This window comes from Physcomitrium patens, chromosome 9, assembly GCF_059467195.1.
Source record: "Physcomitrium patens ecotype Gransden chromosome 9, ASM5946719v1, whole genome shotgun sequence".
In the NCBI taxonomy this organism is placed as follows: Eukaryota; Viridiplantae; Streptophyta; class Bryopsida; order Funariales; family Funariaceae; genus Physcomitrium; species Physcomitrium patens.
Window position 1 is genome coordinate 2,695,262 of NC_143418.1, and position 72,089 is coordinate 2,767,350.

Consider the following 72,089-nt stretch of genomic DNA (forward strand, 5'->3'; position numbering starts at 1 on the left):
AAATATAAGAAGAAATATAGAGAGAGTTTTTTCAATCATTTCTTCTTCAAAGATGCTTTGTCCACACAATCGTAATTATGAGACAATACTATATATTTCACTATTGAAAGCATTTAAATTTGGAAAATCCAAGACATGTAAATGTGTCCAATTATGATGTGCACGTGGAAAGGAAATGGTCTTTTGATGATCAAAACTCGATATAAGATTCTTCCAAAGTTCTGTAGGATCTTCCATTTCCAAATATTGATGTTGTAATGCAGGTACAAAATGACAACAAACAAAAAGAAGTGCTTTCCAACAGATAGCAAGAAAAATAGAAATACTTATTATAGGAGATTCTTCAAACATAATGACATCTGAGAGTTGTTATGTAAATAAATTTATTTTTACCGTTTTTGTCCATTATAGATAATTGTTTCCATTTATAATCAATGATAAAAATAAAAGAACTTGAAAATGTTGGGATGTACAGGTAATAGTTAGAACCATAGTAGAAGCAGTTGAAGATGTTGAAGCACTCATTATAAATAAATTTATAAAGAAAATACAAGATCAAATAGAAAAGTTGAGTAAAATGTACCTTAAAATATAAAGTCAAATAAAATGATAAACTTGAACTTGAAAATCAAAATTTTATTTATTTATTTATTTATTTATTTATTTTAACAAGGTTGTGAATTGTGGCAGTAGAGGAGTAGTAGGACGGCGGCAACGGTAGTGGCAGCAGTGGGATCAACGACACTTGGTGGTCAACGACAGCAACAGGATCGGTGGTTGTTCAGCAACAATCGACAATTAGCAATGGCAGCTATTTGACAATAGTCAATAGTCAATTTGACATCTATTTGGCAATAGGCACGAGGTACACTAAGGAAGGTGAGCTGAAGCAAGTATTTTAAGCAAGCAGGGTAGAGAGTGGAGCAAGTGCTCTAAACAAGCAATTAATGTATGAGGGGCCAACAAGAATTGCAATGAGATTATGAAACAAACATGGAGCAAGAATAGCAACAGGTTTGAAGAGTCAAGACTAGAGCAAAAAAATTGTGATAGTATATAGAAGAGAGTCGTGCTAATAACTTGTTGAAAATATTTAGAAAGACACAAGAGTAGTAGTAAGTAATACGCACACACATAAAAATCTATTCATTTGGTTATGTCTTGTATACAAAAAGGGAAGAGGATAAATAGTTCCTCTCCACTACATTCCAAATATTATAGCTACAGTATTTACTGTAGACTACAGTAAATCTCATGGAGAGCGCTGGCTACATTTAATGCTCTCAATAGCAGGAGCTGAGTCAATAATGAAGTCAAAATTAACTCAATCTAAATAATGTTAAACACACAAAGTGAAAAAGAATCCAACAACCTATCCTTCCATCCGGCATCCATCTCGCAGCGGTCTACAGTCTTTCCTGATCCGGAGGTGAGATGATGAGTGAACGTATTTATACTTTCGAGGGAGTACGTCAGATGCAAACCAGATGGGATTAAAGAGCTGCAGTAGTGAAGGAAGTGGAGCTGGATCCTAAAGGAATCGGGCTAAGGATTGGAAGTGGGCGCTGCGGCGAATGCGCCATGAATTCTCTCAATTGCACCTGAGCCATTGAGCCATGAGCAACAAGCCAGCACTTAATGCAGCTTCAGCAGCATGCCTCGGCTGAGAGCTGCAACAACAGCAGAGGAGCAGATATTTCCCAGGCTTCACGACGAAGCCTCGGCTGAGGGATCAGTGGTAGTGGTGGAGCCAGCCAGCTAGTGTTGTTTCTCACACACCTGGGTCGCATATCCATCCACCTGGCTTTGATCAGACTAGAAAGCTACGGCACAGGCCTCATTAATTATGATTCACCCAGATGGCTGAAGGCGATGGTGAGTACTGCTGCCTCCCCTGCTACTGATGAAACCCCGCCAGAGACCACAACGGTTGCAATGTGGGTTCGAGGTTTATGAGGAGGAGGAGTGAAGTCCAAGCTGCATGTGTAGCATGGGTAGCTTTCAAGCTGTCTACCCTTACGATGGAGCTCCACAAGCTGGCCGCATTGGTGCTATGGCTGACCTGTCTGATAGCTTGGGTACAAGGCTTCGAAGCAGCAGCTCCCGCAGTGAACGTCCCAGCGATCATCCTGTTTGGTGATTCGACAGTGGACGTGGGGAATAACAATTTCCTGAACACCATTGCGAAGAGTAATTTTTTGCCTTACGGGCGAGATTTTGATACTAAGACGCCTACGGGGAGGTTCACCGATGGTCGGATGGTTAGTGACTTCATGGGTGAGCTTCTCTTTGTTTTCTTTGACCCTCTTCTGCGACTGCCACTCTCACTTGGTCTGCGATGATGCCCTGTAGTTTTTGGATGGGTCAGATTGGGTGATTTCCTACAAGGATGCGTACTCTCTTAGTTGGTGGAGTTGGAAACTGTGTTTGGGGTTTTTCATTAACGCCAGGATTACTTCAATAGGTTGAAGCTGGTTCTCCCACTTGCAACTCCTCAATGTTGGTGAAAGAGAATGGAACTAGATTATGACGAGTTGCCAATGACTTGTGTATGAATCTGTAGCTTCAAAGTTGGGTCTGCCGATGTCGCTGCCTTATTTACATCCAAATGCAACGGGGCAGAATCTTATTTACGGCACAAATTTCGCATCTGCAGCGTCAGGCTACCTAGATACGACTTCGGTATTTCTGGTAATTCCTCAGACGTTCAATAGCCTTCACTACTTAGCAATCAGTGTTGCTCACCGGCAGTGTTTCATGACGTCTCCTTCATACTCTAGTTCCAAACTTCACTGTTGGTGTCTATTGGTTATATCCAGAACGTGATACCTGCTTCCCGGCAGCTCGAGATGTTCGACGAGTACAAAATCAAGTTGTCCAAAGTCGTTGGACCCGAGAAGTCATCGTCAATCATCTCTCAAGCGCTGTATTTCGTAAGCTCCGGGAGTAACGACTTCATTCTCAACTATTTCGTCAATCCCGCCCTGCAAAGCTCATACTCCCCCACAGAGTTCAACGCGGCGTTGATGTCTACACAGACAGAGTTCGTGCAGGTGCACATCTTTATATTCTCCCTTTACTTCACTCACTGGCAAGCTTCGAAGTTCTCCGTAGTTGGCTTAGTTATTAATGTTTCACCAGTGTGGGTTTCCAATAAACCTCGCCCAATAATATTGTTTTCCATAATTATTTTCGCACTCCGACCACTGCAGAAACTTTACCAAGCAGGAGCGCGAAAGATTGGGATTTTTGGTTTCCCCCCGATTGGATGCATCCCTGCTCAAATAACTCTCTTTGGAATAGATGTCAACCAAAAGACTTGCGTGGAGGAGCAGAATGCAATTGCATCAGCTTACAACTCAGACCTCGCGGCTGCTATTCCAAAATGGCAGAGCAACCTCTCTGGTTCACTGCTCCTGTATCTGGATGCATACTCCATGCTTTACGACATCTTCAACAACCCTACCAAATACGGTAAAGAACTACACATTACAGTGTCAATGGCTTTGGCATTGACATTGGTTCTCACTGTACTCAGGTTCTCGACATCCATTTCAGAGCTCTTAGCCAATGTCAAACTTTCGTAGTCTGTGTAAATGAGCTGACAATAGGTCACATTTGTTCGACATGATATGCTTAATTTATATGCAGGTTACACTGAGGCAAGGCGCGCATGTTGTGGAGAGGGATTGCTTTCCACAGCTGGCTTCTGCAATAAAGATAGTGTAGGGACATGTACAGATGCGTCCAAGTATGTCTTCTTCGATTCATTGCATCCCACGTCTTCAGTATACCGACTAGTAGCTGAGGCATATCATGAAAAAGTAATTTCCTACTTACTTTAAGGTACACTTTGATAGACCTAATCAAATGAACAGAGGCTTGTACACAAAGGAGAACCTTTAATTGGTTTCCAGGTTTTACTGGTAGCTTGCAAGATTCCCTGGCTTTAGGAAGTGACAGCAATTTATCTGGAAAAGCTGCAAATTCCCATGGTTTCGGTTTTCGGCTGACCCCAGTGATGCTAGAGCAAGTATGAATCTAGTGACTAATTGCAAAGCTGAATATATGCCCTACTATTTTGATGTAATGTGGTTGTGCTCTTGGGGCTGTCGAAGACTCTCCTTCCATAGATGAATATTGCATTCTTTGCGCCGCTATTTGCATACTTCTGTTGGCGACGTAGCCTTGAATTCACATAAAATCTTAACCACTCCTTCATGCTTTGATGAAACATATCCATCGCAGACACATCTCAAGGTATACGCATCAATACACATCATGTAAGCATTCATAACCCTTCGTGCCAACGTATTCGATTCAGCCCCAGTTTCTGTGGTGTTTAAGGACTGGTACAGAATGAGCAGAACCTCAGACGTAGCCATTAAGTCACAAGTCCTTTCACTACAGTCCAAATGACTAACTTCAAGCTCTTCTGTAACTTCGTAAGTGTAGGCAAGGGAGAAAAGTGGCACAGAAATCTGTAGAAACAAGTTAGAAAAGTAACTCATACACTCAGTACCGTTTTAAAAACTATGGAAGTTAATGGTGGGAAAGAAATGGCTTCTTTCCGTTGCCTACATGACAGGTCCTTTGCCATGCTGGAAAAGTGACCTGTAGAAGTCAGTATTTGAAGCTGTAAGGAAAAAGAATAGAAAAGATAAGAAGATGAGTGAGGCCCAGAAATATGCATTAATGCAGTTCCATTTCATACGCTTCACTGGGAGTTGCAATGAATTTTTGCTTCTCTTGGAGAATTAAAAACATGGCAAAGGAATTGTCCTTAGCCACCGATGCAACCACATCTTACAGCAGAATAGGCGAGTCTATAGCTTTAGAATGTGGTCACATTTACTTCAATTCTGTGTTGAAGATGAAACGTTGCACTTGGGTAGATGGAGCCTCTTCAAGATATATAGATATATAGATATCTTAAAGTCTTATTTATATGATGACTTACAAGTTTTGTACATCTTACCAAAAAAATCCTATAAATATTGTAATATGTTTCAGTATAATTGCTCATTTCATAAATTTTAAAATTATTTTAGCATTTTTTTATGTATTAAAACATCAAGTTGACCTTTGACAATAACAAACAATTAGAGTTACTAAGCTTTGTTATTCTCTGCTGCATTTTAATAGATTTGTTAGTACAATTTATTTATTCTTAAAGTAGAACTTTAAGTCTAATATGCTTTCTAGATAAGCCATAATTTGTTTTTACCACTATTTAACATATTTTTCATGTGTTTTTTTGTCTACCAAGTCAAATTAATAACTAAAATCAATAATATTAAGTATACCTTCGTAACTGCCTAGTATGGGATTATATTTAATTTTTTAATAATATTATTGTATTTTAAAATTCTGCAACTTTAATCAATTTGATGTACAAATTAATAAACATATTTATAGCTTTGCAATTCTCTACAATGAAGCACTTGAGTTCCATTTTTAATGAGTTTAATTTGGTGTATAATAATGGTCTACTTTAATTCAAATTATAAAGTTTTTTCTTAAATAATAGTTCAACTTTTCGAATTTGCTAACATCAAATTCATTTTCTAGTCTTGCTTTTAATAAATCTATCATATTTGTATTACATTCCAATATGATTAAAACATCTATATGAAAGTAAAAGTATATATATTTGTTGAATTACTTTCTGGACTAGATGTTGTTGATGTGGTTTCATGTGAAATCCTCTATACCAAACACGTTCATACTAGCTCTTGGTAATAGCTTCGATCTGTGCAGTAATTTGATCAAGTTGCAAGAGAAGTATTCTCTTGGAAGTGAGGTCAATTCCCATGTACTGTTCAGCATTGGTCATGTTCTTATTGCATAGTCTTCGCATTTTCTTACATTTAAACTTTCTCACATTTGAGCACCTTAACGCCTCTTGGCGCTGAGTATATCTAAGAAAAAAATTACTTATACTACAATGATACCAATTCAAGCAATTTACAAATTATCTCTTAAGGCATTGCGCTAGCACTTGTGATGATTGCAATGAGCAAAGATGATTGATAACTGCGAGTTGCACTTCCATAATCCTACACAAGCTCTTGTTGGCTCACGTCCAAATGAGTGCCAGAAGTTGAACTAAACCCCACCGCAATCCTACATGATGGCTGTTAGTCACACCACTTCCACACATATGAGTGCGTCACAAATGAAATTGGTGAGGCAAAAACGAGGTTTGCCACCCATTTGCTGCTGAGCCTTCTAAATTCTGGCTGCAAAACTATGTGACTGCATTTGCGCAATTCAATAAATGATTAAAGGGAGGGGATCACTTGAAACCTATGGGGATTTGTCAGACCAGGGGCTATACTCTAGAAAAATGGTTTCCCGATCACTAACCTTCGTTTCAGAGAGAGTAACCGGAATTCTTCATTCTGACTTCACCTCAAGGCAAAGACCTACGACCCCAGCCAGAAGCCATTAACAGGTAAGATCTCGCAATATACATGTTAAGTCTCATTGGGTTAGACCGGAAAAAATAGACGCAATTGGGTCGTCATCATCCACCAGAATGAACAATGCTACTGTTTTTGGTACGTAGCATAAAAAATAAGATTAATAGACTTTAGGTCGGGATTGAGAATTTCGTAGTATGTAGGAGTCGTAGTCAAAAGCTGCGGTCATCCAAAGTCGTCGGACCTGTGAAACGTTATGAATTAAAATTGACTCAGAACAGCCCATTTAGAGAAGAATACTAAAACAGAAAATCCTACAGGATCATAGTCATAGTATGCAACGGTAAATTTGCGAAGTAAACAAACTGATAAGTTACAGATTTGCAAAACCAATCCTGACGTAAGGTTAACACTACTGAAACTACACAACATGCATTACTTTTGATCGGGATAGTTACCTCATTCAAACGGAGATCACTCAGATACAACAATTGACTTCTCCTCAAATACAAATCTTCCTGCGCAGGCTTTTAAGACATACCACCATCAGCACGCATTAATGAATGAGCACATCTCACACCAAACAAAAACTGCAAACTAGATCATAACTAAACATGACACTAATGCTTCAAAGAGGAAGAAAGACTCTAACCTCTCCGTGGACATCTAGGTATAAAGAGAGCCCCATGCAAGTCCTATTATTCCGGAGCAGCAGGAGTTGAGTAGATCGGAGTAACAAGAATATCCCTACACCAGCCGATTCTGAAACAAGAACAAGCAACGTCAGATGATTGTCCTATTCCTTAATCAAAATTGGGCAGTAGAATACACCTGAATCCTCCACATCATTTAATTCCTAATGTCGAACTTGACACTAAATTTGCCTGCTACTCTTGTACTTCAGTGAGAATCATTTCTAAGTACGTGAAATCATACCAGCTGCTGCATGTCGAGAACATTCTCCGATCCCATTCTTTCTGCAGCAATCAGACCCACAGCATAGAAGCATTCCACAAATGAGGCAGATTGCAGGATCCCTGCACAAAAGACCGTAGATTCATCAGTATTGGTTGATAGGCTGCCGAGTAACAGGTGTGTCTGGTTAAAAACTAATCTATCCGCTTACGGAGTATTGCAGTCGAATGGACAAACGGCCAAATCGCTAAAACCATTAGACCTCATGACCAACAGCAAGAAGTACAAAGAGAACAGAAGAAGTAGGAATGAACTCACGTAGGCATTTCCCCGCAAGCAGCACATTTCTTCTTGTTGTGAATGTTCTCCAACAACAATTCCTGGAATACACGAGGCAGTTTGTGAAGCAGCGTCTTGCGAGGAACTTTGCGTAGCTCAAACGTGGATCTATTCCGACGATATAGGCTTAAGAGTTGAGTTGTCAAGGCTTCTGTTGCTCCTGGATTTTTGCGCCAAAACAGCATAAAAATGAACGAATGAATACGACCGTTTTCAAATTCAAACAACACTCTTCAAGGTGCCTTACACTACAATTTCTATACATCCAAGAACTGAATACGACAAGAGCATGAGTGAATTTCAACAGATGTAAAAATAAAAGAAAAGAAAAGAAAAGAAAAGAAAAAAGCAGTACCAAAGAAATCAGGATAAAAGAGACTGTTGGTTACCATAAGGTTGAAGAATAAGATCGCAATCTGGAAGTTGCAATTCCAGCTGTAAACTGAGAAAGTCCATCGCCTTCGTCCCTGGAAATAAGGAGCATTTCCACAATTAGAACGTTGCCATCGATTAAATCCAAATATTGATATTGGGGGATGCACTTCAAGTCTACCGTTAACATAAAATAAACTGCAGTATACCCACTTCATGTCGTACCTGATAATCCATGTTGTCCCCTAAAGTACTCTCGAGTAGCAAGTTGCACCTGAGAACACACATAAATAGCAGACTTTAAATAAGGCTAAACATCTCATTTTGTGAACTGTGGTCAGGATCAACATTCTGAAGACGTTACAGGAAGATCACATTGACAAAAAGAATAAACAGCACCTTCTGAATTAATGACATTAATAACAATTCGATCACAATCACAACCAGTCAACCTTGCCGAGTTCTGAAAAAGGGAATCATAATACCAAAAAGATGAGACAAAATACCAGAATAGCAGCTCTGCGTAGAAATGGGAGACATGCTCTTTGAACAAGGCTCTTCACATCAGACCCTTCACAATCCAGCCTAGTGACTGCTATTTGTGTCTGCAAAACCGCCAGAGTATACGCGAACTTCACCATAAAAAGCAAAGTGCGTCTACTGGGTTGTCCCTTGGAGATCTGCACAGCATAATATTGAAAATGAGTAAAAAATACTGGATGCAGAATGCAATACTAAATCTCTGTGAAAATTTTGCCTGAGATGTCCAGAAAAAAGCAGTTAACAATGCTGTGCTCGACTGAGAGCACTTACGATTAAGAGGACGATAAGCAGCCTGAATGGATCAGTTGTAAAGATGCCATTTTTCAAGATATCTTGCATCCAGGTATCTTGAGGTTCCGGTAAGATACTTTCCTCTCGCTCTGGAAGTGAGCGACAACTCGAATAATTACCTATCGTGTTTCCTTCTCTCATTTCATATTCGAATTTTGCATCCTCAAACGAGATCACATGCTTTTGTTGAGGATCAGGGGCAATAGGATCTGGAGCGGCTGGTCTACTGCTATATGTATAGCCGTGATTAAGTTCGACAAAGGAACTATATTTGTTATCCTCATAGAGCTCACTTTGAGTTGTATTTGTATGGATCAGCACTTCTTCACTTTCCTCCTGCATGTCTAGGTGGCATGATAAAGGGGAAGATCCTGAGTCCTCTTGAATTCCTGCAGTCTCATTCTGGCAGTGAAAAGAATCGATGGAAATATCTACCGATTCCGGCAGCTCCGAAGTTTCCACAAAATCAAGTGGGTTTTGAGGGAATATTTCCCGAATGGTCCTCTCAAGCTCATCCATCCCATCCAAAACAGGTGAGGGCTCTGTAGCTGTATCTGCGACTGACAGTTTATCTCTCCTGCCTACCAATCCAAGGCTACGCCGCAGCATATTGAACCATTGGCCTTTGTCTTGCACTGTTAAAATAAACCATAGTCAGTGTCGATCATGAATAGTGCTTGCCGAGAACTTGAACCATAAATGCGAAACTACGCAGAGCGATAAGCAGTGCGACATTTAGAGCGGACAACAGAAAAGCCCAGCTAACTTCAAGCAACAAACTGTCGAGATTCAAAGTGAAAAGATATATACTGCATATGCAACTACTTGAACACGAATTCAAATGCTTTAGGAAAGATACACATTTGGCCACAATTCTTAAATTTAAGAAACTAATCAACGAAGCAACCATGTCAAACGAACACATAAAAAATTCAATAAAATCCAAAAAAATCCAAAGAACAATAAAAACATATTCCACATTATACTGAAGTAGACGAAAAACCTTTCAGTAGTCATTTAGGAAGTTCTCACCTGCATCTGGCAAGGTGTTGGAAAGTATGGCTAGCTTTCCGAGATCTCGCAAGGCTACCCAGTGAGCGGAATCCCCCCCCCAAATACATTCCTCTGATCTCTTACTTGGTGCCGATGATGAAGACGACGATTCCGCCATCGTAAAGCCATCTCTAGTTTCCACTTCGCAGTGAACAACATTCAGAGCAAGTTCTTCCCAGAGAGCCTTCATGCACGACAGAAACGTCCAGATTTCAGCTTCGAATATAATCAGTTGAATCCGACAAGTCGAATACAGTTTTGAATCTACTATTGACTGCATCCAGTTCTAATTCATAATTCGTAATAATAAATAATAAATAAATAATAAATAAATAATAAATAAATAATAATAAATAAAAAATCCACAATCAGGCGGCGAGTCGTTGTTTGAAAGGATGTACTGACATAGTCAAACTTCATCATGGAATAAGTATTACAAGAACTTCAACATGGAAGACGTCCATGAGACTTACCTGTGAAATTGTAAATTCACTTGATATGTTTAAGTGAAGATTTGGAGATTGCTTGCGAACCTTCAACATCTGAATCAACAAAACCAGCAACATCAGTCCAAAAGGCTGTCTAGCATGATAATATTACTGCAAAATATCATAAATAGAATAGATTACTACATAATAGATACACTTTCAGCACATCCACATACATTTCTGAGCACAAGAACTGCAAAAAAAATTCATGTCGAACGTTAATACCTCTGTCTGAAGCAACAAATGACAAGATCGTACCTGATGACAAAAGCATTCCATAGCGCTCTTGAGATTATTGTTTGCTTGCCAAAACCCGCTCCACTCTTGTCTTGTTTCAGCCACCCCTTTAACATCGTCGTGCAAGTCGATCCTTTTAGATGAGATGGATGCATCCACATCTGGCAGAAGAATGTTCGCTAAGCGCCGGCAAGTTGGGCACGAGAACTCAGAAATCGAAGGATCCGCGACACCATTTCCTAATAATACGAGTCGACATGCAATCACTAAATACATATCCCATGCAGCTAAAAAATGACTAGTCCCTAATAAACCAGAGAATTCATTGAGAAGTACGCTAAATATATGCTAAGATTGAAAGAATCAGTCAACACCCAAAGAAGAGACAAATCCAAGGGTCATTCATGAAAGATTTGAAACAAAAATGAACACAAAATGCAGATGACAACACTAACAACTATCATGCACAAAATTATGTCTCCACTAGCTTTGAAGCTCGACTCATCAGAACCTCAACAAGTAAAAATATAATTTACCAACTCATAAACTAAAAATAGACTAACATGAACACATGGTATACAAGTTATAGATGCACAATAGGTAGAGTGCGTCAGAAAACTCACCCGGATGATAGCTCATCTGCAAAGTCTTCATATGACCTTTGAAGCAATCATAGTGCATCTGATTTGTAAATGAAAATGTTAATCCTCAATAAAGCTGTTATCAAATGCACCGATTGTTCGAGTAGGAAATAGTTCAAAAGAACCCAGGAAAGATCAAATGAAATTTCAAACCAAACGGGATGTCTTAAGTACACAAAATATTTTAAGTAGAATCAAGCAAAACCAGCCAAAGACATTTATGACGAGCACATCATGAAGCCATCACCATTACTGGATGGCTACAACCCACAAGTCGTTGACTGCAAATTAAACCATACCAACCGAATACTGGCTACAACCAAACCTGCCTTGCCCATGCTTTTCTAACACTGAACAACTCCTTAAGCGTTCTATTTCAAAGTGGATATGTGAACCCAATTGTCCATCAAACCAATCCAACATCGCAAAAACATTGGACCGTGGTTTCCGTAAATAGACTAATCCCAAAGTGAAAACAAAAGAGATGCAGACAAGTCCTGAGAGTCGAACACAATCAGTACCTGATGACCGCAACATTGAACATGGTCTACAGTTGATAAATCAATCGAAGTTGCATTTCCTGATTCAATGCTGTATCCCACGGTAATCAACTGATCGAGGCCACCATTCAAACCCAGTCCATGAGAAGATCCGTCATTAACAAGGGTATTTTCGCCAGTGTTAGTTACTTTTTCTGCTCTCTTCAGAACTTGGCACGGAAAATTATACCGTTGCACTAACGCAATCCAGCACGGTGAAGAGTTTTTATCATCCTTCTGCAATACCATCCAACAATGCCTGTCAAAGTCATAGAATGCAAACAAAGAATATTAAGAGCATACAAAGACCTGAAAGCCATTGACTTCACACACAAGCAATTCTTTTCAAATGAATACTAATGCAAACCAAGGAATATGATGGCCTCTGAATAAAAGGCTAATAGAACAGAACGAACATCCCATACCTTCCTTTTGCAAAGAACACATTCTTTAGCTTCAGATGACGTCTCCATAGACAAAAATTCAGTCTCAGCAATAGGAACCACAGATTTTGCAAGAGCTCCGGAAGAAGAAACAGTCCCAGTCTTACAAGACGAAGCTTCGTCGACAGTATTGGAGACGTCCATCTCGGAACCATCTTCAAATTCTTCGTCATCATCACAGTCATCCTGAAGTTCCATAAAAGCCTTTCGTCTGCATTAAAAGCATCCCTCGATCAGCCTCACATAGATCAAGAAGAAAACCTGGTTCAGAAGCGGCCGTAAATAGACACCACCGCAAACTTCTGTTATGGCTTTTAGGAATAACATTGACTGATCAAAAATTATTTAAAACACAATAAGATATTTGTCTTGTAAATAAGTTACAATCGAGGTAGCAATGTTGAACATGTTCAGCAAAACTACAGTACTTTGTAGCTTGAATTTATCACTCTTCGTCTGGATTTGTAGGTGTGTGAATATGGGAGAGAGAGAGAGAGAGAGAGAGAGAGAGAGAGAGAGAGAGAGAGAGAGAGAGAGGGATGACCGATTCAATCTCTTCACATGTGAAGCTAAAAAAGACATGAACCTCGAAACAAACATCAGTTAACTCCCACTATCATTTTTATAAGATACTAAATGCAGACATTAAGAACTGATAACCCACTTGGCAGCAAACTCATCAAGGATTGCCTTCTGACGCTGTTCTTTCCGTAGCCTGCGCTGCATATCTTCAGCACCTTTAGAATCAACCTGCAAAAAGAAAAATCCACACAAGCATTAACCTTAAATGGCAAAACCCACCAATTCTTCAGCCCCAAAAAGAACCACGATAATATAATCGACGTAGATTATAATGTACGCAGATGTAGTATGGGACAATTCAACTCGAGGAAATAGAGCAAAAACACTCAAAATAATCATCGCTGACTAAGGCTATTACCTCAGCAGCATGAGTCTTCTCATTGGTCGAAGAACACAAGAGTTCAAGAACATGGCGAACAGAATCCACCAAGCCTGTCAAATGCCACACAGTGAACAGGTTAGAAGAAACAATGTGAGTTCCAGCAGAGACCAACTTCACCTTCACTTAAAAAGAAGTTTATACTCTCAACCACAAACAATATAGATCAAAGAACACAGTGCTTGTCAAGTTGACTTGTGAAAAAGCAAAGCCGGCGATGATTTAAGCTTCCTGTCTATATGCCACTTACGCGTGCACTGATTAGCTTGGACTATCTCCTGCAGCATCTGAAAGATGCTAAGATGAGGTCCACCTTGTATTCGAATCCGCACATAGATGTTAATGAAAATGTCATCGGTAGAATATTCATCAAAAGGCTCCTGAAACTGGACCTTAGCATCAGCATCCCTGCAGAAACGGAACCACGCATTGCTTGAGGCAAGATCTTGACAGCACGTTGGCTTTGATGATAATAACCAAACAATATACTCACACAAGAACTAAATATGGTAATCTAAGACCCAGGAACCTGACCGAGCAATATCCACACTCGGCCGTCTTGTCCCACAAAATTCGAATAAGAAACATGTCAACATCCATTTCGTCCAACTTCAATTCGAATGAAAATTACAAAACTAACCTGAACTTGTTACACGAATCAGAAACCAGAACTGCCATCATTTGCAAAGCAGTTACACCCAAAGCTTCACCAGCTGTTGCTGTGTCATCCTTTCCAACTAGTTTTCTCACCTCATCCAGCACATTCAGCAGAAACAGATGACATGCCTAATTTGAAAACATCACACAATAATTCATCAACAATACAAAGGGTACTTCACGAATATATTGAAACAAAGCGTTGACTATCAAACGTGCATCAACTAGGCACCTGCAGTGTACAAGCGACATCAAGTGTTGCATGTAAAAAATAATGTTGAAAACCGCTGAATGTGCTGTTAGACGAAAAATTCATTGCGAAGTTTACGTACCTTTGTATGCAGAAGACCAGAAAGCCGATCGTACGGTGCACCAGCAGCTGATGGTGCTTTAATGCGCCAGTAATGGTCCAACTTCCCAACTTTCACAGCCCTATCCTGAATAGACAAGAACTCACTACATGTAGGTTACCTTGTTCGCAATTGTAGTTGGCATGCGGCCTCGAAAATTTGGTGCACGGGAAGTCATTATGTCAGTCGTGCTCCAACAAGATAAATCTTGCATTAGGACCTGCCATGCACAACTCTAGACTGCACATACAGCTCTCAAATTCCACAACCTGTGGTCTTCAATGATCATAATGCCTAGATGTCGATATAAATGCCTTTCGATTCTTACACGTTACTGGCCTGTACTATCAACACATAACAGAGTTTTAAATAAAGCGTAGCCTACCTCGGCTTCCTCCAACTCATTGAGATAGTAGTGAGGAAACAAAGGATCGAACTCTTCCCAGTACTCAGGCTTCAGTTGATAATACCCGCGATCAGCAACCTGCCAGCTCAATGTGAATGCTTGGTCGACTGTACATAGGTTACTGTAATATATTAATGTGTAAAACCTCAAACACTCAGTTGGACAATCGAATAAAAATGTTGGATGGCAGAACCATAAGTCCTATTATGACTACAAATGCTGTAAAATCCCAAGTATGTCGAATAAAAAAACTACCACTATATATTCATGGTTTGTGTAGCCAATGTTCACATTCAGCAACAGAACAATACAACACATTAGAACATCGTGCCTTGAGAGACAGACCTTAGGCTCGTGGTAAACAGCTACTTTTTCCAACATCGCATTCAATTTCTGGTGATTCATGGGGATGGCACTCAATGCTCGACATAGCTGAAATCAGATATTAGAACGCCGACAGTTATTGACGAGAAGACGAATAATAAGGATTGTATGCTAAAGAGATAAGCCAGAGTAGAATCAGGAAACTCGATTAATCATATCAAATCTCGTCTGAAAATATTAGCGAAAACTCATGTAAGACATACCTGCGAGTAAGTCTGATCACGAACACACAACCATTGTATGACATCATACTGAAGACATTTATCTTGTGCTTCATCTTCTTCTGTCCGACCCAAATTGCGCCGCTCACGCACAATCTACAAATTCAAACAAGGTCACTTGAACGTATAAACAACGTCACTTGAACGTATAAAAAACGTCACTTCAACTTAACGTTGGCATTGGTAACAGAACTGCTGAACCTACCAGCAAAATTAATCGCATAAAATCTTGCAGAAGCGTAATATAGCGGATTGGCAGCTTAGGAATCGTGCGAGATGTTGTCATGTCCTTGAACTGTTGCAGCAAATCCAACATACAATTAGCAGCAATACAATTAGCTCGCAAAAATGTTTCATGTACTTTCAAGGTACACAAAGAATATCATCATAAGTCGCCGCACCCTTGCTACACCTCAATCTACTAAACCAAAATGCTATTTCCTGATTTAAATGATACTGACCAAAAGTCAAGACAAATCCCTGATTGTACCGTCCAGAAAATTAAAATACAAATAAAACAGATAAATAAACATGCAGACAGTGATGCTAGTTGCGCAACATAAATAGCAATCAGCATGCGCTGCACAGTTCCTTTTATACCCCCTAGGCCTAGAGAGAACATGATTAGAACAAATTAAACTAAAAGAGGCGTTCCAAAGGGTACATTGAATCGCTCCGCTATCCTTATAAAGATAGTTCCTTGCAAGTTTTCACAAGCAACGGTGCAGAACTGTAGAAGTAATATATCCATATCCATTGACCTGCAAGTCCATTAACATTGAAAATGCTTAACTATTATAATTTAAATAGTCATTTACGAACAATAATCTCTTGTTGTGCATCGCTATCATTCAAATAAAATACAAAGCATTCACGATGTAGTCATGACAAAGTGCTATTTAAGTTGCACTAAATCATTTTCTACAGATAGCAAAAGACTGTAAGAAGAGCTCTTTGTTGTCAGAAAAGGTTCCATGAATAAATCCAAGCCATTGTACTTCTCACGAATAACACCAAAAGGTAAAAAGTGTAGACAGTTCTCTTACTGGTCATGCCAGAAACTCCCTCTGTAAATGAGCTCAAGACGACTAAACTCCTCCGATGCTCTTCGCCACATTTGCGCGCGAATCTACAACCACGAAACAAACCTGAAACAGTGAGTACTGTACTTCATTTTCAAAGAGCAATAATCGGCAAATCTCAAAAGCCTAACTTCCACATGAACCAGAGATTAACAGCAAAGTGCAAGGCACAAGTTAGTCATCAAACCTGAGCCATCCAAACGGATATGGCCAAAGGATGATCCATGAGAGCCAGCACCTGTAACATAATCATTTAAATAAAATTGATTAAATTTTTAAGCTCTGCATTAACCAAACCATCCTGGTTGTGGCTAGTTTACGAAATCCTGCAGCTACATATGCATTCCATGTGGCTCCTCATTTACATAGAAACAACAGCTGGTGAAACGTGATGAAACAACATGCATCTCCTACTGTATTGAGCGTATGGTGTGTCTAAGCTGCATGAGAAGAGCTGTCACTTGTATGCAGCCAAGTGATTGCAGTAGCTCAACGAACAGAAGCAAGGAGATAGCACAGCAAGGCAGTACCTCATCTTCGCTAAAATTGAAGGCACCCTTTTCTTTCAGAGCAGTGAGAAAACCCCTCTCGTAATTCCCCCATGGTAAGAGCACAAGCTTTTGTAAAATTGCACTTAATGCCCTGTGAAGCGGTATGTGCAGCGAAACTGATTTGGATGTGTTCATAGCCTACAGACATCTTCCACACGCTTCCTTATTTCCGATTCGAACATTCAAGCGCAGCGTAACGACAGGTCAAGCCTACTATGACACTCATACTGCAATCCATTTGCACAGCCGTAACCCGACATGAACATGCTCTTCAGGTAAATGAATTCGTTTTAGAACCACATTTAGCCAGTAATTAACACAATACATTAGAAAATACCAAATCTTAAACCATAGTATCAAATATATAAAAATGAAATAAAACCAAGTACCAGTATTGGAAAGACACCATACATAGTGCAAGCAACTAATACCAGGCATGAACTTACCTGTGCCAAATACTGCTTTAAGGCCTTGAATGTGTATGTAGCTGCCGTAATGAGAGCTTCCTCCCTAACTAGAGGAGATTGATAACAACGTGAGATCAACTGGAATATTATTGCCATGCTATTCATCTGCATAACATAAAACAAACCAATTCAGCCACACAATAATATTTAGAAACAAATTTGAAGACCGAATATGAAATCAAGTGTAATGCAAGATCTACAATAGACACATCAGCCTATCACGCTTTCATAACAGAGGGTTGACAAAGTAACAAACCAGCTACATACTCTCCACAGTGGACTGACCTCCATCAACTGAGTCAGAAAGACTATCTAATACCAAGAGCTGAGCTAGCAAAAGATACTATGAAGACTGCAAACCTCCAATTGGATCGCAAGTGTCCACGAGTTGTCAAAGTCGTAATCATATGACAGATCATATGAATTCATCCACTGCACAGACAGATTTGCAAATGTTCTAAAGTTGGCCTACCTCCACAATTCAAGTAAATAACAAAAGAAACACCTGAATGTAAATCATCTATGCTAAAAAAGCTAGTTCAATCTCTCGTCATCAAATTAGCGTGACCTCAAATATCAAGGTTCAAACTCATTTATCAAAAATTAAAGATCAGCGTGCCTCCTAGTTCTGAACACAAGCTGGGGCCACAAGGATCTTTATGAAAAGCATCATGAAGACACTTGAATTCCAAGAACTTTCAATTTAATGGGACCAGAAAGAAAACAGATATACTACTTCCCGAACATGATAATAGTGTATAATTCAATATCCAGCAATCTACACTAGTTTCCACATTAGAAACAAAATTACTAAACCAACCTGCAACTTGACGAGTAAACCGAGAAAATGTGGGAAAAGCTCTGGTTCGTTTGTGAGAATGTGAACCGCAATATCATCGTGTGACACTATCAACCGCAAATCACCTTGAGGCCGGAGGTAAACCTGGTTCTCACAAGGCCATCAATAATTAAAATTTATCCCGAACTTGTCTCAATTGAAGAACAAGATATACATCAAACTAAACACGAATTCCTCCACAAGGAATCGCTAATTAATGGCCAAAAGAAAAGCAGCTAGCACTACATTCACAACGATGCTGTCACATATGGACCCAAATAAATATTTCCAACAACTACTACCGCTTACACAAACGATTCATTATAAGCAGGAGCCACATCATGAGACATCAAAAACAATCCCCTTGAATCGGCAGCAGTGCGCACCTTGCATTTGATAGCATCGTGATCAACAATATTGTCTATCGGGCTGAGCAAGATTTGAACAGCAAGAAAACATTAGTGAAGTAATGGGCAATCGAAAACTCATAAATAGGCAAAAGATCCAAATGTATTAACTATTCTAGTTTGATGAAAAAAGCATCTTTCGTTCCATGTAACTTATCCTGATCAAATATAGAGCAATTTCTCCCAATATCCAGATTGATTCCTTTTTAGGTAGAGAATCCAGGTTTTACACTAGCTATCAAATACCATGCAAGTAATTATTCGTTTCCCTAAACCAGATTAGCAAAAATTAAAATACCAACAGTAGAGAAGTGATGAAAAAAGCAATTACTTTTCGGCAGCACAATCCACTACTCGGCGAAAGACTCCAATAAATAACTCGAGTAAACTGTATTTGTGAATGAGCTCAGTTGTAAAGACTGGATCATTAAATAACTGCACCATTACTGAAAACATACAGGTTATATGAGCCAATACTTCCTTAAAGTAAAGATGAGATTGTAGGTGCATCAACAGCAAGGCTCACCAATACCAACTCATTAAATCTATCAAGAGAACTAAAAACTATCGGTGGATTGAAAGGATAAATTGACTGTAACAATGTGAATGCAACCCATAATCAGTACTCGAATAAAATTCTATACTCACCGGGAGAATCTTTCGAATATATATCACTGCTCTCAACGGAAAAGAAAGAAAGAAAGAGAGAAGAAATAATGATAACAATAATAGTAACTTCCAAAACTGAAGGATCCAGGGGAAGACTCAACAGGAGGGTTTCTATTGCACACCAAACCTCGAACTTGTTAACGTAATAGTACAAGATACAAACACGTACCTCTGTCTAAGTTAGTGTCAAGGTGCGTGTAATTCTTCATATATTGTGAATTACCCATAGCAAGGAAAATCATGTTCTCATACTTCACTCTTAGGATACTTAAGAATTGATCCTTAAATTCATTTTTGTACAATAATTGTAAGTACAAAGTTGTCTCCTGCACATAGACATACACTATGATCTCAGTCAAACAAAGAACAGTTCCTGATTTCAAGACCACCCAGAATTTTTCCCCGGATTGCAGACTTTACCCAGTACGAGGAAAAAACTCATCAACATGTCGCTGGACAGACATACTAACCTGATGAAGGTGTACGCAAATGTTCTGCTAAATTACTTAAACATTCTTCGAATCAACCACCTAGAACAGAAAATGCATGCACAGAAAGCTCTCCAAACCTATACTGTGCTCTCATGACCATCTCATTCCAATACTACGCTTAAAAGTGCATGTTACAATACCGCTTCAATAAGCTTCTCTGGCATCCAGCCCAAGCAATCCAACAAAAACTCTAGTGGCGACGTTGAAGCGTCAGTCTGCAAAGATAGTAAACATACAGATCAAAACTCATGGCCGTGTCGTCGAACACAACAAGATCAATCGGCATGATTCCGCAATTCCATAATTTACAACGTCTCACCAACTTTTCAATATGCTAATTATTCAGGATATATACAAATAAGAACCTTAAATGATTAAAAAAATCTTTCGATTACCACTGTGACAAGCATTCAACCGGTTACAGAGTCCAAAGGAACACAGACAGTGGACTGTCAATGATGTTATTAACCAGTGTCTCCAGAAGGTGCAAAATATACAATTTCAAAAAGCAGCGACTCAGAAATAGCCCTAGAACATGAGCATAGCATCTTAAGTGCGTACCTGATGTAGAATTTTATAATGTACTATGTCATAACAAACAATACTGCGCAGCGCGTCCACAGCGCAAATCTGCCGTGCAACAGTATGACAACTTAAGTCGAAAGTCATATCGAAGCAGAAAAGTTTCGAAAAGCCACGATTATTAGTGTTTGTCAGTTATCAATCGCAACAGACCACTGTCGAGAGACTGAGCGGTACTGGTGCAACACATCATCCTCAAAGAAAAAGCAAAGTTTCGGCTTCATAGAATTGAAGGAAATACAGAATAGAGCTATCTCAGAAAACCATTCAAAACTCGAATGTGATTTTAAACATACAGATTTTATGAAAAGAAATTGATAGACCGAGAAGAACTAAGTAACTAAGTAATTTATCACGTGGAGAAATGATGCCACAAACAATATGAATCAGAGCGAAAGAAAGCAAGATGGCCCAACCTTCTGCGACCACTCCAAATACAACATGACCATTGAGACCTCCAAGTCGGTCTTCTCTGCGTTGAGATCATCCAAAAGCTTATCCAAAAGCTTCTTTACCCAAGCAAGTAGCTCTCGTAGCACATGTTGCACTGCAAAGCACCAACAAGCTTACACAAATTATTGCACAATATCAAAGAATTACTACGAATCCATGAACTGAACCTGACTTTAGACACTGTCTCCCCAACCCTAGTCCTGAGTCTTATCGCTTACCAATGTCCATCGTGAGGATCAAAGAATTCAAATGAACAACATACTTTGTAATATGCCAGTGTGATATTGTCAATGACAAGCTGACGCTTTACACAATAACCAATATAGAATAAGTAAATACATGAAAATAAAAAAAATAAAGCCAAATTCTCACCGGCAAAATGTGTAGGCTCTAAAAGTTCATCTTTCACCTTAGATTCTAACACTTGAACACGTTGATGGGCACTACAAAACCTGCAAATGATAGATAAGCAATAAGAAAGTACTCAAGATTCACAGAATAACAGCAATTAGAAGAATTATGTAATGCAATTATTAACGTTAATAAAGAAGCCACGAAGGAATTACAGAAGGGCTAATAAAACGTACCCAGATTCTTTCCAAGCAGCCCGGTCTCCACAGTCACAACATCCACCAGATTCACTATGATACATAACTGGATTCATCCAAACGTCAGAGAATGTCTAAAATAAGTTCGAGCTCTAGCACGATGATGATGACCATAATAACTATGCTTGGCTATTAACACAGTGAGCATCACATGTAAACTAGAAAAGGCTCACAATTTTGTAAGCGACTCAACACAAAGAGTTGGAATATTTGGTGTACATTTGAGCCCCAAGTAAACGTAGAGTGCTCCTCATTGAAAAGTCATCGATGTGTTAAAACACACTCAGCAAAAAAGGCCGAATAATTTCTCGCAAAACTGAAACATGGAGGAAAGCTGAAGAAAGAAATAGATTACCGTAATCGTGATCCCAATGGTTTCCCTTCTTGAAACACACGACACATATTGCACTACACACCAACCAAAGAATTAAAGTGGACACAAGGAGTTACTTTGTGCAAAATCATTACGTATCATAAAAATTAAAATAAAATACAACATAATGTTTAGTCAACATAGCTTGTATTTCAATATTCAAACCCCCCCCAAGATGTGAAATGTCCCAATGATGACAAAAATGAAATAAGAACCGTAAGCGATCTTTTTTTGATAACCGCCTCCCTTCCATGAATATGACGTTCTAGTAGAATCACGAAGTGTGAGTCTCTAGACATTCCTATCAGATTGTTAGCATCCCACCTTGACAAATGATTACGGTTCATAGTGACGTTTCCTGATTATTAGATACAAACGCTACAGGTTCATGATTTAGCACGAAGATCTACATGTAAATTTTGAACCTACCGCCTTCTCCATCTTGAGGAGAAGCATGATCAGATAACCAGAACACGTTAACACGCCAGTAATTTTAAGCTAGATATCATGGTCTGAAGAGATCAAGTTGATGGTGTGAATGTTACTGCCATGTGGATTGAAGGCGTCCAGTTTCAACCCATCAGGCATGTTGCAAATGACCGTGTGGCACAAGCAGGCCAGAGACCAGTCTTGCAAAACGCTCTTCCGTAATATCCGAAACGAAACCCCATATTCTCTACATCCGACTCATTGAGAGTAGACAAATAGGTATAACGAACCACTCGGACAAGAGAAGTCCAAAAATCAAAATGGTCTTGACATACTCAGTTATATTCGATTTAGTAAAAAAAAACAGAACAACATAGGCAGGAAGAGGAAAAGGCTTAATGAATACACACCTAGAATCGTTTGTTTGACAGGTGCGGCACCGGTAGGCGATTATTCCTTTGGACCATACGTTTGTACATTGCGACTGTCCTTGAGCCTTGAAGTAGTCCAGGTATGAATCCAAAGGGTCTCCTCCGCTCATGCGTAGAGTAACTGCGTGGAGGAGCTCTTCCGCATCTTTCATATCACACGAAGTAGGTTCAAGCAGAGACATCTCGGAATGCACCCACTTCCACGCAGGCCAGTCGGACAGCAGCACGTGAGTTCCCCACCGCAGTTACGAAATTAGAGATAGACGAAGAGAGGAAAACTTTCCCCAAAAACAGCGAATAGCGTTCTGACGTCGCATTCTCAGTAATAGTTTGTGAGTGCCGTCGATTTCACACCAACGATGCCTCTTATCATCAAATTCCATGGAGCCTCCAAACTTCTCCTAATCCTAGTCTTCCAGTCTTTCGACAACCAACTCGCCACTTTCCTCCTCAAGCCCACTCATCCAGCAATCACATTCATCTTCCCTCTCCTCGACCAAACCCTAACACGCAGATTTCCAAATCTCTCACCAAACTCCCGCCGTGAAATCACCTTCCCTACTTATGTCGCACAAACTTCTCACCAACTTTCTCAGCCACGTGTAAACAGACAACGGATCTTAACACCGTTCGACCCCTGGATGCAGTCCCCATAGCGAGAGTGCATTAGGGTAAAACCTACAGAACAAACAACACTGCGCCAGTGGCCATTAATTTTTTTCGTAAAATGCCGTGCCTCTGCCCCCCCTTGGCCCCTACCTCCTTTCTGACGACGTCCCTGTTAGCCACCTTGACCTTCATAACAAACTCATGGTTGTTTCCGAAGCTGCACTGTCGTATGGGCCGTCGTTTTTAGGCTCCAACAAGCTTTTTCCAGCTGAGTTTGCCGACAGTGTTGACTCACATAAGGACCAAGCCATTTTTTTAATGGTAGAGGACGAGGAACTATTACCGACAACGGGGGCTTGTTGGCGAACATGCTTTCCGTCCGTCCGGCCGTCCGTCGGCCTGCGTCGACGGTTGTATCGTATCACTGTTTCATCCGCCGTGACGATCTGCCGTTACGGAACCAGTTATATAGAGGGGAATGCGGACCAAATTAAGGTGTCAGTTTTAATTTCCTTGCTCCTTCAAGACATCCTTCCTGGAACATGCTCGTCATATCCGCCATCGCATTTCTTAGATAAACCTCTGCACTCCAACATGAGGAGGCTCCAGACAAAACTGGTCCAGAGGTGTACTTTAGAGTAGAGCGAAGAATCCTTTCCACTTCATGAATAATATATGTTTGGGTCTGAAGAGTCTAAGTTTATTATATGTATGCGATTGAGATTATTATTTATTATTATTATTATTACTACTGTTTCTACCAGTTACAGATTTCAGTCCGCAAATGTAAGCCCAAATCCTATTCATACACCCTATTTCGTGCCGCATGGCGATGTACTACTACCGACGATAACTCCTCCACTGTGTTCATTGCCATTGACAGTGATGCTCATGCCTGAATGACAGACTAACAATAGGAAACAACTCTCATCATTAAATTCACTCAGAAAAATAATGAATGAGATGTCAGTGCTTACAAGCACAAGGAAATTATTTTCTTCAATAAATAAACATATTGAAAAATCGTCTCTACATATTCATTGCCTTACAGACATTGATTCATTTTGGATTTTTTAAATGTTTCCACCCCTACCACACATTTTTTGCTTTCTCCCTCTTTCTCGCTGCAAATCAATCATAAAGTAAAGACAAAAAATAATGATATTTTCAAACATTTAAAACTGATAAGCTTTTAGCATCTTTTAAGCAACTTGATCACATGTCTTCTTAATCTATAATTTGATATACTTAGGGGAAGTAGAAATGAATATTTCTAAGTATGAATATTTTATGGTAGTATATGATTACTATTATTATATTATATTTTGTGTAAACAAAGGTATAAGCATGTGTATATATACATCAACACACAAAACAAAAACAAAACAAATAAATAAATAAAAAATAGTAGTAAGAAAAAAAAAATAATAATAACAATAATGTAAAAGAAAAAACAAAGAACACGATGAAATCCTTTGATTGGTTATAGTTTTGCAGTTGTCTTTAGAATATGTTTTGTGCTGTTATAATAATTCTCATTCTTTTTGCATTCCAAGACTTTTGAAGTGCTACATGATGCTAAGTTTTCCTTCTTCTTTTATCAAGCACATGTTTTTGTTTCTTACTCTCTCTCTTCTTTGTCATAACATGAATCCCACTCTTGTCTTTTCTCTCTTCTTTGTCACGGTGTAGGTTCCAATTTTCTTTCTATATTCTTTATTGTCTTAATGTAGATTCCAATTTCTTCCTTCTTCTTTTCCTAATCCTAATCCAGATCCTAGTTTCATCTTCACTTTCTTCTTCATTTTGGTACAAGTTTCAATATCATTTTTTCCTTCTTCTTTATTTCAATGTGGCTCTTTTATCCCTTCTTCTTCATCTTCCTTTCCTTCTTCATTGTCCCAATGCAAGTTCTTGTCTCTTTCTCTTCTTCATTTTCTTAGTAAAGGTCCTAATCTCTTCCTCTCCATCTTTATTGTTATGGTGTGGCTTTCAATTTCTTCTTCTCTCTTGTTTTAATACAAATCCATTTTCCCTCTTTCATTTCTTCTTTGATTTGGCACATCTTCCAATTTCCACATATCTTTCTTCTTTGTCTCATAATAAGTCCTAGTATCATCTTTCTATTCTTCTTTATCTTGATATGGGTCCCAATTCTCTCTTCTTTGTCTTGGTAGGGGTCTTGATACCCTCCTCACATTCTTCTTTATCTTGATGCAGGTCTTAATTTCCTCCTCACCTTCTTCTTTGTTCGGAAAGAGGTCCTAATGCCTTCATTTCCTTCTTCTTTGTCCTTACAAAGTCTCAATTTCATCTTCTCCTTTTTTATCTACATATAGGTTCCAATTTTATCTTTTTTATCTTTCTTCTTTTGGTTCAAATCCCATTTTCTTTCTTTTATTTCTTCATTTATGTGGTGTGGATCCTTCTTTTGTCTTCTCCTTCTTTATTGTCTTATTATGAGTTCTAATTTCTTCTTTCTTATCTTTGTTGTTCCTTCAAGGGTCATAGTCCTTGCATCCCCTTCTTCTATGTCTTGTTGCAAGTTCCAACAATGGTACATGGCTTGGGACTTAAAAAGACTGAAAATCATGCCCAAACAAAAACAAAGAAAAGATGCAATTGAGATAAGGAAGAGTAGAGGGAGATCTGAGACTTGCATCAAGACAAAGTAGAAGAGGAAGATGAGATTGGAACATATATTGGGACAAAGAAGAAGGGATTTGGATTAACCAATTAGAGGCCTTGGATGTATGGATAGTAATTTAGGATGTGCTTGTAGCTTAAGCTGCAGACATATTATATTCATGTGACAACTAATGAATAAAATTAGGCTGATTGAATATTCATTGTAATTTTGAACTATTATTTTGGAATTGTAACATTTTTCTTGTTTAGATAAGTTATTTCTATTCAAAAACAATTGTAATTAACACCAAAGGATGTATCAATATAAAATTATAATATGGAAGATCAATATGAAATTGATTTGCAAATAAAAGTTGTAAATTGGTAGATTAAACAATCATGTGCATACAATTGGACATGCCATTCTTAATATCTTCTATCTATATAAGTTTATGTATCTCACTAAAATTTGGAGAAATTCAAAGGGTTGGATTTCATTTCATAGAAACACATTTTCAATGATAACTTACAATTGAAATATTAAGATTTTTTTAATAAAATGAAAAAAAAAAAAAAAAAAAAAAAAGTTCAAGAAAGCATATCCAATACCATTACAGGTAAATGTCAATCTGAAGCATTTATATCAACCACATATATGATGAGTTGAGATTTCTAAAATGATTGAATCAAAACACAAAAATAAATACATAGATGACCCAGGAAGGCAATTTCTAGAATTCCCACATCAAGCAAGCGCAGTTCCAAACAGTTTATAAAAGTAAAGCAAATCAAAAGTAAAATAATATTCAGAGTATATTGTACCCATTTACCATTATCCACGTCATTTCTAGCCAACAGTCAAATTTATTGTTCCATAGACTTGTGAGCTCTGCACTTCCCCACAAAACCACATTATCAATGCGCGTGCTCATTTACGAGTTCACTCACAAAATTATTTCGAAGCATGTGCCAAAAATGGCATTTATGATGCGCCATGGAAGATAATCACTGAGTCACGGAGTCGGTAAGAGAGCGCGGGAATGAGGGGAGACCACCAACACGGCTCCCCTACCACCACGTCGTCCCTACCACCACGGGAATCCGGTTGAAGTCCCGTGGGGGGGGGACCCGTTGCAATATTTCCGCCTCTTCACCCGTTCCTTAGGGAATGACGGGCCGGGTGGTGGTTACAGACAGATCCCCCCCCCCCAAACCCGTCATCTCCTCCACAACCACAAATTACGCTCATACCAAAAGTAGTTTCCCTCAACTGGTTCTCTCCTACACGCTTGAATAAATAGGCAATATAAGTTTATTCGTGTGAACATATATATATATATATATATATAATAGAGTGGTCTTTGGTACAGAATCCCCAACATTTCACGAGTTGTAGATTTCCATTTCCATGATTTGTGGTGTCTTTATGATTAAAAGCAAAAGCGGGAGGCTATAACTTTCAGAGCTTGTGATTGGTTGAGACGATGAAGTCTTTCCCAATTGGCTGTGTGTTAAGAGCAAAAAACATATGGTAGAATATATATTTTCAAAAACATCATTCAGTATTTCAAAAATTGTTGGTTTTTTTTTTTTTTTTTTTCCTCTTAGTAGGGTTTTAAAAGCAAAGATTATGTTGAAATTGCTAAAAATACCCATAATTTGCTGTAAAAATTGTATATATCCGGCAATATTATATCCTCCTTATTTAGAAGTAGAATACTAAATTAATTAGTGTATTTTATCGCCTCTTCTCACTATATGCAATCTCCAAATACCAAATTTTCTAAGGAAGCAACTTATCCTAATGAAACAAGTTGCTCCATGAACCCACTTGAAATGCCATCGTCATGTAGAGTAGAATTTTGGGTATAATATGTGTTCTCTTCGGGTGAGCATGAAAATATATATATATTCTTATGAAACTCTTCTTACGTATGGTTAAAGAAGATAAGTTTTCATTTTATGTGCAACTGTGTTTATAGGTTCCAAACCAAAAAAAAGGAAAAAAATGAATGAAGAAATTTACAAATGAGAATTTGAATAACAACAGAAGTGATTAATCCTTTCATTGTTTGCATTGTACAAAGGAGAAAGTTTGCTTCTTTGTACCATCATGTGCAACTGCATAATAACAAACTTACCTTCGATAAAGAATTCAAAGGGTGACAATTGTCATCATAGTGTCAATAAGTAAAAGAGTAAAAGTAAAAATAAATCTGGAGCAAAATCAAAATTCTTGGTTATGTTCAAATTATTATCATTAATCACTTAATTATTTAGATATAATTTTTCACAACAAGCAGAACTTGCTAGTATCTCATAAGCTAAATTGTAAGTGAATCAAAAGAGAATAAAATATAGAAAATTGCTAATGCTACACCCCCATATTACTAAAGCCACATCCCACATGGATACACTCCCACTCTCATAGTGCTCTCTCTTGTTGCTCTCCACTTGTGTCTACTCCAGCGCTACCCTTCGACTCTTTACTTATGTCTAGTCCTGCTCTCTCATATCGCTTTCCACTTGTGCAACCACAACATCTTTGGGTGGGGTGAGGGTTTAACAATACAGAGGTGTGGGTTTTGCAATTCCCTCAAATCTATGAATGTTTGGTGAGGTAATCAAACTTGAATCGTGTATGGATGGCAGATTGGCAAGTGACAGTTATTGGCTTGTCCAACTGTGATGATCAGTGATGGAAGACTAACTTTCAGGGAATTGGTTCTTGTTTATCTTGTTGCAACTGCACCAACCAACTAAATGACAATAACATGAAAAAATCACAAACGCCTGGACTCCTTTCGTGTGTCATTCCCTCATATCATCTCAGACTAGTGTACAAACACAGACAGGTGGGTGCTGGATGGTGCGGTGGAGGGCAACCAAATTCACCAACTGTCCATGCTGCAGAGGCATGCAGAGAGTGAGAGAGAGTGAGAGAGAGTGAGACTGCATTCACAAGTAACACCTTGCTCACCTGAAAGTAAAAAGAGAAAAGAAAGAGAAAAAGAAAAAGAGGCCAAGCTTATTGCTTCCAAGCACAAAAAAAAATTCAAAAGAAAACAGAAACTGGAGTAGATTAGCCTCACTGCAAAGAAAAAGAGGCCTCCTCTGACCTAGTCAAGGCTTGTACCCATCTTTTTGCATTCTTCCATGAACCCACTACTCACCAACCCACCTACCATGTGACCCCTGCCACACAGAGAGCTAGTGAGCAACTTAAGCATGCATCACTTGTTTATTCTTAATGCCTACTCCACAGTACAAGATGTGTGGTCCTCCCACAGCCAGACACACTGACACACTTTTTATCATCCATCTTACAGCTTATAAGTCTATCTATCTATCCATCCATCCATCTATCCCTGGGACATGTAGAATGGACCCTGACTTGTGTTGTGTGCCCATGCTTAAATCTTGCCACCCCCTCCCTAGCTTCCCCTTCTTTCAATAGGAGATGTGCTATGGCTTTACAATGGCTTTATAGGGGGGGGGGGTTGAATGTTACACGAAGTGATTTTTGCAAAAGAAAATTAAAAAAAAAATAAAAAATACATCCATATGTTTGAGAATACATATACTTGTTGACCTGGTCCAACAAGTGGTTAGGTATCTTCTTCAAAATCAATCATTCAATTAATAAGTCAATGCTTATGCAAGTTGCATGCATTTTTTTCTGGATTTTTTTCATTTTTATTATTTATTGGAATTTTCTTGACAATATATATTTATTTCAATCCTGAGCTGAGCTAGTATACAAGATCATTGGTGTTTTTCATACTATCACAATGAAGCAAGTTAATTGTTGTAACTTCAGAGGTTTTGGAGATTTACAAATTTACAAGTTCATTTGATTGAATAATACCATTGCAATAAAGCATGTTAGCTATTTTGATAGTTTTTTTTTTTTTTTTTTTTTTTTTTTTTCTTCAGGCACATCAATATTATTGCAACATACCACTTACAAAATTCTTAAGTTGAAGTTGTTTCATAAAAAAATAAATTGGAGGTTTTGCAATTGCTCTTCTATTCATCTTCCTTGACACATATTTATCCACAACTTTTATAGTTATTCATTATTTGTCACACACCACACTGCTTTAACCTGTAATAAGTATCAAAACCCATTTCCCTTCAAAGAGATTTTTATGTCACAATTAACATTTCAACTTGCTATATTATTATTGCAACATCCATAAGAATATGAGCTTGGTGTTAAATTGATGTAGGTGCCAAGTGTAGCCAAGCTTTGACAAGACAATACATGAGAGTGAAGCCATACTTGTCCCTAAAAGGTCATATTATACAAGCAGCATCTGCTAAACTGACATTGCTCAACTTTTGAAATTGCATATAAGATAGAGTAATGTGATCACCTTCTTGTACACTTGAACTTGAGATCCACAAGACCCTGGGGTCCTACAAAATAATTTAATCCTGCAACTGTAACTGGATTGTTGTTAAGCTATCTGAATATGTTTGTGTGACATGAGTGTCATGTGCACAAAAACACACCACTCTCTTTAGTACAGAAAATTTGGTGGTGATGTTGGTTCTATGAAATGCAGAATGTGAAATACAAAAGGATATTATACTCCGGACAGAAGTGAATAATGTATGAATTGCCGAGGCAAGCAAGTTCTGTTAGGGCGTGGACTTCAAAGCTGTCGGTATGCTTTGCACCCATTAAAGAATTCGATTCATTGCTCGAAGGGTCCACCGCTGTCGGATAATCTTACCGCACCCACACAAATCTAAACAGAAACAAAAAGGAAAGATTGAATGGGATTCGTTTTATTTATTTAATTAATGACTTGGTAAAAGTGATTCAACTTGATCGGCACCGCTTGGGACTTTGATCCATCTTCATCGAAATCAGCAACCGGTGTCACCCCATTGGGCGGGTGTGGGGGTCCCGTTAAAATAAAACATATATATATATATATATATATTTTGCTCCCCTCGGTATTTCTTATAACTAATTTTTTTACCTCCAGGGCATCGTTCGAGAGCGCGTGAGATAATTCGGAATCTGCCAAAGCAAGCGGTGTGTTTTCTGCGCAATCGATGTCCTCTGAAAGGTCCGTGACTTGGCGCCCAGGAAACGTGACGAATCCAGAGTCTTGTGCAGTGTGCAATTCCAATGCATCCAGCAAATTCCCCGTGGGACTTCCATAATTCCTGATGGTGTGACCAACGAACACCGAGTTGGATGGAAGTTTCGCAGTTTTTGGCATTAGCAAGACGAAATCGCAAACCAAGCGTAGAGATTATGGAAACCCAGAGCCACATGATGGGGACCAAAGGCAGAAGTATGCAGAATTGAGAATCGCTGCCATCAAAAAGAGCTAGATTTTTCACCGGCACCGATGCATGGTGTGTGTCAGTGATGGCGACAGAATGATCTCAGGATGCAGTGATCAACGTGTATGTCATAATTTCATACGATAACAGAGCTGTAGAATAACAAGCAATGTGCTGTCTGCGTATCGAACGCCGACTTTAAGGTCGTGGCACCAACAGTGAAGTTGCCCGCGGACATTGCAACGGAGTCATGCCTTACAGACAGTGAACATGGCCACAGTGTTTCCAGGTTCTACCCATAAGTCTAGCCGTGGATTTTCTGAGGCAGTTCCTTGGATGCTTTCGATATATATATCTTTGTAATACTCGCTGGATGAATTTTACCGATTTCTTGCATGGGGGTGATGCTTCTACCACCAGTTTTTTGAATCTCCAAGCCTATAGGCTGAAGGCGCGCAGAAATTTGCTGCTGTCTAATCCGAGGACAAGAACGTCCACAAAATTTTAGCACTAGCCGCAGGGTAAAAAGATTCGATTCTAAGTTAACAGTTTTTTAGTATATCTATTTATATATTGATGATCTGTAACAGTAGACTCTCCGGCGCTCGTCAGATATTCCGGTGATTAGAAAGCAAGGCAAAGATTCCGTGTATCAATTCTGCATGCGACTGTTGGTTTGTTGGGCTTCTATTTATACTAACAGACAAATTTTTTTCGGTAGGACCTAATTATAGATTGTGACAGGTGATGTGTTCTATCGTCTTCAACTGACTTGGTGCGTTGGATAACTTTAGAATAATGGTGAGACCTTCGTGCTTTTGTGGATGCTGTTTCAAAATTTCACCGTCGGTATCGTGGTTCATGTTTTGCGGCTTTTTGTCGATGGAATGCATCGAAGCACGTTGTTTGACAGGCGCGCGGCTGGATGAGGGCACAGTAGCTGAGTGTGCTTCCGATGTCCGCTCATTAAGTTGACCTATTTGTGGCTAGACATCGCGATTCATCCTCGCAAATTGAGTTTAGTGTGGGAGTTGATGGTAGGGTTTCCTGGAGTTCTGGGTTTAATTCTTCCGATTCCCATGCATTTAGTATGTTTCCACAGTTGTTGTTGAGGTAGTTTCTAAGCGTTATTCTCTCCCAATTTGTCACGATTTTTATTGGGTGATGATTTGTGAATGTTTTATATCCGATTAGGTCTGGTAAACTGTTTTGTCTGTTTATTTGCCCAATTGGGATTGCTTGGGTTATCTTGGGATGACGCGAATTAGGTTGTGACTGATAACACGAATTAGGTCGTGATAGACAAAGTGAATTAGGTGTTTGCTGCTACATGCTGGGTGCGACATGTGCTCCGCGAGTATTCTTGGTTGCCCTAGAGTTGGTGAAGTAGATGAGGCTCGCTCATGCATTCGCGTGATGGAATTCCCAGGCTATATGCGGCTAGGTTTACCCAAGATTGTGACATATTTGAACGATTGAAATCATGTACAATTTGGAGATTAATGCTCTGTGTTAACTGAGGAGACGTGTTCAATGAGTTCACAACCGAACTTTGTCAGAATGTATGTATGCACTTTCACGTGAATAATCCTGTGTAGGGTTATTCATGCTTGTGAATTCATCCTGTCGGCAATGGATTAGGTCTTAATGATTTCCTCTTCTCATGATTAGGCTGGATCAGTTGGGGTAGATGTTTCAGTACTCTCCACGGCCTGAGACAATGTGGCTCTTTGTAATTACGGATGGCATGGGTTCTGATGAGCTCTTTGGAAATATGGTCATACAGTTTATCGACGCTCATCACTCTCATTCGCTTTAGGTGTGTTATTTCCGCTTTAGGGTTTTGAAATTGCTGAATGGCATTGCCTTTCTGGACGCAGCATGTTGGGACTGGAAATATTGGTGACGATTTCAAAGGATTAAGCTCTTACTGCTGCAAGTTCCAGCAATGAAGCTGGTAAACATCTTCCTCCGGCCTTGTACTGTTTAGGGTTTTGGAACCGTGCTTGAAGTAGATATCCGAATCAGTTGATATTTGATTGAGCAGCTACACACGGAGCATATCAGCTTGTCATGAATTTACTTAAATTTTTATTTTTCCTTCACAAACCTTTTTTTCGGGGAATTGTATTTTTGTTACAGAAGTATTTGGCAATGTATATTGTACCAGGGAGGAAGGCAATACGGTTTTAGATTTGTGTTGTTGCATTTTGTTAGCGCTTGAATTAAGACTTGCTTAGTTGTTTTGTGATCACCGTTGCACCGGAGGGAAGATTTACCCCTGCATGAATATTTGCCAGTTTTTGATGGATAAGGAAGATCATAACTGTTATATAAACTAGATATTGTCGCCAGGGAATTTGACAAGCTCTTGCATTGTATTGTGAATGCAGACGTCCTTGGGATGTGGGAAGGACCCCAGCAAGGAATCGGAACTTGCGTGCCATCTTTTGAATGTTAATCAATCCTGTATTCTACTGGAGTGCCCCTTGGACCTTTCAGCGTTAGCTCTGTTCCTGCCCACTTTCTTGTCCTCACATGCTGTTCCCCAGGTAGCAGTGAATAAAAAGCGGTGCTCGAAGTTATCAAGGTATGATTCAAATGCGCTCGAGCGATGCAACGTTGAAATCGCTGCAAATTTAGCTGGACGCAAGAGAGTGAAGCATGTTGACGTACACCAGGAGGTGTTGTTGAGACCATCTACATCAACAAAAAAGGTTCATCTCAATTATGAGGATAATGAAGCTGATGATGATGAAAATGTTCAAGAAAGGGGTAGAGTATACAAAGACTTGAGTTCGCTATTCAAAAAATTAAATGGACATGTTTTAGCGGACGGAGAGCCATGGTACAAAGCTGCAGGACTGGAACTTGTGGATGTGGGACTCCTGGATGCAGTCATCATTTCAAACCCTTCTAGTATGCTTGGTCTCCCCTTCCTAACGAAGCACCCTGATTTCTGTGGGAAGGCAAGAATCAATTATCCATTTGTGCTTAATTATATGTCTTTATTGGAGCTTAGTAAGAATTCTACACGTGCTGAAGATTCTGTCTTAATGTGGAGGATTTTGTGGGACGATCTGTAGAAATTTCTCTGTATTATTTTTCTTTGTGTCTAAATGCAATCATTTGTACAGGTGTTCGCCACTAAAGCAACCGCTGAAATTGGTAGAATGATGATGGAGGAGTTGGTAAGTATGCACGCCGATTTTATTCAAGGGCATGGAACCGTGAAAAATGGGCAGAAACCGCCTTGGTTGCACCCCTCCGTCCTTAGCTCATTGCCGGAGAATATGAGGGGTACTTCACTCGACAGATGTTTCTCGAATAGGGCAAATTGGCAGCCGCTGTACAGGTTTGACTGTATTTTTACGCTCTTTCCTTTTGTAGCTTGAAAATTGCACTTCCATGTTGCCACATTGTTTTTTTTTTTTAGCTTTCACGTTAGCATCAGGTTTCAGTCTTATAATCGGCTTACTGATCTTTGATCTTGATCCCTCGTACACTTGTGTCTCTGTTACCTGTGCGCAGTAAAGATGACATCAAAAACTGCTTTGATCATGTTCAAAAAATGAGTTTCGGCGAAGAAATCAATTTTAATGGCGTTTTTAAAATATCGCCCTCGAGCTCTGGGATGGGAATCGGGGCGTCTAACTGGATCATTTCAGGAGCCATACATAGAGTGGGCTACGTTGCTGCGTCACTGGCAATGAAGAACCACGCGATGCCATTGGATATTGCTCCACTGGAAGGATGCCATGCTCTCATTATTTCTGATGTTGAGTGTCCGTCGGATGCTGTCGTGGTCGAGAAAGTCATTTCAAGTGAAGACGACCTTGATGTCAAGGCCCAAGAAACTCAAGATTGTGGAGTTTCAGGAAATGAACACTTAAGGCCAGTGAGACAGTCATCTACTGGTTCGGGAAGCTCACAGAGACCAACTCCAAGGGCTTCTGGGAGTTTCTCATCGGTTGCATCCCGGGGTGGCCTGCCAAGTGGTGGCTCAGGAATTGTGAAATCAGGTGCCGTTGGACTGCTTCCTGGAGGTGGTTCCGAGAAAGCGGGAAAGGGAGTGAATGGAGATGGATTTGGCTCTTTGCACAACGATGTGGTAGTTTTAGATTTGAGACCAGATGTAGCTGCGGCATGCAAATGGACAATTGAGGCCATAAAAAGAGGAGGTTCTGTGCTTTTCCCTATAGGCCCAAGTGGGTTGTTTCTGGAGCTACTTGAGGAGCTGGGAACTCAGCTGGGAGCTGCTAATTTGAAGTGAGTGCCACTGTTAAATTTTCAGACTGGATAATGTTCTCAAGCAATGTTTTTACTCGTATATATTTTAGCCGCACAAAGTAAATACTTTTGCAAACCTTTATTGAACGGTGGTGTTCTGTTGCAGGCATATCCCCATTCACTACATTTCTCCAGCAGCCGAGGAAATGCTGGCCTACTGTAATACTGTTCCTGAGTGGCTGTGCAGTGCCCGACAAGAAAAGGTGTGGTCTAGAACTGGGTTTCTCAAAATGGAATTCCAGTCAAATTTTTCTATGAACACGTATAAGTTTAGTCAATGTTATAAATGTAGGATATCCACTTTTATTCTGTGCTTGCTTTATTGATAGTCTCAATAATTTGTTCAAATGACGTCTTTCGTTTCTGATATTCTAGGCATTATCTGTGTTCTATCATTAGCTCTTAAAATGCAATTTATTCATTGGACTGAACTCTTTTCCATATGATATTGATCCTGCAGCACAGTTGTATGCAGGGGAGTCCTTGTTTGGTTACGTAGAACTCGTGCAGGAGGAACGCTTGCGTCATTCGAAAGCATTCCCTTCTCCAGAATTGCAGTGAGTTTGTCCAATCATCAGCAATTTTTTTAAAAAAGTAGTTTTTATTTTATTTTATTTTATTTTTTTCCCCTTCTTCTCTAAACGTAGAAATCAATCAAGGATGATAAAGCTTGAGCAATAGTGATGCTGATTTATGTATGTTGCGTATATCTGTCTCGGCCGTTTCATCAGCATGGATTATGTTTTTCTTATGTAATTTTTTGACTTGCTTTTTCACCGGCAGAAGAGTATGGCAGGAGCCCTGTGTCGTGTTTGCCACCCACTTTAGTTTGCGAATGGGTCCCGCTGCGCATCTCCTCCATCGTTGGCGTCAGAATCCTCTCTGCCTTCTGATTTTGACTAAGGTTGCCATCTGTTTTTCCAGTCATATTGAAATTTATCGAATTATGTATTGTCACGATCTCTGTCCGGTGAGAACAGAAATACCAACGTCAGCTGGCAACGCCTTTGAACTCGTGATTTTATTATTTCAGTGACGCTGTAATTTGCGGAATCACGCCTTCTCATGAGGCCTTACTGTGGTCCTTTGTCTTTATTTCTCCAATATTTACTTCTCCCATTTTCTTTGTGGTTCTTTTATTTGATAATCCTTATTGCTTTACCTTCCTCTCCTGTTATATGCGAAGTCGAACTCCTTATATAGCTTGATCAATACTTTTGTAATGTGAATCATCTGAATTAGGTATTATGAATTGCAGAAGGAGTCTGATATGGACCTTTTATTGGCCCCATATATGCCCCTTGCAATGCAAGTCCTGGAATTGCCTACTTCTTCACGACTAAGGTACTGCCGGGAATCTTATCCTTAGTCCTTGTTTTCTGTATGAGTTAATGCTAACTTTTGTCTTCCGCATTTACGATGTATTTCAGATCCAAGGAGGTTGCATCGGTGCTGCAGAGCGTTCAGCCACAAGTTGCTCTGGTAAGTTGTAAAGTTCACATGCATATCGTGGCTATTTTACCTCTAAACAACAGTCAGTCTGCTATTGATGGAGCAAAATAAGTTCTTTTACGAGTCGCGATTTAAGATTGGCAATGTCAATGCTGGTTGTGCTTTCGATCTCTATTAACATACTTGAGTTTCCCTCCTACGCCTGTCCCCACACCCTGACATCATCGTGTTACCCTGTTGGTTTGAAGATCACAAGTTTTATTTACTACAGTTTGCAAAATCCTCTCTTCAGGAGCTGGAAATGATCTATAGTAGTATGCTTTTATGACTACAGGTGCCTGAGTTTATACAAAAGTCATTAGAAGGAGCAAGGAGCTCGAATACAAAGGTTATATTGGGCTACAAGAACGGTCGATCAATTCCTGTACCGAACTTTGAGATTGAACTAGAAGTGGACATGTCAGCTGAATTAGCTCTTCTGGTGCAACCGAAACCAGTGAAATCCAAGAACGTTGCTGCTGCTCCTTTTCAAGCAGGGTTCTGTTCTCGGGATGGAATACATTCTCTTCAAATTCCTACTTCATCTAGTAATTTGGTGATGAGTTCGCACGAGTATCATTACCGATGGGGACAAGTGAACGTTGGGGCACTTTCGAGAGCTCTACAGGAAAGAGGCATGTCAGAAGTTTCTTTCCATGAGCTTGACGAATCTCTCACTGGCAGAGAAGGGCCTGTGGGTGAGCATAAACCACTTATGGTGGAAATCCGTTCTCCTTCCAGAGCCTGGATAGAATTGGGTCCAAACAGTAGTCACATCAAAGCAAATGAGCCCTCTTTACGACACCTCATTGCTGATGCTGTCAACAGCGTACTTCACGTGATGTAAATACGTGTAAATTGAACTCATGATCATCGTGAAATGGGAGGTGCTGATCTGTTGGTTTTGTGCTGCGTATTGTGGAGCAGTCACTTGTTTGCCATTGAACATGCTCGTAGTTCTTTTGGTTTAATTGATCAAATGAATGAAAGTGTACTTAGTGCATGTTGCTGTGAATCAATGAAGGAAAAAGTTCTGATCATACCCTTTACAAGCGCCCATTATTAAAGGGATAAAGTGATAGGCCTGGGTTTTCAATTTTTTTGATTGGTTGAAATCAAGAAATCTTCTTCAATTGACTTTATACTTAGAAATTATGTCCAAAAACCTTAAGAGAAAAAAATAAGGTAGAATACACTTTACCTAGCACATGACCTTAATAAGACTTTTGAACCATGGCCTTTTAAAGTAGGCTTTTAGATATAATGTTCTCCTAATTATATACTAAATTACAAGACAACAAAACCAATATATTTTTTTATTACTATTTAATTTATTTAACTTTAGATTTTTAATTAATTTATTAAAGCTCTTATAATAACAAACAAACAAAAATAAAAATATACCAATGACTTGGTATTCAAAGAGTTTAGAATAAATGAAAAATGAATAGAAAATATTTTTGACATAATTACACTTTAATTGTGAATGTTCTATAATAAAAGATAAAAATCATAACTAGCACATTAGGACATTATAGATATTATTTTTAACACTTGATTGATGAAATTATAATAATTTATTAAAATTATAAGATATATATATATACATATATATATATATATATATATATATATATTTGATATTATATTCCGACTTTATTTTTTCTTCAAAATTAAAATAAAGAGTATTTTTACAAGCATAAAGAATGAAATATAGATGCATATATATATATATATATATATATATATATATATATTATCTATTGTGATTTCATCATCTTATATATATTGAATATGAATTTTTAATTAGAATAAATAGTATACAATATAATTTAAAGCATACTTAATCTTTTCTAAGGTATTAACATATGTGTCACAGATATACACAAATATATTAATAAATACTTATATGATTAAATAGAAGTAAATAAAAGTAAGTTAATTTCATAATACCTTTCAAAAAAACTTCATAGAAGCTTCATGGATGCTGCTTTGACTTTATATGTGTTTATAGTTGATTGATAGATTAGAAACTTGGTCAAAAAATTAACCACATGTAAATAGCTTGTGAAACAAATTAACTATGTGGCGCACATATAAAAAACTTGCCTTGTAAGTTAAGATATGTGTCTTGCAAAGTCAACATGTTATGGAGGTCCTAAAAGACATTACCATGTAGCTCCTAGTTAAGAATATATATGGAGGCAAGAGTGAAGCTTTCTTCACTCTTGTCAAAACCTTTCTAGTCCTTAGTCTTGTTTCAAGACTTTCTAGTCTTCTTGTTTTTTGGTAATAGCTATTTTAGTTCAATATTGTATCATCTTTGAGTAATTTTCAAGTTCCTTTCAATAACATAAGAGTATATTGAGGATTTTCTTTCTTCAAGATTCAAGTTCTTGATAGTTTGATAAGAGTACTAACTTACTGTTTTTTTCTTGTTTTAAAAGTGAGTGGATTACTCTACTTCTATTATTGTATTTTGAAGATTGTGGACTATCCATCTTTAAAAGAAAAATATATGTTGTTATATTTATATTTATTTTTATATTTTTTAATACTGATATTTTTCTTAAAGAGAGTGGATTACCTCTTTTTGTGGAAATTTTCATTTAGTATTAGAGGTTGCAGATTACCCTCCTTTAATTTGACTTTTTGAATTGGTTTGAGTTGCTATGGAAGGAAAGATTATGGATGCTACTCTCAGTGGAAGTGAGAATAGATTTGTAACTATTGCAAATCTTCAAGAGCTTGTCAATACTCTAAGAAAAAAAAACCTCTCGTATTTCCAACGTAAATCATAGAAATACTATACCTACGGTTATGGAAGAAGTTCAGAATTTGTAAAAAGAAGTTTTGTAGTTGAAGGAAGCAAGTAGATTGATCTTGTAACCAAATCCAAAGAGTTTTGCTTCTACAACTATGATGGGGATAAGGATTAGTATGCTTGAGAAGTTTGATGGAACAAGATCAAAATTTTGAGAATTTTTGTAATAAGTCAAGCTCTATCTAATGTTGCATCTCTTCCAATATCCTGATGGATTTACTCAAGTTGGATTCATAGGTGCACTTTTATTAAGAAATGCCATCTTTTGGTTTAAACCCTTAATGGAAAAGGATTTGTGACTCCTTAATGATTTGAATTCATTCCTATAAGTGTTTATGACCACATTTGGAGAAAGTGATCAAAAAAGAGTAGCAAAGACTAAGTTCTTAAATTTATAGCAAGAATCATAGTTAGCCACCATATATGTTGCTGAATTTTAAAATCTAGCTTGTGAAATGGACTAAAATGGCAAAGCCCTTATCAATTAATTTCAATATGAGTTAAAGGATAATATTGAAGATTTGTTACTGAAAATGTTTAAGGCAAAATATTTGGAATATTTTATTACTCAAGCCATTGCATATGACAATCGATTATTTGAAAGACGTCAAAAATAAAGATTTGACTAAAGAGGAACGACTTAAATAATGATGGCAACTCCTAAGTTTTCAAAAACTTATTCATTAAGGCCAAAACCAATGCAAATTGATACGATTTGTTTTAAATCCCTCACATAGTAGAAATAGACTTAACAATGTCAAGAAGGCTTATACTTATGTTATAGCTAAATACACTGCTCAACATTGTCCAAAGAAACAATGCAATCACAAAAAGAGAAGCATGGTTGCCAAAGAAGATAAGGTGTCTAGAAACAAGTTTTTCCAACTATAATAGGGACAGTGTAGCTAGAATCTTGTATAACTCCTAGTAAAGGTTCTATTTTCTTTCAATAGATTCTTAACCTTGTTTTATAATAGAAGTTTATTTAAGACCAAAAAATCACAAAGTCAGCTTTGTTAGATTCATGAGTCTCAGCCTATTTTATAGATAAATTTTTTATCAAAAACCAAGAAATATTGTTAGTAAAAGAAACTAAACCTACACATATAGAAATTATAGATGGTTGTTTGCTATCTTTTGGATATGTTACAGATAAAACTATTCCTTTAGATTTAGCAAATTAAAGATCATAATAGCATAATAATATTTAATATAATAAGATCTCCGTCTAATCTAGTTATGTTAGAATTATCTTGGTTAGAAAAGTATAATCCTCAGATAGATTGGATTGCTTATAATCTTATTTTTTTTTAATAGTTTAATCCAAAATCTCGTTAGTCAAGTAGAAATATATAAGTCTAATACATCCAAATCCTTATTGGAAGGTACGAGAGCTTTTATGCATGTCGCAAAAGAAGGATCTTTTGTTTTATATGCCATGCCCGTTTTTGATAGTGAGAAGACATCAAGTGGTATTTCTAGCTAATATCAAGATTTCTAAGACATTTTTGAAAAAAACATGTATATTCTTCCAAAGCATTGATCTTATGATTGTTCTATTAATCTTCAGGAAGGAACTCAACTACCATTTGGACCAATCTATAGCCTATCACAAAACAATTTGATGCACTTAAGGAGTACATTGATGAAAATTTGGCTAAAAATTTCATATGTTATTCTAAATCTCCAATATGAGCTCCTATCTTATTTATGAAGAAAAAAGACAGATCTCTACAGATGTATATGGACTATCGAGGATTCAACAAGATCACCATCAAAAACATGTATCCTCTACCTTTGATTTTAAGACTTCTTGATCAACTAAATCAAATAAAGATCTATACAAAAATAGGTCTACAAGGAGGATATAATTTGGTACATATTAAAAAAAGAGATAAATAAAAAACTACATTTTGAACCAAGTATGGATATTTTGAGTATAATGTCATGCCTTTTAGACTTACAAATGTACCAGCTACTTTTTAACATCTAATGAATGATATCTTTTGTGAGTTTCTTGATGATTTTGTCATTTGTTATTTGAACAACATCTTAATCTATTCTAAGAATATAAATGAGCATAAAGTTTATATTTATCACGAGTTAAAAAAAATTAAAGATGTAAGATTATATGCAAAGTTAAAAAAGTGTGTATTCCTCATTATTCAAGTTGACTTTCTAAGATACATCATTTCCAATGAAGGGCTAATAATAGATACAAAGAAGGTCCAGATTATCATAGATTGGAAGATTCCAAGAACAATAAGAAATGTGCAATACTTTTTGGACTTTGCCAATTACTATTAGATCTTCATCAAATCTTTTTGTCAAGTTGTAGTTCCACTTATACATTTGACTTGTAAAGAAAAACTTGAGTGAATTAAAGAAGTCGAAGCATTATTTGATGTTTTAAAAAAAAATTACTTATGCACCAATTTTATATTTTGTCGACTTTTTCAAGGCATTGTTCATAGAAACAAATGCATTAGACTTTGCCTTGAATGTAATATTATCACAAATGGGAGCAGATAATAAACTCCATTTAGTAGCTTTTTATTCTAGAATTTTTTTTAGCAATTGAGATTAATTATGAAATCTATAATGAAGAGCTCTTTGCAATTGTGGATTTATTTCAAGAATAGTGTCTTTATGTAGAAGGCGCCTCTAATCTAGTCACCATGTATATAAATCACAAGAATCTTGAGTATTTCATGTCGGCATGTGTTTTAAATCATTACCAAGCTCATTGAAGCTTGTCTTTATTAAGATCACTTATCGATCCAAAAAAACAACAAGATTTGCCAGACACCCTTTCTAAATATTTTTATCTTCCATCAAAAGAAAGAGATATATCTTTTGATTAATAAAAAATAATTCTCTTAAAGTCAAAATATTTTCACCTTCGAGTAAAAAAATCAACATTGACTATTGATTCAATGTTTATGAAGCAAATTCAATCAAGTATGTCTTTTAATCCTTTTATCCTTGATATCAAAAATAATTCTTCTAAGTCTCATGATACTTCCAAGTTCAAGTTCAAGAAAAAATATTCAAGAAATAAATATACATTCCAATAGATGACAAATGATTACATGTTCTTCAAACAAGTCATGACTTTCTAGCAATTGAACATTTTGGATACAATAAGATTTTAGAGCTAATATCAAGAGATTTTTAGTGGCCTCAAATGTAGAAGGCAGTTAAAGACTTTGTACAATCATATGATATTTTTTCAAGATCCAAAACTCCTTATTGTAGGCCTTATGGACTACTTCAGCCATTACCTATTCCAAAACAACTATGATCTTTCGTTTCTATGGATTTTATTTTAGATCTTTTAGTCTCAAGTTTGTATGATTTTATATTAATGGTATTAGATGGTTTTACTAAGATAGTATATTTTGTACTATATACAAAATCTATCACAAATAAAGAAATGGCTAAATTTTTTTTTAACAACATCTATTACTATCTCGGATTGCCTAAAGATATTATATTGGATAAGGGGACTCAATTCATATTAAGATTTTGGAAAATCCTTTCTAAGATTTTAATGGTGGATATAAAGCTTTCTTTGATATTTTATCCTTAAATTCATGAAAAAATAAAATAATTAAATCAAGTGTTAGAGTAGTACTTGAAGTATACTATCAACTATCATCAAAATGATTGAACAATTCTTTTACCATTGGCAAAGTTTGCATATAATAATTCGGTATATTTTTCCACTCAACAAATACCTTTCTTTCCCAATTATGGTTATTATCCACAACTGGATACTTTTGATTTTTCAAAAGTTAATAATCTTACAATGAAAGATTTGGAAAATCATTTACCAAAGTTACATGCAATAGTGAAGGCACACTTAGAGGGAATTCAAGAATATATATATTTTTTTTAATATAGATGCCTATTGTAAAGAACAACTATAATTCAACATATGTGATAAGGTATGGTTACTTTATCGTAATATCAAGACTACTTGTTCTTATGACAAGTTAGACTATCGTAGGCTTATGCCTTTTCCTATTAGTGAACAAGTCAATCTTGTTGCTTATCAATTATATCTACCGGAGTCTATGAAAATCTACCTTGTATTTCACGTATCACTTCTTGAGCCATACAAGATAGTGAATATCTTGGAAAGAAGACAAATGCCACCTCTTCTTATAGAAATAGATAATAATCAAGACTTTGAAGAAGAAGAAGTTTTAGATTCAAGGCGGCACCAAAATAGGTTAGAATATCTTATTCATTGGCATGAATATGATATTAGTGAACACACATGGGAGTCAACAAAGAATCTTGGAAATACAGTAAAGAGAGTTGAAGCTTTTCATTGAGGACATCCATCAAAACCAAAATGAAGAAAAGTAAATCTTTGCTATAAAAAAAATAAGATTAAAGGAAGATAACACTCTACCTTCTATCTTTTTTTGTAACTACTGTGTATTTGTGATGCTAAGGAAATGAAGAATCAACAACCAGTAGATTCAATTCAAGAGCTTTCATTTGTGGACTTATTAGATAAGACGTTATAATTGTCACAACTTTTAAGATGACAAAATCAAAATAAAGTATAATACATTTGAAAAAGGACATATTATCATATGTCACAGATATACATTGATACACTAATAATACTTATATGATTAAATAGAAGTAAATAATTTAAGTTAATTTCATAATACCTTTCAAAAAAAACTTTGTAGAAGCTTCATAGACGCTGCTTTGACTTTATATGTGTTTATAGTTGATTAATAGATTAAAAACTTGGTCAAAAAATTAACCACATGTAAATAGCTTGTGAAACAAGCTAACTATGTGGCGCACATATAAAAAACTTGCCTTGTAAGTTAAGATATGTGTCTTGCAAAGTCAACATGTTTTGGAGGTCCTAGAAGACATCACCACATAGCTCTTAGTTAAGAGTATATATGGAGGCAAGAGTGAAGCTTTCTTCACTCTTATCAAAACCTTTCTAGTCCTTAGTCTTGTTTCAAGACTTTCTAATCTTCTTGTTTTTTGGCAATAGTTATTTTAGTTCAATATTATATCAACTTTGAGTGACTTTCAAGTTCCTTTCAATGACATAAGAGTATATTGAGGATTTTCTTTCTTTGAGATTTAAGTCCTTGACAATATGATACTCTAATTTACATTAGATCTTTCATCTATCTTCTAAATTTTGTATCAATTCAAAGAATTTATAAAGCATATGTAAAGTATGATAAATAATGACTAAAGACCTTAAATATGTATGTCCAATCAACTTATATTCTATACTTAACTATCTTCTATAGGATAGAGATAGTCCTTATTTAGAAGGAACTAATATTGTTTAAGAAGAAGAAATTATATTGTATATGGTTGACTTATAGGAAATCAAAGATCTATAGTGTAAGCAATATAAGAGATGATTATGATGGGATGAAATTCAAGATAAATACCACATGCATACCTTTGATCATTACTTGCAGAATTATATGTTATCTCGAATATTATATCATTGAAAAAAAATGAATTATCCAAGGTCCAAAACCTTTTGCATATAAAGACTAGAATGGAATTTTTTGAGAATAGAATGTAGATTAATATATTTGCAAATACCAAAAAACAAAGCATGTAGAATAGATTTTTATATTTTTAATTTTAATTGTGACATTAAAAAATCAATATATACAACTATCAAAGATACAATTATATTAAAAAAAAATTAATAGCTCGATGTATTTAATGTCTTCCAAAGAACTTTAGACCATACCATAGTAGATTCTTTACCATACCCTGTAAGATGATTGTCTAGTAAGATGCATTATTTCAAATCCTAAACCATAAGTATACTTTGAAATAGTTGACAAATTGAATTTGATTCTAATGACTTGACTTGGAATAGATTGTGCACTTCAAGAGCATACAATGCAAAATGCGGTTAATTTTTTTTAAGAAGCTATATTCCTCCTACATGATTACAAATTTATAAAATGGATTGGAATACTTCCACAAACTTAAAATTTAATTATGAAAAAATATAGGACAAAAACCCTAAACCCTTAACCCGGAATCTGCGTCGGTAGTTTCACTTGTGCTAAGGTTCGGTATCACGCCTAGCGGTGATCTAGAAACTTCATGTGGAGCATTTCGAAGCATGTCTTTCGGTCGGGTGCACGTGGGTCCTAACGTCTGTTGCGGGACACCTGCAATTTGGCACCTTTCCAGCTTCACATCGCACTATTCATGATCATATTGTTGGTCGAAACATAAACACGACAACCGCAAGATGGCTATGAATAGAGAAGCATCTCTGTTGGATCATAGCAAAAATGTTTTGCTGGAAGTGGGTGTGTAAGTCCTTCTGATGTTAAAGTTACTTCTGTAGTAAGGGCTTCCACTTGGCGGTGGCCAGTTCTGCCCAGTTCCCCGCCTTGCGTCATGTAGACAGACCCCTCCTGCAAAGTTCAGCTATCTGTCATTCTGCATGATGCACTAATGTACTACCGTGCTGGTTCACACTTCGGGGAAATCTTTTCAAATCTGGTTAGGTGGGTTTAACCTCTGAGCTTTATTTAACCGCCACCTTTATTAATTGCTGCGGTCATTGCCACAACTGTGGGTCAACTACCGTAAGGTGCAATTCAGTTAGAACAATAGTTAAGCTGAGACTTAAAGAACCACCGCCCCGTTTCTTTAGGAGTTTGGGTTTGTGACATGACATCCGAACCATGATATCTAATCAGAAAAGTTAATAGCTACGTTCAGTTCTAAGAATCTTCTTCTGCGCACCTGTGGCATTAGAACACACATTGTGGAGTTGGCAGATGGGTACACTGTAATCCTTCTCCGGAACATTTTAACAATGTGGGAGTTGACACGGTTTAATCGTGCATGTTGAATCAGCGGTTAATGAGATTCCGGAAATCTCTCTACAATCAATTTGTGGTGGAATTTGCCGCTATTTCATTCACCGTTAAGATGAAGTGAACAACCTGTATTGCCATGCCATCTCTAACCGTTTGTCTTGAACAAAGAATCCTCAGTTCGACTATTACAAACTCTCTTTTGTAACTCACGTACGAGAAAATATAATAAATGTCCCTCAGAGATCTGGGTGCTCGAAAATTTGTGCAGTGAGTGAATCCATTGGGATAGATTTATATTTCACTGGAAAAGTGTTGCCAATGTGGTTGTTTTGTTTTATGTTCAAGTATTTAGTCTTGACTTTCATGCATGCAAGGAATAAGTGGAGTTAACCTTCTAAAAACTTTTTTTTTTTTGTTTTCTTTACTCACTGATACAGATTTTGCATACGATTTTCACAATCAGATTCCACTTTCGCGTGCAATAACATTGTGTACTTAATTTCCCTGTCAAATTCCTGATTCCTCTTGTGTCCCTATTCCAAATTTCCATTCCACGGGAAGTCTATTCCTAGAGGTCAAATTCGACCCCGGCTTCATTCATAGTCCACCGAAAGGGCAAGCACATGCTGGCGATGCTCCTACTCGACACCGGAATGAACTGGCAACTTGATCACTCTGTTAAATTCGCAGGTGAGAATAAATGAAAGCGACGCAGGTCCCCTCACATAGGTGAAGGAAAGCAGCGAAGGTCCAGTCATCGACCCCATCTTCCGCAAAGGTGTGAGATTAAATTGTCACCCAGTGAAATCATCATTTGGAGTTTGCATCAGAAGCCCCTCCCCCCCCTACTCCCCCCTACCCCCACCTCTGGCAACGGCACTGGTATTAACCTCTTTAAGTTGCCGAACCAACAATTGATTGCCACATCTCTTGTTCGCAGAAATTCGAGTACTTGCATTCGATTACCTTTTGTGGGACTTATCAGTCGAATCCTAGAATGCTCATTTCTACCCTATCCTAAAATTTACGGCTAACACGTTTGTTCCAGGCACGGGAATGTGGTGGGGGATGATGCTGACAGTGGCTGGAACTCCTGAAGTGTTACAAGTGTCTTCTGAAGCGGTTCTAATATATAAATCAACGAGGTAACTATTTCGCCGTGCTACTAACTACCATATTTCTGTTCCCCTTGTTGATGTCTTGTACACCACAACACATCCATTGGAAGAGCGCATGCTGTGACGTGTGTGGCTTCGCACGTGTTTCTGAAATTATGAATAAAATTAGCAGAAAATGAAGCTAGTCAACGTTTACACACGAATGTTTGATTTTAGAAAAAAGATGATGTGAGGGCATTGATGAGCTTAAAATAATGGCTTTTCTAAACCTGGGGACTTGTAATAAGAGATGGAAGAGCTCCAAGCTGTTGCTGGTTCAGCGGATGCGGAGCAATAGTCGGTTGCATCTTTCTCTGAAAGTATGGCTATTTCTCCGTTGCACAGCCAGTCGGCTGGTCTGCAGGTGAATAATCCATCACAATGACTCCACGCATTATTATTGTTTTTCTTATCAAAACAAAACACTGTTAGAGTGTCATGATATGGTAATCCTCTGATTTGACTCCCTTCGCAAAGATCTTTGCATGAGTAAATTATGATTGAATACTGAGCACCGTCATGAGGGTTTCTCACTTTCTATTGACATGCTCATGTCTGAATTAGTGATTGATGAAACATCAAACAAGTAAAGATTTATTTTTTAACACAACCCAACTTCTATTACAATATTGATTGTGACATAATGGTCCAAACTTTATTATTTTGAAGGCTTGTCATATCTATGTAGTGCATGATTTCTTGTAAAATTTATTAAGAAAAAATAAAAAATCTATGAAACTTATAGATGTTGTGTTTTTATTTAATGTTTTTTAATCATTAATCATTGAAACACTTCTTTGTTTGTTTAATTAAAACATTGTTTGATATAGATATTTATTCTACTAAAATTAGTAGTTTTATTTTTATAATTATCTTGTTGATAGGTTGTTTCTATTATAACTTATATTCTTAATCTTTCTTATTTATGAGCTATATACATTAAGAAGATCTCTTCTTTTGAGACTCTTAAATACATATGCTTTCTAAATAACATTTTTGTTGTGCTCTTAATTTTTTACTATCTTGTTTCATCATTTCTTTATATTTAATCTTAATTTATTTTTAGTCTTGCACCAATTTACTATTGGTGGAAAAATCATCTTAATTAACAATAATACCTTTATTGTGCAAATTTAAGACAACGGCATCATATGTATATAATTTTTTTCTATTTCTTGGTGATAAAGTATACTTAATTGTCTATTATATAAATTAATTGATATATGCATCTTTTTTTGTTTAAATAATTTAAGAGACGGTTATTTTTTAATTTAATGCTTTGTTTCTATAACAAATAGATAAAAGATAGAAAGATGGTTATAATTAATTAAAAAATATATTTATTTTTATATGACTTAATTGGTTACCACCATTTTTAGTTTCCAATTACTATTAAATTATATTACTACATAAAATCTTTTCTTATTTATTTTAGTTTTGGCTATAGAAGAAAAATTCCTATGGTTTTTAATTACTCTATAATTAAGAAAAAAAATTAAAAACACTTTTCTTTAATAATTTTAATCTTCTTAAAAATCCTAAATTATAGCAATTTTAGATCCTATTAAATCTAAAATCTTAGATCTTTTAATATTCTAAATTCTAAACTTTATAAAATCATAAATTTAAATCTCTATTAAATTATAAATTATAAATTCTATTAAATCATGAATCTAATATTCTATAAAAAATTAGATTTCTAAAACCTATCAAAATCTAAATCCCAAATTCTAAAAATTATATAATAATTCTATTTTAAAAACAAATTCTAATCAATAAATCATATTCATATACAAATTTTAATTGGATATTAAAACAACTTAATTTTTTTCAAAACTATGTCTTTTTAAATCATATATAGATTTTTCAAAATTTACAAGATATTTAATTTATAGATTGAAAGTTATTATATTAAAATTCTCACTTATGTTACTAAGCTTTAAATACTAACTTTGATGAAGAGATATAGTTGTTGTTGTTGTTGTTGTTGTTGTTGTTGTTGTTTTTTTTTTTTTTTTTTTTTTTTTTGATTTTTGATTCTTATTCAAAATCAATGTAAGATTTGGTCATAACATGTTTTTATTAAGATTTTAAATTTTGGCTACATCTAAATTGTAGTTTTGAAACACACAAGAAATTGTAAATTGTCAAATTGTGGTATTTTCTTTTCTTTGCACTATTATGTTATATAAATTCTAGCTTAGAAATGTGGATGTCATATAACATAGCATTATCTGCCATTTCCTGTCAAATGTATGTAATTTGGTTTGATTTAGTGGTATTCTATCTATTTAGTTTTTTTCATTGGTTCATTTTATTAGTGTCAATTAGAATTTAAAGATTTAGGTGAAAAACCTCTTTGACTTGATATTCTTATCAAGTCAAGTCTTGTGATTAATTTTTAGAGAAAAAAAACTTATGTTGTAAGAATTTGCTTGGCTATGGTGATTTAGTAATTTTAATAGAATTCTAGGATTTTATTTTATTTTTTATTTTTTTATTATTCATACTTGCATTCTTAGATTCTCTCTTTGTGGTGTAAGACATAGCTTGATTTAGTTTTTTTATAGATTCATCATCTTTTATCTGAAAAGAATATTCTTTCTTTCAACTTATGATATAAGAGATTGAAATAAAATAAATTAAAATAAAAAAATTTCTTCTATTTTTTATAATATTGTATTTTTTGATTATTGATTTTGGATACTTGTTGTGTTTTGTTGTTTTGTGGTTTGGATATGTCATTAGAGTACTCTTGAAGTAATGAATATTATCGATATAGGAATATTATAGATTTAAATATGCTACATACTTCGCAGGTTGCAATGTTAGATCATTATCCTCTGGCAAAGTAGGTGTGCAAGCTCGTTGCAATATGGCAAGATACTAAAGAAGCTTATGGCACCAAAGATTTATTTTATTTTTATTTTTATTTTTATTTTTTGCATTTGAATTTGATTTATTGATTAACTTTAGATTATATTGTGATGTCGCTTGGATTAAGCAAAAACATTGTTAAGGTGGCATATTAGGTCCTCTAATCCAAGCACTTTAAAATCTTTTTATTTATTTACTTATTTATATTTTTATCCTTTTGTTTATTTTTATTTTTGTATTTTGTACCCTTGTTTTGTGGTGCTTGTTCTTTTTTTTTCGAAAAAAAAAAAGATAAAAAAGATAAAAAAGTAAAAAAAGTAAAAATAAATAAATAAATAAAAAGATTCTAAAGTGCTTGGATTATGGGATCTACTAATTCTAACAAGGTTGCTAGCTTATGGGCTAGCGGCAATCGATACTTCATCAATGGTTAGTGGTCCAACTAGTTAAAGAAGTGATGACGATCTGAGACAATTTATTTAGAAACTTAAAAAGAAAAACAAATTATGTGACATTACATATTTAGTCACTAGATCTCATATTTTTTCTTTATATAGAAGTCACTTCAATTAAAAAGAAATTTGAGAGGATTATATATTATACATGCTTTGATATCATGATAAACAAAAGATCCACATATTTATTATATAAGAAAGAAACATTCATTAAAAAAAGACAAAAAATAACATATTATATTTTTGAGCCTGATGTTGTATTATGTAAAGTCTTGCTTGAAAATATGCAAGGCACCTAGTCGTGGTAGATAAAAGAAAATTGCAACAACAAGTTCTAATAACTTTAATAGAATCATATATAAAATATAATTAAAGCTTAATAAATAGAATCAAATATTGATTAAGTCTAAATAAATTTTAAAATAGATTATAAAAGAAATAAAAAAAATTCTAAGTGAATTTTAATTGAACCTCAAACAAATCTTAGACAAATCCTAGACAAACCTTGGACAAATCTTAATCAAATTCTAGAAAATTTCTAATCAAATCCTAAATAAATTCTAAATCTTAAATAAATCCTATGACACATTAAAACCTTTGTAATTAACAATCAAACTATTGATTTCAACTCAAATTTTTCATATCTTTCAACAAATAACCTAGCAATAAGTATAAATATTTTTAAGACAATCAAACTTATCAAATAAAAGATGAACTCTAAAATCTACTCATATGTTGGCTAGCTTCCTTGTCTAATCTTAATGCCAACCTTTCTAAGTCAAAATTTCTTAATTCTACCATTAAATATCCATCAAAATTCACATATATGTTGAAAATCAAGTCTACTATCTATACACATAAATTTCACTTCAATCTAACTAGCAAATTGCTAAAGATCTTAAAAACCCTTGCTAACCTTCAAAACTCCATGTTTGAGACTTCCAATCCACTTGAATTTCAATTAACTTTAATCTAATCATTCAATCATATTCAAATTTATTATATGCATTAAAAACAACTATAAACACCAACCGAAAAATTTTCATCCATAGATCTACTACCAAACTTATAAAATTCTTTCAAATGTATTATTATTTTTAATTTTAATTTTTTTTATTTCACAAAACTAGATTCATCAAAACAACCTTGACTTTACTAAGCTCTTACAAAGTCATTACAAACTCAAATTACTTAAAATTCTTGCTTAAAAAAATCTTGTGAAGTCTTCTCTCAAATTTTGCTCTTTGATTTGGAAAAGAATCTTGGAGTTGTTGTAAGTATTGAATTTTGTGCCTAGGGATCTGATTTCAATCCTAATTGGCAACTGGTCTTTTTTGGATATCAATTCTTATTTTCTTGATGTAATTTTTGCTAAAATCAATTCCTAACTTCTTTTTACATATTCATATATTCTTTATTTTTCTTATCTACCTTATTTTGCCTTATTATGGCCCCATAAAATAAGCAGAAGCCCCCTTTTCAAAAAGGCATTATTTGTACTTTTAATTTTACTACCTTTTAACTATTATTTATATTTCTTAAATAATTTGCTATAATATTTTTGAAATAAGATCTTCTATAATAAAATATTTTTTTCATACTTTCACCTATTAGCTATCTTATATCACAAAATCAAGCAGATCTTGGTGGTAATATCTTATATGTTCTCACAAGAGAACATAAAGAATAGTGTTAGATGAAGTATGGATATTTATTCCAAAAAAATATAGATAAAGAATGTTATTCTTTAATTAAAAATAAAATTCTACAACTTGTCAAATCTTTAAATATATCTTTTAAAATAAAATTACTTTGATGGTTATTTGACATGTTTTATAGCTTGTAATATATATATATATATATATATAATAGGAATCCATGGCATTGGCCACAAAAAGGTTGCAAAATCTTAATTTGTTGTTGCTAAGTTAAAAATTGGCCACTTTTAAATAAAACATTGATTTAAAAAAATAAAAATAAAAAGAATTTAAGCATAATAATAAAATCATATATGTTTCTTTATTTTAATAAAAAAATAAGATTTTTCATATTCCATGCAAATATTAAATAAAACATCTAAGTTGAAAGAACTTCAAGATAAATTACATTCATGGTGGTAATTTTTGTCTTTATTATTTTTAGGATAAAAAATCTTTATCATATTTAGATAAGTACATTGTGAAAGGAAAATATACAACTAACTATGAGCAAATATGGAGATTCTAATATCTATTCTTACTTTCTATAATAATTATCTTTGAAATTTATTAATGGTTATTGTAAATCATATCTTTATTGGATATTGCCTTTTTTGCAATTTAAAGAAAATCTTTGTAGATGATAGGCATAATGTGATCTTTAGAAGAAAAGCCAATTATCCCTTGTAGTCTCCAAATAAAAGTCTAGTATCTATAATTCAATTAATTAGTTGCATAATGACCAAACATGATTTATTGTAAAATCCTTGACACAAAGCAATATTTTGCAATAACATAATAAAACATTTAATCTTGAGTTCTAAGCTAAATGGTAGAAATAAAAATAGACTTAAGCTTTTCAAATAATTGGTTGGATAATAATTCCCTTATTTAGACCATCTCTCATAATTTCTTCATCTATACTAAAATTAATATATGAAACTCTAAGAATCCTTTGTATATGAGACTGTTGTGATATAATATAGCTAATAGGTGAAAGATCAAAAAAATATTATATTATAAAATATCTTATTTCAAAATATTTTATCAAATTATCTTAGAAATATAGATAATAATCAAAGGATAATAAACTAAAAATGTTAATACTATCTCTTTGCAAAAAAGACTTCTATTTACTTTGTAAGATCATAATTAAAATAAGATAAGATAAATTAAAAAAATAAAAGATATAAGAATATGTATAAAAGATTTAGAAGTTGATTTTAGCAAAAATTACTTCAAAAAACCTAAAATTGATATCCAAAGAGAACTAATTGTAAACCTAGGTCGAAATTAGATCCTAAAGAAGAATATTGTGCACCTATAGTGAGTTCTATGTTCTTTTATAAATCAAAGAGCAAGATCTAGGAGAAGACTTTATGAGGTTTTTTTGATCATTACTTTTGAGTGATTCAAGTTTTTAATGACTTTTTAAGAACTTTGCAAAGTTAAGGTTGTTTTAGATAATTGTGGATTTTGTGAAAAAAAGAAAGGCTCTACAATTTGGGTAATTTCATGAGATTTGAAATAGATCTACAAGTAAAAATTTGTAGAGTTGTATGTATGGTTGTGCTAAATATATTTTGTAAATTTGAGCTTAATTAGATGGTTGGATTGTAGATTATTGAAGATTAAATTCATTAGAATTTCAAAAATTAGATTTTTAGGTTTAATAAGGTCATTCAAAGTTTTGCAAGAATTTGCCAATTAGATTGAGGTGATTTTTATTGAAGCTAATATTTTATTTGATTTCCACCACTTATAAAAAATTTGAGAGTAAGTTAATAGAATAGGATTTATTGATGCTAGAAGATCAATATTAAGATCAAAGATGGAGGTCAACTAATACCTCAGTGGATTATGATGTTTTTTTCTTATTTTGTAAGTTTAATTTTCTTCAAATTTGTTCTGCTTATTATTGAGTAAGAGATTTAAAGGTATATAAAATTTTTAGAAAGATCAATGATTTAGTCAATAGATATTTAAGTTTTAAACTACCTTAAAATTGGTTTGAATTGATTAAGTTTTAATTGGGATTTGTTTAGAAATTGATTAGGATTTGATCAGGATTGATTTAGGATTTAGGATCTAATGAGGGTTGATTTAGGATTTAATATTTCTTTGGAATTCTTTAAGATTTCTTTAGAATTTTGTTAGGATTTCTTTTATATTTATTTTGAATTGCTTAAAGTTTTCTTTTGGATTTTTAAGGATTTTATAAGGAATTTATTAAGATTCTTGTGGATTTCTTTTAATTTTTAAAGATTTTTTTAGGATTTTTTTATTATTTCTTTATGATTTTTTAGAATTTCTTTACAATTTTTTATATTCTATTAGAATTTCTATAAAAATTTAATTGAATTTGATCAATGATTGATTATGTTTATTAGGTTTAATTATATTTTATATATAATTCTATTAGAATTATTAGGAATTATTGTTGCAATTTTCTTTTACCTTCCATAGCTAGGTATCCAATGCCATTTCAAGCAAGATTTCACATTATACAACAATGCTTATTTGATCATCAATATTATAATTTCAAGCAAATAAAATAGATTTATTTATGAAATATTCATCTCCAAGCATCTTATCATCATCAAATTTCAAATAAATAGCTTGAATTAAATTATTTGATGTTGGTCTTACTTTCATATGTTCTAGCAGTATCACAATATTTTTTTAATTTATCTATAATTATTAATTCATTTCTAATTTTTGTATATAAATTATTCTTAAATTTATTAAATATAAATATTATATCATAAAAAGACTTTGAAAAGTAACAGTCTTATATAATCCATACCTTTAAGAACTCTTCAATAAATTATTGATATCATTAGATATACCTTCTACATGCATATTTTTGGTCAACTTACATACTTTAATATTAGACCAAATATTTTATTATTATAAAGAAGCATCAACAATCTCTTATCTTAAGTCTTTAATAATAACATAAAGAATTTACCAAAAATCTCAATTAAAGACTATAATAATTTTGCCAAATAACTTGTTAGTACTATTTATGTCTTAAATTATTCTATTGATTGTCTTAATACAATGATAAGGTTATATTGGTTTATCATTTCAAATAATAAGAATTTTATTTTTTAGCATATATATATGTATATATACTGCATTCTTTGTAATATTTCAAAACAAAGATTTATCAAGGTGGAGTAGAATTTTAAATATAAAGTGTGTATTCCATCTACCACTTAAAAATTGGACTATAATTTCAGAAGAAGTAACATATAAAACAATTATTTAATCACTTTGGAACTTCATTACTATAATTTTGAAGAAAAATATTTTTCTACTTTCTAATAGATATTTTAAAAAATATATCTTTTTAAGATTGTTATCTACTGAAGCAAGGATATCTAAATATATAGTTTATTATTTATCATTTAATTTTAGTGCATTCTTCTACCATTCATTTTAGCTCATCACAATCCCCTGGCATATGCTCCATAAACATTTGATTTGTAGGATTATTATTTCAATTCTTTTTTACAACGATATTAATGGAAAATCACCAAATATTTTGTTTAATTCTAAGTAATGTTTCTATACTTTGTCTTCCTTCAAAAATTCCATTTGTAAGTATGCACTTCTAAAATTTGATTGAAGCATTTCATTTATAGTATACATATCTTCAAATGAATATGATCTAAGTACCATTGTTAGTAGAAGTCAAAGATAGAAGCTTTCTCTCATAATAAGACCAACAAAATATAACCTTTTAATTACAAATCCATGTTTTTTTTTTTATTATCCACTTTTTAAGTTTTTTTTTTTTTTTTTTTTTTTTTTTTTTTTTTTTTTTACATAAAATAATATGAAAATTCTTCATACATGTATTGTCAAGTAATCTCTATAGATTCATAAATTTCAAAAAATATTGTTGAAGTTTTTTTTTATGTCTCTCAAGAGGCTAAGATTTCACCTACATCATTTTTTGGATCAAAAATTACTTGATGTATTGTGAAAAGATGCAATGCCAATAAAACCACATTTAGATATTTTTTATGTATTTTTATTCTAAAAAAAGGCTATATTGCCTTTAAAACTCTAATATATTGTGCATCATTATATTGCTTCATTTCATCCTATTCATTTCTAATTTGTATTGTTGTACAATCATGCCCTTCATGGATATATTTATAAATATATTTCATAGCACAAACTAAAGTACAAACGTCAATGTTGATATAAAAGTTATACTTTGTGCTAAGAGTAGGATTTTATGGAAGAATATCTTAGTTGTCAATAACATGATTGCAAATGTTGAAAAATCTTCTATTATTTTTTTCTATGATATTGATAATAGCCATCACTATCCATTGATGTTATTTTTTAATATTCTTTTGGATATTTCTTTTGGCATAATCCATCCTTGATGCATAGAGCTTGTATATTTTAAGGTCTACATGAACTATGAACCATGCATGTGATTTTTATCTCAAATAAAAATGGATATTTTTTATTAATAAAAAACTCTACACAAATAATCCTATTGACATTGGCAAGATCTATTACCTTATTATTTTATTCAAAAAATATTAAGAATTGCATGTACAAAGATCTTGCTTTTGAACTCAATAGTATAAACTTTTATAAGTGCATGTCTTAAAATGTTATACTTATAAAAATCTTCAATTAATATATAATACTTGAGTTCAAATACTCTTGCTACCTAGTTAAGACAATCTTTAGCGAGTTATCTCCAAAAGAGTTAATTTGAAATCTTTAGCCATTGCATATTTGCAATCATTGTATCAAATATATTTGGATGTTGAAAGTATCAAAAAATAGCCATAGAATCTTAAAAAATCTTAGATGAGATTTTTATACTTCTTATATGAGACAATAGAAGAATTTCCTTCTATCTTAGATATTGTATATTAATTTTGTATATTTTCAAAAATATTTTTCAATCTTTGATATATACTTTTATATAATCTATTTTGATTTATACTAAAGTATCTCAATTAATTGAGCTTTGTTGCTGCATAAGCATCTACAATAAATTCTTATAATAACTTTCTACCTCATAAGATAATTGAATATTTTTTATATTATAAAAAATATCAATTTAAAAAAAAATCTATTTAAGTAATATATAAAATCCATTGTCATATTACGTGTCTCCTTATTTGAAAATGTACTAGGCACTTGGCTGTAGAAAGTGAAGTCATATATTGTAATTATTTAAGAAATTATTATAGGTTTCAACCATTAAAAAGAAAGCAATTTGAATTTCAATGCAAAGGGCTCAAAGCCAATACAAAGTACTCAAAAATACTCTATTTAATTACTTCAAGCAAATACAAACCCTAATTGTCTCATTATTTGCCTATTTTTTGTAACTTCTAATTTTTTAATCAAATCCTAATTCTAATCAATGAGCTTCAACTAGCTTTAATTCTTGATCTAATTATCCAATTGATCCAGAAAATTTCATATTAATAAAATAATACATCTTTTATATATTTAATTTTTTTAATCCAATCTAATTTACAAATTATAAGAAAAATACAAAAGAACCATGTGGGTGTCTCTTGGCTGCCAACTTAAAGAATATTTATGAATTTTGAGCAATAATTTCACCATCTCCAATTGTTAACTTTAGTTCTCAATTAACGTATAGCTTGATATATCAATCTTCTAAAATCATGCCAAATTTCTCCTTGTTCCAATAAGTAGATCTTTAGATATTGCAAAAATCCTATCCAATCCTAAATTGTCAATTTTTAGTACCTCTTTGCACTAACAACTAAATATCTCTCTATTTTATTCTTAAAATAATACAAAAATTGACACACAATTAGCACATCTATTCAACTATGTGCTAACAAATTTTGAATTGTAGATATTATACACATCTCAAAAACCAATTAATAGTGCTAGCTCTAATTTTATTACATAAATCTAAAGTCACCAATAAAAATCCTGAATTTTCACAACAATTGTAAAGTCCTTTCAAAACCTATGAAAACAAACTTTATAATTCTACAAGAAGCTTAAAGCTAGCTCTCTGATTCCATTCTTTAATCTCTAAAATCACCCCTTCTTTGCCCTAAGTGGCCATTTTAGTAGTTGAAGGTCTTATTTTGACCCCAATCCAAAAAAGATTGTTTCTTGGATATCAATCCAATCTTTCTTAGAAATATTTCAGTACAATCTTATTCTTAACTTCATTCTAGAGTTGATTATATTTAATATTTACTTAATCTATTTTATTTTTATTAATTTATGGCCTTATAAGAGTTTTTTATAACCTAGAAGCTAAATTTTTTAATCAACCTTTAATCTATTAGCTATTAAAACAAGAAAATAAACTAAGAGGCTTATATAAAAGCCTTTTTTAAATATCTAGAATTATTATTGAACCAAGTTGATAGATTATAAATTATAATATTATTTTTGTTCATATTTTCACCATGTAGTCATATTATAACACAATACCACATACTATTACTTCCATCTTCACTAGCATTTATATTTCTATGTTTCATTTGATCATGCCATCTAAGCTCTTCTTATAGAAAAAAAAATAATGTAGTAGAGTAGCAAGTATACAAAATATCTTTTATGAATTTGTTGCAATACACTTCCTCTCTATTGAGCAATCATATCTCTCATTTTTTTTGCCTTTGTTCTATTATGTCATAATAATAGTAACCTTATCAGAAGTTGAAAGATTATAATATTTTTTTTGGCATCTTTATTAAAGTGAAAATGTATGTATATATCATCACCATTTTTTTTTATCTTTTTCTTATTTTAGAAAATATTTAATGAAATTTTTTATAAATTAAAATAAATACATGATGTTCTCTCAATTATTCTTAAAGCTCTTACATTTTTTGAATTGACAAATTACCTTTATGTGCCATCTTATCTTGATGTGCAATATCAGGATGATAAATGCAAAGTTACATATAACTTACATCTATACCTTGTTTCAATAAAAGAATATCCATTTGATGCCAATACTTTTGAAGTATGCAAAAGCTATATGGACTATATCCTTGCATGATAATATTATCAACTTTTGTACCAAGTAGTATAAATATATGTATAGGATTATATTATTAAAATAGTCTTCTTAAACTCTTTGTTTTTTCATCTTATCCATCAAGTAGTTGTCTAATTAATAATATGGCATTTTCAAGAAGCAAAAGGTCAATCTTTCCATGAAGATAATATGTACCAAATTATGAATTTATTTTTTTCGGTGGTATGGTTTGCTTATCCATTTAAAAGAGTGCTTTGCAATGTAGGCATTAAACGTCCATATTTCCAATAGTATAATGGCCTTCTAATCTTTTTCTTTTATTGTGATTTTTATAAAGAAGTTTCTCCACTTGTTCACCAATTTTTTTCCATATATCATATTTCTTTACTTCTTCTTCTTCTTGTGCATGTAAGATTGTTTACTCATATGAACTTTGCATTGGTTGTGCATTTTCTTAAAAATTCATAAGTTGAGAAATTTCTCTATCATCACCATCATTTCTATTTATTGTAGTCCTATATCCTTCTATCTCTTATTCATTCCATTATCTATATTCTTCACCATGTTCATGTGTCTTTTGTCTTAATTATCCAATTACACAATAATTGCATATATGCACAATATTCTTTAAGTCATTTCTATGTCCATCTAAGATATTAAATCCTCTTCTTCCTTATTCTTTATGTGCTTGCACATATCATTCACTATATTTGTGTGCTCTTTGTCTTTTTTGTATAATAGCTTGACAATTGACAATTGATATTTTGATAATTAAGAAAGTAAAAAAATCACCTTTTAATAATATCTTCTAATAATAATACCTTCTAGTATTAATATATTTTGATGATAATAATAATTTTAGGTAATAATAATTTATTTTGATAATAATAATAATAATAATACATTTTGATAATTTTTGAAAGTCACACAATAACATATATATAAACTCGTCTTTTAAATCATTCATGTTTGTATTTATATTCATATTTGCTAATAAAACTTTATTATGATTTTATTTAAATGTAAATTACACCAACAAAATAGATCACTATTATAGAAGAACTACATTTTTAGGCCTATTAATTGTAAATGAGAAAAAATATTAGGAATATATGTAAACACTATTTATGAAAAAATACATTGATTTATGAATAATATTTTTGAAGTTATAAATACTTCTAGAATAGATAAGAGTATGTTATATTTTTTCATGACATTGCATAGGTTTTATAACTGAATATCATATAAACTTATTTAAAAGGTATAACCAATCAATATTGGTTTTACAATAATGGTGAGAAATCAACACCAAAACAATTGGTGTGTATCTTATATATAATGATGTATTATATATGCACTCATTTATTTACTTATACTCTAAATATTCCAACTATCTGTTACAATTTCTTACTTATATCCTACATATTCCAATTATATACTACATAAAAAATTAAAAAAAAAAAAAAAAAAAAAAAAAATCTTAGATCTAACAAAGAATAACTAAATATATCATTGTCTTTGGCAATAAGTTTGACTTTGTGATAATTTTGTTTGTTATGCTACAAAAGTAATGACAAACAATAAACTATATGTGAACTTTTACCACAAAAGCTTAGCCAATTTGTAAATGGACAATTGAAGAAACAACAAAGAAAAAATAAAAATATACTTATCTGAATCATTAAATATAATACATCTATTTGAAATTTTATTATGCAACCTTTCACAACCAAATGTAATACATTGGCCTTCAAGTTGAATATAATAATAATATATGAAACATACAATCTTTCAAATTTAAATGAATATAATAAAAATAAAATTAAGATCTTTGATATATATATATATATATATATATATATATATAACTTCACGGATATTATTCTAGAAGAATTCAAAAAATAAAAACTCTACTACAGCTCATCCTAGTATTTGCACAAATTGTTCTTTGTTGTTTTACATGTGTTTTTGCTTGAGAAAGTACCAAACATCTAGTTGTGGAAGGTAAGTAGAAATGTAACAACAATCCTACCAAGTATAATAGAATTTTAATAAAATTAAAGTAATCTTTAATAATCCTAATCAAACTTTAATCAATCCAAAATAAATTTAAAAGAAGTTACAAAAAAATACAAAGAAGTCATAAATTAATCTCAAAAAAATATTACTAAAAAACTCTTAAAGAAATATAAAAATAAACCTTTAAAGAAATAAAAATAATCTTAAAGAAATACTAGAAATAAAAACCTTTAACAAAAATAAAAATTATTTTAAAAATTTAAAAATATAAGCTATATGTAAATCCTAAATAAATTCTAATTAAATCTTAATAAATCTTAACCAAATTCTAAATCAAATCCTAATGAAATTCTAATGAAATCTTAAATTTTTAATAAATCCTAAATAAATCTTAAAAAAATCTTAGATTCTAAACCGATCCTAATCAATCTTTAATTAAATTCTAAATCTTAAAGAAATCTTAATAAATCCTATTGTTGCTAAAAAATTCAATAATTAGTGATTGAACTATTCATTTTTATTCAAAATTTTTACACCTTGTAACAACTAAGTTAGCAACAAGTACAAAAATTTTTGAAGAAGATTAAATATACCAAATAGATAATAATTCCAAAAATCTACTTGGATGTTGGCTAACCTCCTTCTATAACCTTAATGTTGATATCTCCAAGCTACAATCTCTTAATTTCACCATTCAATTTACTCCAATTTTTTCAATTGCTAAAAATCAAGCTAGCTATCTTTAAAAAAAATTGTATTTCAAACTAACTAGTGGATTGAAAGATATCTTAGAGATCTTCACTAGTCTTCTAAATCCCAATTTTTAAGACCATAATCTACAAAAATCCTTACATGCTTCAATGTAATCGCTTGATTGAGTTTAAATTTCTCACATTTATAACAAGTACAACAACAAACTTTTTTAATTTTTATCCATAAAAATACTACAAAACTCACAAAATCCTAAAAATAATATAAACTTGTTTTCATTTTTCAAAATCCAAATCCACCAAGTATATCACTTATTTTGAAAATTTCTCAAAATCTTGATATTAATTCAAATGACATAAAATTAATATTTAAAATTCTCTCTTCAAGTTTTCTTTCAAATTATATTCTCTATTTTACAAAAGAACCTTGGAGTTGCTGTAGGTGCATGGTTTTATATCTTGGAATTTGATTTCGACCCAGGTTGACAACTAGTCCTCTTTGGATATCAATTTTTGGTAATTTGAGGTAATTTTTTCTTTAACCTATTGTCAACTCTCTTCTAAATATGCTTATATTAATTTCCTCTCATTTACTTTGATTTGGCTTATTTATGTCTCTACAAAGTAAATAGAAGTTCTTTCTACAAAAGGCAGCATTAAGACTAATTTTTTTACTATCTTTCTATCATTTATTTTTATTTTTTTACATCTTTCTACCAGGCTCTTTTATAATAACATCCATATTTTTATTTATCATTATGTAGTTGTGTTACTACATGACATTGCATGCATATGAAAAGCATGCACATATATCAACATAATAGCACAAATATTAATGAAAAAATATCAAATAATAGTAGGTAGCTTATTCTAAAAGCTTCCTCTAATGAAGTATGCGCATGTATAAGTATAATTTCTATTTCACACATGTATCAACTGAACTAATAATATGAAGAATATCAATTGAATTTTTGGATGAAGAGAAACTTTAGCAAAACAGATCTATACAATTTGAAAAAAGAAAAGAAAAGAAAAAAAAAATCAAAATTTAAGAATAATGTGTTCATGCTGTCAAATTTGCAATTCACAACATTGATGTTGCTGAGATGCATTGGCATTGAATCAAAGTTTACACTTTTTTTTAGAAGCTATTATTTAAGATTTATAAATTAGTATCATTTATTAGGTACATTGCTTAAGTAATAAACATAACTACATTCGCAGCAAACCACACCCTACTTCAAAAAAGAGAAAGATACAAAACAATAACAAAATAAGATATACAAAGAACTACCTACAAGATTTGAGCTTTGAGAAACTGCTGAAGACAGGCTACGACAAATAAAAAGCAAATCACAATGTCTGATTTCACATCTAAAAGCTTTGATGTAATTTCTTCAATGTTAATAGCATTCGAAAAAATCAATAAAGTCAATGTTCTCTAAGTTTGTTTTTGAAAAATCAATGTTGTTCTTATCCTCGTCCTTATAAAACTGCACGTTTTTCAAAAGCAATATGTCGCTCTCATGTTATTTTTTCTACATTCATCGCTAATCTCATCAATTTATACCATTCCAACTGGACGTTTATTTTCTTGCCTTCTCGCACAAATAAGTCTCTGATCATCTAATTAATAGCCTTATCTCAGTTGTCATGCATCTAATGATGTTAATTTCAAGAATTTAGGATAATAACCAAAAATCCGCCTCAGAAACGACAGTGTGCATTGCAAGCGCCCACTTGAATATACTCCATTCAATGTGCTTGTTCGTAATAGCAGCAGATGCGGCAGTCAGGAGTCAAATGGATGATATAAATGAAACAAACTAGGGGTAATGATTGTGTATTTAACAACAATGTTGTATCTGTACCAAAAAACACAAAATTTTAGTTAGATCAAATCTACTCAATAATTTTTTAAGTACCCATTATTTCCAAAAGACACAAACAAAAACAAAATTAAAAATAAAATCATGAAAAATCCTACCTACAAGAAATCCTACCCCATACGCTACAAGCCTTTGAGCTTCAAGAAACGACTCCTTACTCTTTTTGTTACTCCAATCAACCAAGAATTTCAACTTTTGTTTGCTAAATCTCCTTGTTAATAATGTAGTTTCTTCTTCACCAGATCTGAAATAAACTTTGCCCACAGTGCATCACATAAGTATCCATCTGCTATGCATTGTGTTGTAGTGCTCTTTGTTTGCACTGGTATTAGATGCTGCAGCCTCTTCAACTAACATACAAAATCACAACCACACCTGGAGTGGCAGATCACAACTTTTGTCAACATATGCTTTGCACATGAAATAACTGTCACTTCCAAAATGACTCCAAAATGCTCAAGGTAGCTACATATAATGTCTCGCACTTTAATTAGGTTGCATGCAATCTTGGAGGACAATCCTGGCCGGCAAAGAAACCTTTTTTCAAATCCTAACTCCAATAACCCTAAATACTTTGTATTTTCTAAGTTCTTAGAATTCTCTCTCAACAACCAATCAAATTATATTTTTGTATCTTTATCTTATACCCAAACTGATTTTTTTTTATATATATATATATATATTAAGACTCATTTATTTTTATTACTTTCATTTCATTAAATTCTTAATTTAAAAATTATTATTACTACCAACAATATAACATAATTATTTGAATGTTGATACCTAATTTTTTATACCCAATTTTTAATTTTCTATATTCCTATCTACCACCAAAATTCATTTTATAGAATAGTTGTATATAGCCAACAACAATGAAAATTAGTATATTGTTGGATTATAAATTTAACTTGATTAAATAAATAAAACCATAGAATCATTTTAAAATAAAATGATTAAACACATGTTTAGTATTTTAATTAAATCTAACATGACTACGTAAAATCCATCTTTGTATAGTATAAAATGGATGTGTAGTATATTTAACAATGAAGTTAAGATTTACTTATATCTAACTAATAACCAATAAATCAAATTCTCTATAAGCAAGATATTAGAACATAGAATACTTGGTTACTTATAGTTGATAAGACCAAATATTTTCTATCAGTTTTCTTACTCCATTCATGTCTTGAATAAATCTAAATATATCATCTAGACTTAAAAGAACCGCATAATATGGTCTCATATATAGTGTATATTTTATTTATTACAATTTTATTCATATACAATTGGATGGATGTCAATTGAATTGGCAATGCTAATATACAAAAATTACATTATAATATTGTTATTTATTTATATATTTATGTTTGATTTTTTGGCAAAGTTGAAAAGAATCAACTATTGTTCTTTTTATCTATTGAAACTACGTATACAACTGCAACTATAACTACAAAAGAACCTTCTTTTTTTGTTTTTTTCACTTCAGTAACCGAGTTACTTCTCCCAGATTCTCAATCTAGTTTTCTATGACAACATGTCATGTATAGCCATGACTAAGAACCCCAATTTTTACAACTGTTCAAAACACAGTGACCACCAACATCATTTTCTAATGCCAAACAGACAAGTGCAAAATCTAATAACAAGGAATATACTCTCAACATGCTCCGCCACGTGGACTGATGTCTTCACAAAAATTAGAACATCAAACTTGTTTTTTTTTTTAAGACGATTGATGATACCGATTCTATTCATTCAAATCGTCAGAGGACAAACCGAAGGGTATAGTTATATTTTTCTCATAAGCATAGGGTTTTCTTTGTAGCTCAAGATTTCAGCTATTCTGACGAAGGTGGAGGGAGTGTTAGTATTACAGTGTTAGCATATCCATTCTACTCTCTGTCGGACCCACAACCCAGTAAGTAATCTGGCCCAGGTGCGAAACTAGTTTCTCAATGTGCTAGATAAGCCTTTCTGATTTAAAAAACGTACTCATGAACTGATCTAAACAATGCACAGTCCACGAGCATTTCATCGACAAAGTCAGTCAGTCGCTGGTCTCCAGATTTCCTGTGTGCATGCTTCCAATCGTCCTAAATCGTATCCTGCTGCTGATTGCAAACGGTGGGAAAATGGCATCAGATGCTTGAGGGGGAGATTCGAAGGTTTTCCATTACGACAGGACTGCAGTGTTCCTTGAGTAGCCGCCGTCAATGGCCGGGCCTTCGGGCCGCAAGTCGCCATGCGGGAGGACTAGAATACTCTGAAACTGAGGAGATGAACCAGATGCTTCCGCGCTTCCAGTGGAGCTCGAGTCAGGCGTCGGTTCTTCGTCACGCGACGGATTTGAGGTCGCAATGGCAGGCGCTGTTGGAGTTCGCTTGTGCCCGCAATGGACTCCCGATTTCTGACCCTGGGTATCGCTTGTTGGGAGTTTCTCACTCCCTTGCATGGGAGACCTGCTCTGAGTAGAGGGGTTAGACGCACAAGCCGACGATGGTTGCGCATCCCGGGGGGTGCTGTCAATTGGCGACGATAGTTGTGCATACCCGGGGGTGCTGTCAACTGCCGACGATGGTTGTGCATTCCCTGGGGTGCTGTCAATTGGCGACGATGGTTGTGCATTTCCGGGGGTGCTGTCAATTGGCGACGATAGTTGTGCATTCCCTGGGGTGCTGTCAACTGGCGAAGACGGTTGTGGATTCCCGGGGGTGCGGTCAACTGGCGATGATGGTTGTGCATTCCCGGGGGTGCTCTCAACTGGCGACGATGGTTGTGCATTCCCTGGGGTGCTGTCAACTGACGACGATGGTTGTGCATTCCCGGGGGTGCTGTCAACTGGCGACGATGGTTGTACATTCGCAGGGGTGCTGCCAATTGGCGACGATAGGTTTGCGTTCGCGGGGGTGCTCTCAACTGGCGACGATAGTTGTGCAATTCCAGGGGTGCTATCAATTGGCGACGATGGTTGTGCATTCCCAGGTGTGCTATCAATTGGCGATGATGGATGTGCATTCGCGGGGGTGCTGCCAATTGGCGACGAAGGTTGTGCATTCGCGGGGGTGCTGCCAATTGGTGACGAAGGTTGTGCATTGGCGGGGGTGCTCTCAACAGACGTCGATTTTGCCCAAAGCCCAGTTGTGGACGGAATGATATGGGCGGGAGTGCCATGGGGAATGGCATTGACCGGTGTGACGAATCTTGTGGCGAGAATTCGACCTTCGGCCGCACGGTGAAGTGAGACCATAACACCCAAGAGCAACCAAAAGCTGAGCAATTTGGCGGGCGTTGCAGCAGTTCGCTCCATTGCGATTACCTCCACAAATTTCAGAGATACACAACATGAGCACAAGCTTTCACGGGCTACCTCTGAATTATTTGAAGCGAGGATTACCTAATCAATTAGACAGAAGTGCAGAATTTACACTCACCAGAAGCCAATGAAGGGCCTCGACGCCTAATGATGAGAAAATGAAGAAAGAACGTCCAATGCTACCTCCGCAAATTTCAGAGATTCATAATATGAGCTCGGGCCTACACCAGCTACCATCGAATTATGGAAAGCAAGTGAAATATACAGTTCAACCGACATCGGAAACAATATGGACACGATAAACCGGCCATGTCACCATGGTTGCAACCGTTTGACCAATTACTCATGCACTCGCCACTCTGATGGTGAAAAATGTGATCCAATCGAATGATTTGTGATATACACAGCAAGGACTTAACTTTAATTGAAAAAATGAATGATCCGGAGCTAGACCGGTGTTGCACACTGGCATTTATTTCTACCGTTTGAAGAGAGTACAGGCTGCGAAGCCTCTAGATTTTAAGCAATTCAGGTCGACGCCGTACATCACCTGAGCTGTTCACAAGCGAAGACAGTGACGGAGACCAAATCAGGAGAAAGTAAGTGCAGAATCTGTACTCACCAGAAGCCGATGAAGGGCCTCAGCGACTAGTGAAGAGCAAATGTGGGGAATAGCGTCCAATGCCAGAGCAGTAAGAGCGAAGTGCAGGGACAGAGACGGACCCTGCCAGTTTTATACAGAATTGAAAAACACCCCCCCCCCCCCCCTTCCGTCCATCACAGAGGCGAGAAGGTGCTGTCGAAGAAGGAAAAAGAGGGCAAAATCTTGGGAACCTTAGCCCTTGCCCAGCACTTTCTCCTAGAAATCCATCGACCGAGTGCCGTTACTTTTGTGTTCAAATGTTCTATCCTTCTGTCTAGATGATTCCAAAGGAGTGGATGTATGATTCGTCAAAATTGCCATGATTTGTGCGTAAAGCTTTCACCAATGCACTGGGTGGGATCTTTTTATGTAACAAGAGCAGGACTTGGTCAGCGCATCACACACACCATCGCATGGGACTATTGAAGTGCATCTCAGAGTGAGTCCAGGTTCAGATGTATCTGAAGATGCTGGAATAACCACATGTCATGCTTGAAGATGAAAAGATATGCACTGATACTATTCATGTTGCATGGATTGGAAATGTGGCCCAATCTAGTTGATTTGATACTACTGTTCGGAGATGGTCACATTTATAGATTTATGTGAAGCATAAATCATCTGACATTTAATTGATTGTCTTGGATGTTAAACAGACCCAAGTTTTTACAAAATTGTCCCACCCATCCTAACCATTATAAAAAAAAATAAATTCCCTTTTATATATATATATATATATATATACATAATTTTGTATATATGTATATATTATTCTCATGTGTTCTGCACTTTCTAGTATTTGCATGACAAATCAATTGTACTTATTCAAGAAAAATTCTAACTTACTCACCGTAACTAATTCTGTCGTTGGCTGAGTTTGTTGGAATTTTTATCATGCAATTGACTGAGTAAATGCATGATAAATTGAAAATAGAATTACGATGGTGACACAGTTGGTGGGTGGAATTGGGATTCTGTATCGAAGAAGAATGCACTGAACATGTGATAGGATCTTAAATGTGGATTATATATTGACAAACCCTGTAAACACTTATTTTTATATTAAACATGACTTAAAGAAATTATATGCGGTGAAGGCAGGTAGTTCCTAGAATCATTTCCTCGGAGATGCTTTCCTCCGACCCCATCCAAATGGGCATACCTAATAAAGTTTTTTTTTTTAAATGCACTTTTTCAAGGTCTTCGTTGTATGTGTTCTTGCAGCAATACTGTCACAGCGTTGAGTCGATGGATCAGGACTCCAAATCTAACTGATTATTATTAGTACTTCAACATCCAGGACGGCTACCTCATGGAGTATCCTCCGCAAACAATCCTTGTGACTCAACCCACACTTCATCGATCTCTTGCAGCATTTTTTTCCTTCTTGTGTCATTTCAGTCTAGAAACTACCTGGACCACGGTTCTGAGCAAACCGTCGATGTGGAACCTGCACGTGCATGCATGGAACCTGCAATATCACGTGTATATTACAGCCCTAGTTGTGTTTGAGGCGCTGCAACTTACTTAGCTACTACAGTGTGGTCATTGGCAACTGTTAGCAAAAAACCTCAAATTCTGTGCAGCACGGGAACATTACCCACCAGTGAAGACAACGTAAAACAACAGATGGACACTTCCGTAATCTTCCTTTGAGCTGAAAATTTGTAAATTCTGAAGAACCCAGCACAGGTAGCTTTGAGTAGAGCAGTATTTCTATATAGGAAGCGCTAGTGGCAGTTCGAGTTATTAATAGTTTTGAATGTATATATACATATATATATATATATATATATACGCTCGAACTCTTGAAATGGTTGTCAGGTGATAATATATTTAACCTTTTTAAAATAAAAATATCTGATTTATCTATTTATATTTTGGAAATTGATCCTTGTTAGCATTTGTGTGCTTTATCGTTGTGATTTTATTTCTCTCTAATATCGTATGAAAATTTTTAAATGTAAAAAAATATACTACAAAACGTGTTTTTTATGCTTAAAATAAATAAATAAAATTTGCAGAGTAAAAGCTAAATAATTAATTATATTAATTTTTATATTATTCTCTAATATGATATAGTAAAATAAAAGTAATTTGAATTTATTTATGTTTATATTTAATATTCATTTAGACTTTAAATTAAAAAATCCTTAAGATTTTTGTAAAACCTTATAAAAAAATCAATAGTTTTTATTATATCCACTATTCCATCAATTAGTGCATTTTTTTTTAGAATTTTTGGCATAGCCTTATTGTTATTTCTATTTTTATTACCTGTCTTCATCTTAATGAACATAGATTAAATATCTTAGTCTAAAAATAAAAAATTATCTTTTCCACTCTAAAATCATTATTAAAGAAAAAAAATCTTTTTTTATTTTGTTTTAAAACATAATCAAATTATTCTTTGTTCTTTATCACCTTAAAACTTCTTTTATTGCTGATGTCCTCTTCATTTTTACTACCTTATCTTTGTCAAATTTTTATTTTTATTTATTATCATTGGATTTAGCTGTATTTATAAAAAGCATTGTATTTATCTATACTAAATGAATATCTTTGAAACTTGGTGCAAATTGTTGTTTTTACTTCATTGCTACAAAAAGCATTATTTTTTATAATTCTTTGAGAACTATTCTATAGTTCTTAAAAAGTTCTAGATTTGTATTTTTTATTCATTCACAATAAATAATAACTATGTTAAATACTAATCAAATATAGCTTATTGGCAAGTTTTATTATTCTTATATTTGTATCCTATAAGATACTATTCATGTTCAAAAGAATCATTTTTAATTATTTTATTTTTTACTAAAATCAATGTAAGATAATTAAACATATAGCCCTCAAAAATCATTAAAAAAGAGTAATTATAAATATGATTTATCCTGCAACAAAAGCTTATCCAAAATGTCAATACCATTTGCAATCGTAATTTAAGGAAGGCTAAATATGAGCAGTTCTACCAAATATTAATCAAATGTAAGAATGATCTTACTTATTTATACAATTTATACTTCAAAGTAGTGAGTATTGCATCTGTATATTATTATATGTTAGAATTTGTCAAATAATTTTAAAATTTTATTTTTTTTGTACATTTTCTATTTATTTTAATCAATGTCATTGTATAAAATTGTTTGAATTAAATATAGATTTTTTGATTTATTGATAGAGAGATGATTGGTGCTAGTTCTTTTAAACAACACACTCTACAAGATTGACAATATTGCTCTCCAATTCTACAATAAATACGTACTAACACTTATTTCTAGTACTTTTCTCTTCAAAATCATCTATAAATATTTTTTATTCAATTATCTTCTTTGTCATTATTATTATCATTATTATTACCAAAAAATTTAATTCCATCTTTAGTTTTATCTTTAAATTTTTTTATTATTGTCAAATTTCTTGTCATGTTTAATACTTGCATAATAGTTAATAATATATTTTTTAATTTTTTAATAAAACCAATGTAATAAATGAGAACAATGGTGCATTATTACAAAACACATTTCTAATAGTTTCTTTAAAAAAATATATTTATTATTCTTAATTAAAACTGAAAATTTAAATTTCTTGCCTAATGGCCAAATTTTGTTTTTATATTTATATATTTAAATCTAAAGTCTTTTTTA

At 34.2% G+C, this 72,089-nt stretch overlaps 4 protein-coding genes and 2 long non-coding RNA genes across 25 annotated transcripts; 3 read left to right on the plus strand and 3 right to left on the minus strand.

The window, feature by feature from the left end:
• Positions 1 to 1,851: 1,851 nt before the first annotated feature.
• LOC112286433 (GDSL esterase/lipase At5g03820) lies at positions 1,852 to 4,090 on the plus strand. The gene is made up of 5 exons (XM_024528313.2): positions 1,852 to 2,277; positions 2,564 to 2,691; positions 2,820 to 3,053; positions 3,213 to 3,474; positions 3,652 to 4,090. The coding sequence occupies exons 1-5, from the start codon at positions 1,953 to 1,955 to the stop codon at positions 3,843 to 3,845; spliced, it is 1,143 nt and encodes a 380-aa protein (XP_024384081.1). The 5' UTR covers positions 1,852 to 1,952; the 3' UTR covers positions 3,846 to 4,090.
• Positions 4,091 to 5,799: 1,709 nt separating this feature from the next.
• Positions 5,800 to 23,403, minus strand: LOC112286541 (E3 ubiquitin-protein ligase PRT6). 7 transcript variants are annotated; one of them, XR_016504673.1, is made up of 42 exons: positions 22,626 to 23,403; positions 21,769 to 21,821; positions 21,393 to 21,459; positions 21,178 to 21,257; positions 20,769 to 20,899; positions 20,332 to 20,400; positions 19,911 to 19,985; positions 19,449 to 19,605; positions 18,942 to 19,056; positions 18,590 to 18,632; positions 18,186 to 18,308; positions 17,726 to 17,797; positions 17,345 to 17,470; positions 16,878 to 17,036; positions 16,535 to 16,585; positions 16,312 to 16,394; positions 15,930 to 16,026; positions 15,471 to 15,560; positions 15,248 to 15,361; positions 15,006 to 15,092; positions 14,640 to 14,738; positions 14,237 to 14,341; positions 13,888 to 14,033; positions 13,498 to 13,655; positions 13,227 to 13,300; positions 12,951 to 13,036; positions 12,269 to 12,497; positions 11,826 to 12,080; positions 11,287 to 11,344; positions 10,685 to 10,824; positions 10,412 to 10,480; positions 9,918 to 10,122; positions 8,865 to 9,520; positions 8,558 to 8,731; positions 8,277 to 8,325; positions 8,069 to 8,146; positions 7,659 to 7,839; positions 7,362 to 7,462; positions 7,078 to 7,187; positions 6,884 to 6,943; positions 6,370 to 6,669; positions 5,800 to 6,137 (listed from the first exon to the last, which is right to left on the minus strand). XR_016504673.1 is itself a non-coding variant. In XM_090252921.1 (41 exons), exons 1-41 carry the CDS (start codon positions 22,826 to 22,828, stop codon positions 6,586 to 6,588), a joined length of 5,112 nt encoding a protein of 1,703 aa, XP_090109047.1. In that variant the 5' UTR covers positions 22,829 to 23,403; the 3' UTR covers positions 5,800 to 6,585. The 7 variants fall into 7 exon arrangements, 4 of the variants coding, with proteins under 4 accessions (XP_090109047.1, XP_024384263.1, XP_024384261.1 ...); XR_016504672.1 differs by having other exon boundaries at positions 10,685 to 10,902; XR_016504671.1 differs by having other exon boundaries at positions 6,884 to 6,952; positions 10,685 to 10,902.
• Positions 23,404 to 29,775: 6,372 nt separating this feature from the next.
• LOC141045769 (uncharacterized) lies at positions 29,776 to 30,403 on the minus strand. The gene is made up of 2 exons (XR_012218189.2): positions 30,263 to 30,403; positions 29,776 to 29,991 (listed from the first exon to the last, which is right to left on the minus strand). It is a non-coding gene; the product is annotated as an uncharacterized LOC141045769 (long non-coding RNA).
• A 470-nt stretch (positions 30,404 to 30,873) lies between these two features.
• Positions 30,874 to 37,876, plus strand: LOC112286745 (uncharacterized). 13 transcript variants are annotated; one of them, XM_024528956.2, is made up of 13 exons: positions 31,338 to 31,479; positions 31,611 to 31,711; positions 31,935 to 31,991; positions 33,071 to 33,147; positions 33,584 to 34,159; positions 34,328 to 34,545; positions 34,722 to 35,459; positions 35,587 to 35,683; positions 35,946 to 36,037; positions 36,264 to 36,384; positions 36,739 to 36,824; positions 36,911 to 36,962; positions 37,267 to 37,876. In XM_024528956.2, the coding sequence occupies exons 4-13, from the start codon at positions 33,139 to 33,141 to the stop codon at positions 37,816 to 37,818; spliced, it is 2,541 nt and encodes an 846-aa protein (XP_024384724.1). In that variant the 5' UTR covers positions 31,338 to 31,479; positions 31,611 to 31,711; positions 31,935 to 31,991; positions 33,071 to 33,138; the 3' UTR covers positions 37,819 to 37,876. The 13 variants fall into 13 exon arrangements, with proteins under 13 accessions (XP_024384734.1, XP_024384724.1, XP_073392344.1 ...); XM_073536243.1 differs by having other exon boundaries at positions 36,267 to 36,384; XM_024528957.3 differs by having other exon boundaries at positions 31,352 to 31,479; positions 31,635 to 31,711.
• Positions 37,877 to 45,525: 7,649 nt separating this feature from the next.
• On the plus strand, positions 45,526 to 50,898 carry LOC149988333 (uncharacterized). Of its 2 annotated transcripts, XR_016504674.1 has the most exons (4): positions 45,526 to 47,345; positions 47,704 to 47,800; positions 48,063 to 48,176; positions 50,632 to 50,898. It is a non-coding gene; the product is annotated as an uncharacterized LOC149988333 (long non-coding RNA). The 2 variants fall into 2 exon arrangements; XR_016504675.1 differs by having other exon boundaries at positions 46,001 to 47,433; positions 47,990 to 50,898.
• A 15,243-nt stretch (positions 50,899 to 66,141) lies between these two features.
• Positions 66,142 to 68,497, minus strand: LOC112286923 (uncharacterized). The gene is made up of 2 exons (XM_024529332.3): positions 68,425 to 68,497; positions 66,142 to 67,805 (listed from the first exon to the last, which is right to left on the minus strand). The coding sequence occupies exon 2, from the start codon at positions 67,794 to 67,796 to the stop codon at positions 66,663 to 66,665; it is 1,134 nt and encodes a 377-aa protein (XP_024385100.1). The 5' UTR covers positions 67,797 to 67,805; positions 68,425 to 68,497; the 3' UTR covers positions 66,142 to 66,662.
• Between the last annotated feature and the right edge of the window lie 3,592 nt (positions 68,498 to 72,089).

Bases quoted from the DNA above. Each gene is read 5' to 3' on its own strand.
- LOC112286433 (XM_024528313.2), top strand. From the start codon at position 1,953: ATGAGGAGGAGGAGTGAAGTCCAAGCTGCATGTGTAGCATGGGTAGCT. The intron at 2,278-2,563 runs GTGAGCTTCTCT...ATGAATCTGTAG, and splicing joins GATGGTTAGTGACTTCATGG to CTTCAAAGTTGGGTCTGCCG. The intron at 3,475-3,651 runs GTAAAGAACTAC...ATTTATATGCAG, and splicing joins CAACAACCCTACCAAATACG to GTTACACTGAGGCAAGGCGC.
- LOC112286541 (XM_024528491.3), bottom strand. From the start codon at position 22,828: ATGTCTCTGCTTGAACCTACTTCGTGTGATATGAAAGATGCGGAAGAG. The intron at 18,309-18,589 runs GTGCGCACTGCT...TGTGAGAACCAG, and splicing joins ACGATGCTATCAAATGCAAG to GTTTACCTCCGGCCTCAAGG. The intron at 7,463-7,658 runs GTGAGTTCATTC...TCTTTTGTGCAG, and splicing joins GCTTGCGGGGAAATGCCTAC to GGATCCTGCAATCTGCCTCA.
- LOC112286745 (XM_024528966.3), top strand. The intron at 35,460-35,586 runs GTGAGTGCCACT...GTTCTGTTGCAG, and splicing joins CTGGGAGCTGCTAATTTGAA to GCATATCCCCATTCACTACA. The intron at 36,038-36,263 runs GTGAGTTTGTCC...TTTCACCGGCAG, and splicing joins TTCCCTTCTCCAGAATTGCA to AAGAGTATGGCAGGAGCCCT.
- LOC112286923 (XM_024529332.3), bottom strand. From the start codon at position 67,796: ATGGAGCGAACTGCTGCAACGCCCGCCAAATTGCTCAGCTTTTGGTTG.